Below are 72,089 nucleotides of genomic sequence, written 5' to 3'. Positions count from 1 at the left end.
CACGATACATCTTGTGATGCGAACGAGTTTGTCACCCGTGGCCTGAACTAATCCCTGTAGCTCTTTGGTGACGGTTTTTGGAAGTGGTTTACAATTGCTTTCTTCCTAGGGCCAAGAGAGAGTGACTGGCCCAAGGTCACCCAACTGGCTTTGTATCTGAGGCGGGACTAGTCTCCCAGTTTCTAGTCTAGTGCCTTCACCTCTACACCAAAGTGCCTCTTAATGATTGACAGCAATAATTGGTATTTACATCATACATGAAGGAGGAGGGGGAGGATGGAAGGGAATTACTCATAAAAACATAGCAGGAACATTGGTATCAAGGGAGAGCTTCTTGAAGGGTGTGTTCCTCCAGGATTGTATGATGACGAAATTAAATGGGCCAGACTTTTGTTTCATTGTAAAATTTGGAATGATTTTGCACTACAATTACATAAACAGGTATAATATTTGAAGTAACAGAACACCCTTGTTTCTTTGCATGTATATTTGTGCATGCACCCTCTTGGATGCATATGAGTGAGGACAGAAATACTGAATAACTCTGTTTCTTTTCAAACAAAGGGCGATCCATGACAACAGTAAGTATATCATTCATTCAGACCATTCTTTCACGTGCTTGAAATAGTTTCTTTGCTAAAGCCTTGTGAGAAAGAAAAATCATACAAAAATGTCCAATGCATAAATTAAAACAAATTGTACACAAAAGGCATACTCTATATCTATCTATTTATATCTCTATCTCTAGCTATCTATCTATGCGTATGCATGCGTGCGTGTATGTACATATACTTTTGGGTGGGCGAATGCAATGGAGTACACCTTCAAAAAGCAGCAAGAAGTAAATGCTTTTACAATCCTAGCATTCTCTGCATTTCTCAAAAGTTATTTAAAAGACTTAATTAAAGTTTATTTCAAAACTTGCAGAGGAGAAACCAAACAAAAATAAAAGGGAAGCCTTATTAGAAAAGTAGTTTTTAAGAGAGGAGACAATTTTTTAAAATTTTATTCTGAAACATAGTGTGCTTCCTTAGTGAAGTTAACACCATAATCGGATTTTTCCCATTTTTCAGATTCATGGCTTTATTGAGCAACATTTATCTATCACTTACAATTGTTTTTGCATAGAAAGAAGATATCCTCCCAGAAGTGCTTAAATTTCAGGTGTCAGATATTTCTTGATTCTCAAATTATGCATTATAGGAATAGAATATAAGTCCAGAACAGCCAATTTCATTAGTTCAGGACAGCTTCCTAAACTTTGATCACAGAGATAACACTGCAATTAAATGAGATTTGTGCATATAATCTAATCCTTTCAAATAAAATGTTAGAAGAACATTGTAAAATTAAGCAACTCATATTTATTAAACAAAAAGAGACTCATACACAAAACAGATACACAGTATGGATATAAAGGCACACCCCAGAACAAATGTCTTATGATTTTCTTTCAAGTTAAATGTGTTGTTCATTTGAAAGCACAATTTGGTTTCAATGGAAGACAAAACAGATATGAAAACATGTAATATGTCCTTCGGTGTACTGGTATCAAGCTAGGATAAGCACTTCCTCTATCCAACAACTGTTACCCTTTATATGATGTCATAGGTCTAACCCAGTAAAAAGAACAAAAAGATCATATCTTGAATTGTGTGTATTTTTTTTTAAGAAATTCAGGATTCCATCAGAAACCTAGGAATGATCCAAGTAATGTCGTAAGATACAATTTGTACCTAATGAAGAGTTTTTCTTCATAAACTTCAGTTGATATAGCCAAAATAATTAAATATTTGCAAACATTTGTTTAATCTGTTGCTATTTCACCTAATTTGCCAACAACTATGGGGGATATCTTTGCAAGATCTTTTCCATAGTGTACTATTTTTTACTTTAGCTGTACATTATATATATATATTTTCCTGAGGAAATACTTTTTCTTCATTTCTTCATTTCAGATATTGCCATACCTACAGGCATTACTTTTTTTTCTTTTCAATCTCTTTGTATTAAAAATCACATAAATGTTAATATCCTTATTTTCAATAACTTCCTCAATTTTGTGGGTCATACCACATTCGGGAAATTTGGAAATCACAGTTTATGCACAGAAATTTATTTTTAATAATTTCTCGATTAGATTTTAATATTCATACCTTCTGTTGTATATTTATATAGAAGTTAATATCGTCGAATTCCTGCCAAGTCCATCCAGCAGTGGCTCTTTGGCTTAAGTTCTATTTTAAAAAACCATTCTAGTTGTTCTGAGTCACAGATCAACTTGATTGTACATTTCCACTCCAAACCACCCCAACGAAGCCATTGAGGTGATGGTCCGGTGTCTTGAGGCCGCGCGGGTCTGGATGGGGAGGAACAGGCTCCAGCTCAACCCTTCCAAGACAGAGTGGCTGTGGGTTCCTGCGTCCCGGTACAGTCAGCTTACGCCTTTGCTGACTGTTGGGGGTGAAGTATTGGCCCCCAGGGGGAGGGTGCGCAACTTGGGCGTTCTCCTGGACGATCGGCTGTTTTTAGAAGACCATTTGATGGCCGTCGCCAGGGGAGCATTTCATCAGGTCCACCTGATTCGCCAGTTGCGCCCTTTCCTTGACTGGGACTCCTTATGCACGGTCACTCACACCCTCGTCACTTCCCGCCTGGACTATTGCAATGCTCTCTACATGGGGCTCCCTTTGAAGAGCACCAGGAGGCTCCAGCTAGTCCAGAATGTGGCTGCGCGGGTGATAGAGGGAGCACCGCGTTGCTCCCATATAACACCTATCCTGCGCGGCCTGCACTGGCTGCCGGTAGCCTTCCGGGTGCACTTCAAGGTGTTGGTGACCACCTTTAAAGCGCTCCATGGCTTAGGACCGGGATATTTACGATACCGCCTTCTGCCACCTATAGCCTCCCAATGACCTGTGCGCTCCCACAGAGTGGGTCTTCTCAGGGTGCCGTCGACCAAACAATGTCGGTTGGCGGCCCCCAGGGGGAGAGCCTTCTCTGTGGCAGCACCGGCCCTTTGGAATGAGTTGCCTCCGGGTTTACGCCAACTTCCCGACCTCCGGACCTTCAAGCGGGAATTGAAGACTTTATTATTTCATCGGGCGGGACTAGCCTAAGTATATTTTAAGTGTATTTTAATTGTATTTTAAGGGGTCTTAAGCCAGTCTTAGACCGTTTTAGTTGATGGCCTTGTTAAATATTTGTTTTTAAATTCTTTTTAAATTTGCTATTTATTCGTTGTATTTTAAGATGGCTGTACACCGCCCTGAGTCCTTCGGGAGAAGGGCGGTATAAAAATTTAATTATAAATAAAATAAATAAATAAATAAATAAATTTAACATTGAGACACCCTGGAGTAAGGTAGATCACTGAAAGTTTTCTGCAAGGATTGGCTATTTGGGGCTATAGCCACTTAGCAAATATCTTCCTACTTTGTCTCTCTTAGACATCTAAAATGCTTGTCAGCATGGTTTTACAAGTAGGACCTCATTCTTCGAATCTCACATAAAGTTCATACTCTTATCTATAGTTATGATCTAGCTCAGGGGTCTCCAACCTTGGAAACTTTAATACTTGTGGACTTCAACTCCCAGAATCCTCTGGGAGTTGAAGTCCACAAGTCTTACAGGGACCAAGGTTGGAGACCCCTGATCTAGCTGAGACATACTAGGTCAGCCTGGTCATGACCTTTCTGTATGGTTAGTATACACGCACATAACAATTTGTATATTCTCCTTCTACAATGTAGTGTGTCTGGGAAAATAGGATCCTTCTCATAAATAAATGAACCACAGCAATTTGAAGTGCTAGGAAAGCTGCAGTTTGCACACTTCCTTTATTAGCAGTATTTTAAACCTATACAGAGCATTCGTAGAGTTCATTTACAACCAGATGAGGCTAAGACAATGTTGGCAAATCCACTTGTCTCATCTAATTCTATGCAGGGAGGTAAGGAACAGGTTGTTGTTGTTTTTTGGTCCTTCCCATTTTAATCAATGGAAGGGGATTAACCGTTCATGACTTTGTCTTGGCATCTTAATATTCACTGGTGAGTCATCCAAATACATCCTTTCCCCGCTTTATTTCATGAATAAGATCCACAAAATATGCAGTATGTGCTAAGAGAGGAAGGGTGTTACCTGCTTTGGTCCATTTCGTTTGAACCTGTTGTTAAATCCATCGTCTTTCTCAGGAAGAGATAGGGGACCTCACGCTCAGGCTGAACAGAGAGACCATGATTTCCAGCAACAGGCATAAAGTGCTCACTAGTGAGAGAATATGAGAAGCAAGAAAATAAGTTCAGTGGGTGTGAGAAGAGACAGCGTAGCCCAGATGTGAGGCTATGGGAAGGAAGTGTTTCAAGACTTATAGCAAGCCTTATCTGGCTTGCTATAAATCCATCTGGGAAATTGCTTTTAGAATAGAATAGACTAGAATAGAATAGAATAGAATTTTTTATTGGCCAAGTGTGATTGGACACACAAGGAATTTGTCTTGGTGCATATGCTCTCAGTGTACATAAAAGAAAAGATACGTTCATCAAGGTACAACATTTACAACACAAATGATGGTCAATATATCAATATAAATCAAAAGGATTACCAGCAACAAAGTTACAGTTATACAGTCATAAGTGGAAAGAGATTGGTGATGGGAACGATGAGAAGATTAATAGTAGTGCAGATTTAGTAAATAGTTTGACAGTGTTGAGGGAATTATTTGTTTAGCAGAGTGATGGCATTCGGGAAAAAACTGTTCTTGTGTCTAGTTGTTCTGGTGTGCAATGCTCTATAGCGGTTGTTTTGAGGGTAGGAGTTGAAACAGTTTATGTCCAGGATGTGAGGGGTCTGTAAATATTTTCACGGCCCTCTTCTTGATTCGTGCAGTATACAGGTCCTCAATGGAAGGCAGGTTGGTAGCAATTGTTTTTTCTGCAGTTCTAATTATCCTCTGAAGTCTGTGTCTGTCTTGTTGGGTTGCAGAACCGAACCAGACAGTTATAGAGGTGCAAATGACAGACTCAATAATTCCTCTATAGAACTGAATCAGCAATTATGAATTACAATTTTCAAATTTAGATATACCTTTGTGAATTCCATATGGTTCTCTCATTCTTGTTGGGTTGGCAGCTACATGGGGCTTAACATCACCCTCACCACCTATGCCCCTGCTGGTCACTTCCCCTGAGAGAAACTGACTTACAGCTTTCATGCCTAAGGTGGGACTAGAACTCACCATCTCCTATTTTCTAGCCTGGTGCCTTAACCAGTAGACCAATTTGTTCCTAGGCTTTTTGGTTTTTAATCCTCTGTGCTATCAGGAATCACTCGCATGAGAAGAGTGGCTATATACATTGTATTAATCAATTCATATATCAACTGATCAAATTATCAATATAATTGATAATATAACAATAATACTCTTGATAGAGAATGAGTGCTCTACCAAATTGTATAATGAGAACTATATTGTTGCTTCTGCACATAAGAAAGTAGAAACCCCTCAAATGTCGCAGTTGCTTCCAGGATCTCTTGTACAACAGCATCTAAAAGCTCTGGGATCGATCAAACATTTCTCTAACTTGACTGGCCAGATGTTCTTGTTATTTTCAAATATGACGCTGAACGAGGACTAGGACAGGTAATGCGATGAGAATAATATGGGATGCTTCCAACACTGTGCTGTCTACCCTTACTGGTGATTCGAAAAACACAGTAAAAAAATCTGGAACTTTAGATGTGCAAACAAACTTCATTCCTGATAGGAGAGAGTTTCAAATAGCTCTCACATTTCTTTTATCAGATCATATAAACCAAAGAGGTTGTGTGCTCCTTATCCTGAAAGTAGTTTGGTTTTCTAACATACTTGTTGATTACTTGAAATGTTTTTCATTCCTTTCTTTTTCTCAGCCAGGTTGTCTGTCCTCACAATAAATTGAGATACCATGGATTTCTGCCCCCCTTTTCCTCCCCTTCTGTTTCTCCCTCTACAACTTTATTTCAGGTTTTGCAGTTGCTTTTATATAGAAACGTGGTGATGGGCAAAGCCAAAGTGAATATAGTTTACTTTCCTGGACTTCATGTGTTCAGTCCTAAACTACAACAACAAACATCTTCATCTACATAATTTGAATTCTGTGGTTCAAAGGAATCTGAATTTCTTCACTCATATGCATTATTGAGTTTAAGCAAATATGTATATTTCATTCATAATATATTCTGATTTTGCATAATCTAAGTTTTCTGGTCATATGAAAGAGGAAAGATAAAAATAGGACAATAAAGCTGTAGCTATTATTGGAAACTTAACTGGACCATTACCCTTTGTTCTGGCAATTTATCACACATATTGACCATCAATTGTGTTGTAAATGTTGTACCTTGATGAATGTATCTTTTCTTTTATGTACACTGAGAGCATATGCACCAAGACAAATTCCTTGTGTGTCCAATCACACTTGGCCAATAAAAAAAAATCTATTCTATTCTATTCTATTCTATTCTATTCTATTCTATTCTATTCTATTCTATTCTATTCTATTCTATATTTAAGGACATCTATATAGTTAGTAAGTTTTTGAGGCTGACTTGGGAACTGAATTCTCTGCCCAGTACCACACTAGATATATTTTTGTGCCTTGAAAAAAAACCACCATTACATGTACATAATGAAAATATAATAGGCTTCTGATTGCATTTTGTGCATTGTGCATGACGGGAAAAATGGATGAATGACAATATAGCAAGATCATAATGTGGAGATGGTTCTTCCCCCCCCCCCCCCCACGTGCATATTGTTTTTTTCCTGATTTCTTTCTGAAGCAAATAACTCTTTTAAAATAAAAACAAACAAAAAATACCATAGTCTTGCTTTCCTGAAATCTATTGAGGCACTTCCAGAAAACACCTGCTTGTCAGGTACAGATATAACAAATATTGCCAGTAACATTCCTTGTTATGTTCTTATTTTTGAAAATACTGTTCTGAGATCTTGTATCTGATTTATCCTTCTAAACTTGTATCTTCAAAAGCGGACAATTAAGAGCAAATCTAAACTGGTGTTTTTGTCTAGGAAATATTGAAGGTCGTGAATGAAGGCAAATATGTGTGTCCCAGGATAATGATGTGAGATCAAATTTGAGTCGGTTACTGGGACCAGAGATTTACTCTTCTGAGCTTTCAGGCTCATGCTGGAGCCTGTCTACTGGAATACATGCTTTGAGCTATTCTGTGAGTTGTGTTTATAGCCAGGGAAATGATTGAAACCTGGGAAATGGGCCCCTTGTCCCAGGAGTGCTGAATTGCCAGCAGCTTATCAAATACTTGGGAACCGAGGGCTTGATAGAACAAGGAAACAGCAGCCAATCACCAGCCATCAACACACTAATCAGCAATAAGAAGGCACTATATAAGCACAACTCCCAGAACAGCCCAAAGCAGGTATTTCAATAGAGATAAATTCCCTGAAGATGGGCTCCAGCATGAGTACGAAAGCTCGTAAGAGTAAATTTCTGATCACAGTGACCAACCCAAATTCGATTTCACAATATTGAAAGGGCTTCTCATATTCAGAGTTGTAAAGGGGACAAAACAACACATAATAAAGTTCAGAGTAACAGCTATCAGAAATAGTTGAAGGGTTAACTGAAGACTATGTTGCTCATACTTCTAAAACAATACTATTTTATTTATTTATTTATTTATTAAATTTTTATACCGCCCTTCTCCCGAAGGACTCAGGGCGGTGTACAGCCGGAGATAAAATACAAGATATGTACAATTAAAACAAATTAAAACATAGCAAAATTACAAAAACGGCTAATAATTAAAATTAAATTTAAAATATTTAAGAATATTAATAAAACCCCAATTTAAAATCAAACTATTATGCCAGTCCCGCTTGAGTAAATAAGTATGTTTTTAGCTCACGACGGAAGGTCCGAAGATCAGGCACTTGACGTAGGCCAGGGGGGAGTTCATTCCAGAGCGTCGATGCTCCCACAGAGAAGGCCTTACCCCTGGGGGCCACCAGCCGACACTGTTTGGCGGACGGCACCCTGAGGAGACCCTCTCTATGAGAGCGTACGGGTCGGTGGGAGGCATAGGGTAACAGCAGGCGGTCTCGTAAGTACCCGGGTCCTAAGCCATGGAGCGCTTTAAAGGTGGTAACCAAAATCTTGAAGCGCACCCGAAAGACCACAGGAAGCCAGTGCAGACTACAGAGCAGTGGTGTTACGTGGGAGCCACGAGCGGCTCCCATTACTACTCGCGCAGCCGCATTCTGGACTAACTGCAGCCTCCGGGTGCACCTCAAGGGCAGCCCCATGTAGAGAGCATTGCAGTAATCCAACCGAGACGTAACCAGAGCGTGAGTGACTGTGCATAAGGCATCCCGGTCAAGGAAGGGACGCAACTGGCGGACCAAGCGAACTTGGTAAAAGGCCCTCCTGGAGACGGCCACCAGATGTTCATCAAAGGACAGCAATCCATCCAGGAGGACGCCCAAGTTGCGAACCACCTCCTTTGGGGCCACTAACTCGCCCCCAACAGTCAGCTGCGGATGCAGCTGACTGTACCGGGGTGCTGGCATCCACAGCCACTCCGTCTTGGAGGGATTGAGCTTGAGTCTGTTTCTCCCCATCCAGACCCATACAGCTTCCAGGCACCGGGACAGCACTTCGACCGCTTCGTTGGGGTGGTCCGGGGTGGAAAAGTACAGCTGAGTATCATCAGCGTACAGATGATAACTCACCCCGAAACCACTGATGACCTCACCCAGCAGCTTCATATAGATGTTGAACAGGGTAGGCGAGAGAATCGACCCCTGAGGCACCCCACAAGTGAGGCGCCTCGCGGACGACCTAAAGATGCAAATCTATATTGAGACTGGGAACACTTGAGAACTTGACAAAATAACACAATAAAAATGTTGATGGACCAAAACTATCTAGTTCCATATCTTTTTCCAACAGTGGCTAATCAAGCTCCTTTGGAAAATCTGCAGATACAAGCATGGTATTACCATTCCATTTATGCTTCTTTACAATAATGAGAGGCAGTATGGTGATGAGAGGCAGATGACTCCTAATACCAGAGTCCTTACCATAAACAACCACTGATCTCTTTTTCCCCCTGCATTTCTCTTTTTCTTTTAAAGTGGACACTTTCACTTCCCCATCATTTTTGCCCTCCAAGCCATAGAATTGCCCTTGTACTACCGTACAAATATCCCCAGGACTCCTGGCCAACGGAGGAACACAAAAATCAATGCTTAAAACTTAAAAATGTGCTTTCTCACCTTTATCTCCAAGCTCTGGGACAAGAAAAGAAAAGCCAAAACTGACCCTAAGATCCAACCAAGAAGATGGAGGACTTAATAAAAGGGACCAGGGGAGAATCTAAATAGACAGACAGACAGACAGACAGACAGGGAGACAGGGAGACAGAGAAACAGATATAGATAGCAGTAGTTGGTTTCAATTTTGGCCACTACCCGTTTGCTCATGGCCACACACAATGCTTTTGCGCATGCGCAGAAGCTTCTGCGTATGCACAGAGACATCTGGGTGAGTGGGTGAAGCCTCCCGCTGCTGCTACCAGTTACCGGTAGTAACCCACCATAGATAGATAGATAGATAGATAGATAGATAGATAGATAGATAGATAGATAGATAGACAGACAGATAGATATAGATCAGAGTTTTCTCCACAGTAGATTTCCCCAAGCGCAATGGTGATATTGTGATAGAAGATCATGAGTGCAACTGTATATGTAATAGAGTCTATTTTATGATATAAGCCTTGCAATTTTATTAGATGCTATTGAATAAATATTTGTCCCAAATTTCCCACATTTGGTCTAGCAGATAGCTTGTTTTCTAGAGGGATATTTTTTCATCTCGTCATGCAACATTTTATACACTTTCATGAAATTTCCTTTTCCCCCCTCCGTATATATACGTAACGTAACATGTACAGGGGTGTTGTTACAGCTTTTGGAGTATATCCAGATGCTTTCTTAGTTTTTTTTAAAAAAAAGCCTGGAAAACAGAATCTGTTCACAGACGCCAGGATTATTTAACAGCTACAAAGGATCCTTTTTGCAGTGGAAAGTTAAGACCTGGCTCACAGTAGCACTAGCTGTGCAATGTATACAAAAGAAATCATTTTGATCAGTATACTAGCCTGTTGATTCTCATGAACTGATGCTGGAAATCCAGAGAAACTGAGTCGCTTCCTATTCCTTTCCTCAGTTATTCCTGGTTGAATAAATCTTTTGGACTTCCAAGTAGCCAACTCCTCCTATCTGATATCTAAATCCACTCTGAAAACCATGGGTCGGTGTCACATACATTTGGGAAAAACGTTAATTTCTTCTTCCTGCTGTTGGGTCTCTTGTGTGCCTGAACACATGGATTAGGAAAAAGCTCAGGATGAAGGAAATTTCAGCCTCATTAGAAACTTACCCTCAGTGAGAATTGTAAGTAAGAAATTCTGACATGAAGAAGGACATCCTATTCTGTCACGCTACATAAAACTACTACAAGATGTCTTCTGGAGACATGGGCAAGTGTCTTTATAGCTGTGTTGGGCAATGCCAAACACAGCCATAAAGACAATGAAGGTAGTAAGAACTGTGTCATTTGTAACAGAAATTTCAGACTTTGGGTGGCATCTGATATTTCACGAGATGAATGATTTCCCCGCATATTTATCTGGCTTGTATCAAGGGATTGCTTCTTTGTTTTCTGTTTTTCTTTCAAATAGTGTGGGTTTGATAGAAATGGTCTCACAAGATTTCCCTCTTCTAGATGATGCCAAACATTTTCTTTTAATTCACAACTTGCCGCAGCTATCTTCCTGGGAACAAAGGGTTGCTGAAGAGGCCAGGGCCAACCACTCTGAGGAGAAAATTATTAATGATCCTTATCTTCTGGAATTTGAGTAGATTTCACAGATTGGCTGTCCTGAGCAAGAGAATTTGCTTCTATCCTGCTGGTCTTAGTCTTCCATCTCATCTAGCATTCAGTGTGATATGCTTGAATCCTCTGGGGAATGAAAGCCTGAAGCACAGAGAAGGCAAACACAAGAGAATACAGTTACGCTCAGTGGCGTGTGAAGACTTTTTTTTTTTTTTGAAGTGCAGGGCAGTAATCAGATAAGATTAGTTTTTATAATGACTATTTACTTTCTTATTTCTTTTCTTTTTTACATGTCAGGGAAGACTGAAGAAACAGAGCTATAAAGAGGAGACCTAAGCTTTAAGGCTACTTTTGAGCCTATGAGCAATTGCTTGGAATAATTATATAAAAGTCCAGAAAAAGATGGGCTGGGGGCCAGAGGGATAGAACAGACAACCAGCAATTGTTCTTTATAAATGCAGTTTTTCTCTTCCAAGATACACATACCACATTATTTATATCAATGTGTGTTCAACAAGTGATGTCAAATACATTTAACATAGCTTCAACTTCATGTGACGCTAAGAGGTAGCATATAGGAAAGTTGCCATAAATTGAGAACTGGACAGGCTTTCTAAGAGCTGGGCTGTCTATATAATGTACTTGAATTTGCTGTTGTTTCTAATTCATTTGCCGCCAATCTCATTGGGCTAGCTTGGTCAAGAGGCTTAGGTGACTTCCTCACAGCAGCTAACCTTTCTTTTCAGAGTGTTCCTCAGCTGGTGATGGAGAAAGTCACCTTATTTGAACCACATGGATCACACTGGCTTCTCCACTTGCATGCTCTTCCTTGATCTCAGTAGAGGGACCTCATTATCATGCAGTTGGATCCTAATGCTGCCCAAAGACTACTCCCAGTGATCAGAGAGGGCCACAGACTGTATGTTGGCAGCACTAATGCCCAGTGGGTCTAATAGCTCTGGCTAAAGACGGCCAGCTGCTATAAGAAAGCCATGTGGAGGCTTGTAAATGGACGGATCAGCGGTGAAATCTAAATTTCCTACCAGTTCTGTTGGCATGGCTTGGTGGGTGTGGCTTGGTGGGGGTCATGTGACTGGGTGGATGTGGCTATGCAACCATTGACTGAGGAATCAAAAGACAGAAACTCAACAACAATGTCCTGCTGGAGCAGGGTTGGACTAGATGAACTCCAGGTCCCTTCCAGCTCTGGATTATCCTCTGAAGCTGCATCTAGTGCCAGGTTTGTAATCCTTCCTTCCTCTCCTTTTTCCTTACTTCCTTCCCTTGTTCCCTCCCTCCCTCCCTCTTTTTTTCTGTCAAAAATGGACCTCCCCACTCCCACATTTTTTGCCTACACCCCCCGTTTTTTGCCTACACCCCCCATTTTTTGCATACATCCCCCATTTTTGGCCTACAAGCTTCAGGGAAGCCTGCTGGGGAAAAAAACAGACCCTCCCACCCCGTAAAAAAAAGGCTCCAACAATCGCACTCCACAGCTGTGATCGTCGGAGTCTTTTAAAAACTTTTTTAAAGCATTTTTTTACTACTGGCTCGCGAGAATAAATAGTAAAAAATGCTTTAAAAAAAGTAAAAAAAAAGGCTCCGATGATTGCGTAGCACAGCTGTGATCGTCGGAGCCTTTTTTTTTTATTTTTTAAAAGCATTTTTTTACTACCAATTCGCTTGAGTCAGTAGTAAAAAAAAGCCTAAAAATTAAAAAAAAAGTTCTGACGATCAGCTGAGTGATGCACCATTGTGGGAACTTTAAAAAAAAAACTTTTTAAAGCATTTTAAACTACCGGTTCCGGAGAACCGGTAGTAAAAAAAAAAATGCTAAAAAGTAAAAAAAAAAAGTTCTGATGATCGCGGGTCGCTCACCTGATCGTTGAAACTTTTTAAAAACATTTTTTAATACTGGTTCGGTGAACGAGTAGCTTTTTTTACTACCAGTTCGCGTGAATCGGACCGAACCGGTAGCATTTCACCCCTGGGACTGATCTAAAGAAATTCATGGTAAGCGAGTAAGGAAAATGAGCAGCAAGTACAGATACATTGTGCAGATAACCTTTAACGAGAAGGAAAAAATAGATGTGATAATGACAGGCTCTAGATCTAAACTCCCCATACACATAGACTCAGGTTTTCATTATTTATGGTTTTGTAAATTGACAGCTTTATCCTGGAACAGAGCTCCTATGAATTACAGATATATACAAACAATATTCAATATCTGAAACCTAAATAGGATTCTCCAAAGATTCAATTGTTGGTGTCCTAGCCAGTATTTTATTCTGACTGGTGTTGAGTTGGATTCTTCTTAATTAGCAAACGTTATAGTTGACTCTAACCTCACACTGCTGCTCATCTCTAGCAGTAGACCAGCCAACTAAAAGAAAATAGCATCAAGCTAAGAAACAATTCAGCATGAAGTGTCCCCTTCATCTGCACCACACTAAGATTAAATCTCAAAGGCTCATTCACTTGTCAGTAGTGAAGTTTCTAACCACAACCAATGAATATGTGGTTATTTTATAGTAAAACTATCTACTATTGACCTCACTCCATTCCTAAGAGGACTGTAAGGGGTATGCATAAGAGCACAAGTGTGCCTACCATTCCTGTCCTATTGTTTCCCTCCATTATATCCAATTAATATAGTTATTACATACTTATGCTTATATATATGCTTATATATTGTATAGTTATTTCATGCTTATGCTTATATATACTGTTGTGACAAAATAAATAAATAAAATAAAAAATCTTCTAGAGTATCTCAAGAAATAGATTCATTAACATTAAACAGTCTGAAAGCAGAGTTCTGAGATACAAATTTAATGTACTTAAAACAAATCTTGTTCTTTGTGATTGTATTAAATATTACTAAATAATATTATTAAGTATTATGGATTTAAATGTTATGATTTTACTGAACACAAACCATGGTTTGTAAACCACAGTGGAAAGGTTTACACAACATGTCAAATGAGATCTATCCAGATCTTGCCTCCAAGACTTCAAAAGACCACTAAATGGCAGAAGCAAGACCTGAACAGTATTTACCTTCTGGATTAATTACATTTTAGAGTCTTCCACAGTCCAGCAGTCCAGATCCAAATATTGTGTTCTTGCCATGATTTTAAAGCATAATAATGAGGTTCAAGCATTGTAAGTTAAAAACCAGGGCTGAGCGACTTAGCACTTCCATGAAAGACTTTTTTTTTATGTAGATGTCCAACAAATCAGAAAAAAAGATGTGAAATTTATGTACCTGTCTTCTCCATTGTTTATTACCATGTTTCACACACTCTGGATGATGAAAAGGTTAATTTGTAAAAGGCACAGCCTGCCTCCTCACAAATAGATTGCTTGTCTTTGTTATAAACTATAGTCAACAACCACAATATTCAAATTCACATGATGACATTGGCAATAGCCCAAACCAAACAGTCTTATGAAATCGGCTACAAAGATTTCTTTCCATGCTACCATTCAGGTAGGGTTATGGTAGGGTTGTGTGTGTATGTGCTGAAATAAAATAAAACCCCAATTTTCTGTTTGCTTCACTTCTGATTCCTTGGAATGGTGGAACGTTGTTTGCTCCAACTGCGAGCAGTTATTGCTATTTAAGAAGCCTAAAGAATGTTCAAGTGGGGGTTTTGTAACTTCCTGCCAAGATTACATTTAATGTGGGATACTGTAATTATTTCTGCATTATTTCAATACCTATTTAGGCATTATGTAGATTATTTAATTACAGGAAATATGTATTAATATGGAATACTTTGGTTGAGCTATTAATATTTCTGTGCCTATTTAAATGTTGTAGACATGTCTAGCTATTATGAACACACTATTTTGAAATATTGCTATATTTTGTCATTTCTAGAATAAAAATATAATATGAATTTTTTTCTGAGCTTATCATTAAATAGAACATAAATAATCCTAAACTTTTTCAAGGAGTGGTCCCTGAAGAAATAGACAGCTCATACTCCACAGCCATTCTAAAAGTCAGTCAAAATTGGCTTATTCCAGTGATCCTTAATTAAATTCAGTAGTGCCTGCAATGCATTAGATTTCTATTGTTTATATTTACTATTTATATATACTTTTTAGCGTGCTGTTCTTGATTTGTGATTGGGAATATTTAAAAAATATAAAAATAGCTGATGGTAAAGCTGTCTGAGTGACTTTGGGCCAGTCATTCTCTCTCAGCCCAACCCACTTCACTGGGTTCTTGTGAAGGAAAGAGGAAAAGGAAGAATTTGAATCTTTTCCACCTTGGATTTTAGATTAAAAAAAAGGTAGGATAATAATATAGTAGTAATAATTATTATTAGTAATAACTATGGATGGCTGCTAAACAAGGCAGTACTAAAGGAAAATACCTGAACATATAGCAGATATGAGCCAAAGAAATTACGTCTGCCATACATTGGAGTCTCTTTGTATCCACAGTAGCTTTTGCAAGCATTAGCTTCATTTAGGTATTTACAAATTATTTATCACAACAAATGAGAGAGCAGAATTATTAGAGAAGTATTATTCCCTCCCCTTTCCAACATCAGGAAGATGGCACTGTGTGGTATAAAAAAGCAGGAGCAATCTCCCATTGACAACTTCCACAGTAGGATTTCTATCTGAATCTGTTTGTACCTGAGTACAAAGGATGAAAAGGGAGAAAATTTGAAGGAATCTAGTATATTTATTTTCATCTTTCATCCTGTATGTAATTTGTAAAATTTCTAAAGACAACTTGGCTTTCCCTTACATGCTGTTTAAAGCCGTGACTTAATTTGTATATTCATTTAAATGATTTTGGCTTGTTTGTTTCTTCCCTCTGATTTCTTTTAAATCTACCTTCTTCTGTGAGGTGATCAATGATCTTTCCCCTAGCCACCATTCAGAAAGCTTTAATGATCTGGAAGCACTTTAAAGTGGATGGGTGCTAGAAATCAACAGGCCCATATTGGGGAGGGGGGCAATTAGACCATATAAATTCAGTCATGTGACCAGCTAGAGTAACCTGACTACATGACTCACATGGTATGACCATGGGAGGTGACCAACTGACCACTTAAGACCTATAAAAGCAGGAGAGAACTGAAACAGGGCATTTCAATGGAAATTCCATTGATTAGTTTACCTAGCCTGGTGAGGAAGCATTCAGAAATTAAACAACAAGCTTGGAGAGCAAACCACCACCAACTTATAAATTCTCACCACAATAAGGAGTAGAAGGTTGGGGTCATTGCTGGACAAGAATGTTAATGATGAAAACAAAAAGAATTCTTTGAGGAAAAGAGAAACATGATAATTACTACATTTGAGTAGGGTGATTGTAAAAAATGGAAGAGAAAAAAACTTAGTGGAGTAATTGTGGTAGCACGACAAAATTAGCTATAAATTTAAGAGTTACAGCTTCTCCTGGAGGGACAGAATCCCCCATGCCCCCCATGACCATAGAATCTAATTTAATCTGTTCAAAAAACTTAAATGAGTTACTGCTCCACTAAATGTATTTATAAATTAAGATCTGAAGGAAGAAAATATGCTCCCATTTTGAAGTTCTGTTTATCAGACACATAGAATTATCTATTCCAAACAATCCCTATAAAATTGGATAAGAAGTTTTTCACAGATCTAAACAAAATAATTATAAAATTTGTGTGGTCAGGTAGGAAGGCACAGATAAATTTAAAAACAGAAGAATTTTAACATTGGAAGGGCATGACTTACAAAAAGGGTGGCACGCCTTTCTGTGGGACAGAGGAAATAAGGCACATTCATATTTTTACAGACATAAAATAAGGGATGCACTCTTACAAATGTGGGAAGACATAAAGAAAAAACATTATATGAAGATCCCCGGGTGGCTATCCATCTGGAGGCAATGATCCACCCCACTAGATGTAGGCAAAATGCTCAGATATGACAAAATTTTAGATAATCAAGAGAAACTCAAAAACAATCAGTGGTTAAAGGAACAGGGAATATTTATCGATTGGTGGCCATACCTACAGTTACAATCTAGATATAAAAAAGACAAAGAAGAATACGGATTCGATATTGAACCACAACAATTAGATAAACTGTTGGTAGGTCCAGAAGGAAAACTAATAAACAAAATATATAATTATTTACTAAAATTTGATAGGGCCGAGAAGGTGGTGAAAGAACTCATGATTGCCTGGGCCAAAAATGTAGGACACAATATAGAATTAGAAGACTGGGAAAAAATTTGGAATAAAAATTATACAATTCCGTGGCCTATAAGGAAAACCAATATAAGATATTTTATTGTTGGCATTTAGTGCCAGTGAGGCTGGCCAAGATGTATCCAAATTTAAACCCAAAATGTTGGAAATGCAAAAAGGGACAAGGTACCTTCTTTCACTCATGGTGGTCATGCCCCGAAGCGAAAAGATATTGGACGAAGATACAGGAATGGTTGCAGGATTTAACTAAGTGTCAAATAGAACTTAAACCGGAATTGTTTCTCCTGGGGATATTTAGGGCAAAATATAATAGAAAGATAAAATATTTGATGTTACATATATTAACAGTGGCAAGGATTGCATTTGCGCAGTATTGGAAGAAAGATATTATGCCGCCAGTTACCGATTAGTAATTCAGAAAATATTTGATTGTGCGGAAATGGATAAATTCACATTAGAGTTAAAGGGAAAGGATGACTCAGAATATTATGTGGTATGGGAGAAATGGTATGAATGGATAGATAATAGAAATAAGAAATGGAAATGTACATAAAGGAATAGAATGTTTAGAAATAGAATGTATACAATGTAATGAATATTGATTCTAGTAGTATGAATAATGTCACAGATCTGTTAAATATGTAACAGGGATATGTAAAGAGAAAAAGTGAAATAAATAAATAATTGATTGGTTAATTCCTGTCAAAACCAATGGATCAACACCTGGTTGATTTTAAAAAGGAGTGGATCCTCCACATGCAAAAAAACCCAGACCAAAACAAAAAAAAACCTAGGAAGGAGACCTCCTTCTGCTTCATTCACAAGCTATAAAATTCTTTTAAAAGTTACATTTAACCCTTACTCACTCCACCTTTATGGGGCCCAGGCCTTCATCTTCAGAGAATCTTTTCCTTTGCTTTATAGACTTGTAAAGTAAAAGTCGTAAAAGTGAGGATTAGTTGCAAAATTACTTTTTCAGCACTGTTGAAAGTGAAAGAGGCTTTGTTGGAAAGTCAGTTGTATATTACTTGTCAAAAACTGTTCAAGACTCCAGTTGATCTCCCATGCAATTTGACATCTCTTGGGAGAGTCAACTAGAAATTTGGAAGGAAGTGTCTTTATTTTTTCTTTTCACTGTTCTAGAGATGCTAAGAAAATGCTAAATTACTGTCTAGAATAGTTAATCAGCTGGATATAGACTAATAAAATAAATTACAGGGAATTATACTTCAGAGGTTCACAATTGATGGTAAACAAATTCTAATCTTGCTACTAATTTATCAGTGCTATGAGTTTTCCCATTCCTTCTAATCTGAAAATCTATGTTATTAATCTCAGATACTCTAGAACCTGTTACAACTATGACTTTTCAGTGACTATTCCAGAACCATTCAAACTGAGGTTTCTTCTTTCTCCCTGATCTGCTACATCAGTAAAACCTTCTCTGGGATTTTACTAATGATAAGTATCATATTTTTAAGAGAATAGCAATAAACACTACCCAAAATAAGATAAGAGAAACAATTGTGTTAAGCTCTGGACACAAATTGACTATCTCTATAAAATTCCCTTTTGCTTTAAATTTATTCCTGTCTTAATTCCCATGCACATAATTTGGGAAAAAAATAGAGTCCATACTAGTTGTTTTAAGCAACAACCCTTTACATAGGTCTCCAATTCCTTTCCTCCCTTTTCATTATGTTGTTATAAATCTTTGCGCCTTGTATTTATATTAACTGAAGATTATTGATATTCAGATAACTTAGGGTGTTAAAAAAGAAAAAAGTATTCTATTAATATTAATTATAATATAATGTCTATATTACAAGCATCAAATTATTTGACTTTTTTATCCAAAGCTGACTGTATACGCCAGTTCATTAATATAATATGGTGGAAGCATTATATAATTAAGTAGTGTGGCAAAGCTGTTGAAGAGAAAGAAAAATTATGGTCTGTGAAGGATGTGCATTTCTGAAAGACAACAAATGTTGGTCAACCAAGACCGAATATTAGAAAGATTGGGCTGGCAGTGTATTAATAAATGAACTGTTTAAAGGCCAAATAAGTAGTCAGGTGCTGTAGGATGTAAGATGTCAACTCCACACAAAAGCTAAAATAATTTGAAAGCTGCTTTCAAAAACAATGGTAAATCTGAAACTTTTGCTGCACTGCTATACTAGCTGTACTTAACAAATTTTATTTATTTATTTATTTATTTTATTAGATTTTTATACCGCCCTTCTCCCGAAGGACTCAGGGCGGTGTACAGCCAAAAATTAAAAAACCCACAATATTCACATTTAAAACAGAAACTTAAAACCGAGCATATTACAAAATGGCTGAAATTTAAAAATTTAAAATCCTAAAGTAATAACCCCAATTAAAATTTAATAAAACCTTTAAGCCAGTCCCGCTTGAATAAATAGGTGCGTTTTCAGCTCACAGCGAAAAGTCCGAAGATCAACAAAACCTCATTTTCAAAATGATGATCATATATATATATATATATATATATGTTTTCTGAGGTTTTCACGGGTGTTTGTATATAGGTCTTTGGTTGTTCGGGTTTTCTCCTGTGTAAAATTGGAAGTGTCTTGGCGACGTTTCGACGAAGTCTCATTCGTCATCTTCAGGCTTCAGCTTCGTGCTTCTGGGAGCAATGTGTGATCGCAGCTGTTTCTTCCTTTGGAAGAATATATATAGAGAAAATATATATATATATATTTTCTATATATATATATATATATATATATATATATATATATATTTTTATATATATTTATATATTTTTATATATATATATATATATAGACCAAAGACAGGAGGAGGGAGGAGTGACCATTTATGGAGTAAGTCTAGATGTATATTAGCTGTCCTCAAGGGAAATTGCAGAGAGCAGGATCAAATTGCTAGAATTTAGCAATTTCTGTACCTCAAGTGGCAAAACAAGTGAATTTATCAATATAATTCATGATGAGGTTGTTAATTAAATTGTTTTGTGGTTGTTAGACTCATACAATGTAATCTTAAAACATTTATTTTATTTTATTTATTTTATTAAATTTTTATACCGCCCTTCTCCCGAAGGACTCAGGGCGGTGTACAGCCAGAAATAAATTAAAAGAAATTAAAAGAAATTAAAAGAAATTAAAATATAGCAATTACTAAACGGCTGATAGTTAAAAATGAATTTAAAATTTAAAATATTAATAAAACCCCAATGGCCTGTAGCAGCACCGCTCCGAGGGCGACGTTGGAGGCGTCCGTCTCCACCACGAAATGCCGGTGCGGGTCGGGATGTCGCAGGATGGGCTCCGTGACGAAAGCCTTCCTGAGAGCCGTGAAGGCTTCCTCCTGCGGGGGACCCCACCGGAATGGGACCTTCTTCTGAAGGAGCTGGGTGGCGGGCCGTCAGCGTGGCGAAGCCGGGATGAAGGTCCGATAGTAATTGGCGAAGCCCAGCAGCCGCTGGACATCCTTCACCCGGCGGGCTTCCCAGCTGCTCAGGGCCTCCACCTTGCGCGGGTCCATGGCGATCCCCTCGGGTGAGATGATGTGCCCGAGGAACTCGATGGACGTCCGGAGGAAAAAGCACTTCTCCAGCTTGGCGTAGAGCTGGTGCTCCCACAGGCGCTGCAGGACCAGGCAGAGGTGCTGGAGGTACTTTCCCTGGACGGGAGTAGACCAGGATGTCGTTCAGGTAGATCACCACGAACCAATCCAACATGTCCTGGAACACATCGTTCATAAAATGTTGGAAGACGGCAGGGGCGTTGGTCAGCCCGAACAGCATGACCGTGTACTCGTAGTATCCGTACCGGGTGCCGAACGCCGTCTTCCACTCGTCCCTTCACGCATCCGCACCAGGTTGTAGGCCCCGGAGGTCGAGCTTGGTAAAGATGGAGGCCTCCGCAGCCGGTCCATCAGCTCCGGGATGGCGGCAGGGGTAGCGATTCCGCACCGTGATGGCGTTCAGCCGGCGGTAGTCGCAACACAGGCGCAAATCCCGTCTTCTTTTTACGAAGAGGACCGGGGCCGACAGAGGGACTTGGAAGGCGGATGAACCCTCGGGCCAGATTTTTGTCCAGAAAGTCCCTGAGGCGGCCAACTCGGGCTCGGACATGGAATACAGGCGCCCGTGGGCAGCGGGCGCCGGGTTGCAGGTCCACGGGCAGTCGTGGGGCGGTGCGGGGTAAGCGGTCCGCCTCCTTTCGCTGAAGACGCCAGCGAAGTCCTGCAGCTCGGGGCACGGCGGCGGCCGGGTGAAGACGTCCTGGCCGGGCGCAGGTGTGGCGGATGTGGTCGACACACTGCAGGCTGGGAAGCGAGATGGCGTTCGCGACCAGGCCACCTGAGGGTCGTGCGTCCGCAGCCAGGCCAGTCCGAGGATCACTGGGAAGTGGAGGTCCGCTGTCACGTGAAGCGAATCGCCTCCTCGTGGTCCCCGATGGCGGCGCAAGGGCTGCGTGGCGGTTAATGGGTCCGCCACCAGCTCCCTCCCGTCGATGGTCTCGACGCCATCGGAGGGTCTACGGAACCAAGGGACACCAAAATGGTCCACGAAGGCCCGGTCCATAAAGTTCGTGGTGGCCCCTGAATCCACCAGCGCGTGTGCCGGGATCCCTTCCGGCCGGTCACCCACCCACACCCGGGTGTCCAAAATCAGGTGCCGAGGGGGCCCAGGGTCCACGTCGGCCATGTCTGGCGGGGGCTTGGTCCGTGCCCGGCCTAGGGTTTCCCCTGGGCCGGGCCTGCCCCGTTTCCCGACTGGCCAGGCCGGGATTCGGGGACGGGCGTACGTGCTCCGCCGCGCTTCCTGGGGCATGTGGCGGCGAAATGGCCGGGCTCCCCACAGTACAAGCACAGCCCCCCTTGGCGCCTCCGGCTCCGCTCCTGGGCCGTCAGGCGAGGCCTGGCCGCTCCTAACTCCATGGGCTCCTCGGCGGCGGCCACGAAGCGCGGGGTGGCCCGGGACGGGGTCGGCACGGGTCGAGGGAGGGCGACGGTCTTTGACGGTTGCGGGCGGCGACAGGACGGGCGTTGCTGGAGACGGGTGTCGAGGCGCAGGCAGAGGGGCACCAGGTCAACGAGGGTCCGCGGCGCCCCCACCCGAGCCAGCTCGTCCTGGAGCTCTTCCGAAAGGCCCCTCTTGAACGCGTCCGCTAGTGCCGTGTCGTTCCAGTCCGAATCATGGCACAGCAACCGGAATTCCGCGATGTACTCCCGGAGGGGGCGGGGCCCTTGTTGGATCTCTCCGAGGCGCCAGGCAGCCGTCTGGGCCCGCACAGGGTCTTCATACATCAGGCGTAGTTGCCCCCAGAACCCCTGGTAGTCCGCCAGCAAGGGGCTGTCCCTGAGCACCAAGGGCGTGGCCCACTGCGCAGCCTGGCCAGACAACAGGTACAACACGAAGGCCACCCTGGCCCGGTCACCTGGAAAGTCCCCCGGCCGCATTGCCATGTAGGTCTGGCACTGGGCCATGAAGGCCGGGAACATCTCCATCCGTCCTGAGAACTTCTCCGGCACGGTGCGGGCTGTGGCGCTGAGGAGGAGGAGGAGGAGGTTGGACTGCTGGGGCATTCCCAGCAGCCAGTTGAGCAGTCAGCTGGGCGACTTGCTGTTGCAGTTGCTGGTTGTCTGTTTGTAGCTGCTGCACAATCAGCGCCAGCTGTTGCTGATCCATCTTGTAGATGTGTGAGGAGTCAGGCAAGATGTCGTGTCCCACTCCTCCGCTGACGGCTGGGTCCGGGAAATCCGAATCAGGCGTGCCTCTGCAGCTCTGCCCAAAGTCCTAGCAAAGTCCTCAGAGCAGGCAGGAGACCAGTAAGTGACTTCAGCAAGATAAGTTTGACTTTTGCCTGACTCAGAGACTGCCAGAAAGTAGATCCTTTATATAGGCCATGGGGTGTGGCTCCATGACTCAGCACTCATTAAGGCCTGCCCCTCCTTCCTCTGCAGCCTCCGCCTCCAATCTTCTGATGCGAGGTCCCACCAATCAGCTGTTGGTAATAAACCCTCCTCAGGCTCACCTGCTGTGGAGGAGGGGGAGGGGTCTAGCTGCTCCGTTTGCCTGGGCATGGAGTCAGGGCTGGGGCAGGGAGATTCTCCTTCTGCAGTTTGTGTGGGCATGGAGCCAGGACTGGGACCGGGAGGCATACATTCCTCAGTGTGCGGGAGCAGGTAAGAAGGCCCCGGCTGCTCTGAGGGCGGGCAAGACACAACAGCTACTGAAAGAAACAAACTGCAGATTCTGATAATTTTGCTTCTACCTGCTCAATCAATATGAAATATCTGGCTGGCCAATTCATGCTATAGGTTGAAAGCGGTTCCAGGAGAAGAACTGAAAAAATGGTATTAGGAGAAGCTAGGAGATGAACAGGCTAAAAACCATCTCTGTTCAGAAGCTGCCTTTTCAAAGAAAACAACTGACGTTACAATTGTGTCTTGTAATCTGAAGAACAGATTGTTTTGATTATTGTAGCAACACAGCAGCAATTCTAGTATTTTTATTAAATTATTTTATTAAATATGTGAGGTCACCCAATTCTATAGCAATTCTGAGCAGCACAAAATAAAACCAAGAATAAAATACTAAGAAAACTTAGAAAACTAAGAAAATAACCAGAAGAAGAACCAAGAAACAAAACCATTGTAAATAGCAATATCCCTAGCACCTAGCCTTTCCTCTAACCCAAACTTGGGGGCAGAGCCAGATTTTCAAGGTACCTTTAAACACAATCAGGACGGGGGCCAGATGAATCTCATAGAAAATGGTGCTCTAGAGGAAAGGTGTGTAGTGGTCAATGCACCCTTCCCAGCTTCCATAAGATGGCATTGCTTCATGGAGGTGGTTTTTAGCATTCCTACTCTGCCTGATCATAGTAGCAGGGCAGTATTGATATCATAAAGGGGAAACAAGGACCAGCACTATTGTCATAGGAACCACATGGTGGCACAGTGGTTAGAATGCAGTACTGCAGGCTACTTGTGTTGCTGGCAGTTCGTGTCTCACTGGCTCAAGGTTGACTCAGTCTTCCATCCTTCCGAGGTTGGTAAAATGAGGACCCAGATAGTTGGGGGACAATATGCTGACTCTGTAAACCACTTAGAGAGGGCGGTAAAGCACTGTGAAGTGGTATATTTCTTTGTTTATTGTATTTTAAATTTTTTCCGATATTTATGTTTTATTTTTGCTGTACACCGCCCTGAGTCTTCGGAGAAGGGCGGTATAAAAATATGAATAATAAATAAATAAATAAATAAAATAAAATAAATATAAGTCTAAATTCTATTGCAATTGCTACTGTGGGTAGTCATCCATGAATGTAAACATCTGGGACAACAAAGAAAATACCCAAGGACTAGTGAAGAGGGAACAATCCCTAAAAGAAAAAAAAGCAGGTACTGGTAGTTCAGTCCACATGGGAGCCAGCCAGCCTTGATTTCCCAATGTAGACAGGAACTGCAAAAAACAGACAATTGATCAACCTGATCTAGCCATGGCCCTAGTTCAGATTGTACACCAACCCAGCCCTATTGCCAACACTCTGAAGTCTGGATGGAATTTCTGGACTTGATTTAAGGAACAGTCAAGGAGCAGCATGGGAGACAAACACCTGGCAGTATGGCCACAGTATAGAAATCTAGTTTATTTTTTCAAGTGGACTGAATCAGACTGTTGCCCTGAGAAAAATGCAGTAGCCTGGCATCTTGCCACTAACTGGTCTCATAAATTTAATTCTAAATGTAAATTGATTTATGGGCCATCCCCCATCTCCCTCTCTCCAAATGTCCATTCAAAATGATTAGCACATATGGTCTAAATATATTATACAGCAATAAAGCAGCTATGAATTGGTGTTGCTGACATTTCCTCCAATTAAACTCTAAGCAGTAGCTAATTGAAAAAGTGGTTTTAATGCCATTGTCTGCTCTACCACATAGCTCCCAAGCTGCCAATCAACTGTTTGAGATGCAAAACAAGTTCACCCAACAGCTGATCGGTAGCGAGTAGAGACTCACAGTAAAGGAGGCTCCCCCACATTATGGTACAACCCCCCTCCCCTCCCACTGCAGATTGGCTGCTCAGTGAACTTGTTTTGATAGTGTTTTTACCATTTTAAAATCTGCTAAAGCTACAGTCAAAACAATGGCTGGAGGATCTGCACAGTAAAACGTGGAGTGCTGATTCTCTCAAAATCTGAATTTTGACAGAGATGATTCTACTGCTTGACCATGAAATTCCATGGAAATTCCACAAATCTGCTGCCTGGCAAGCTCCAGACGGGGAAAATATGATGGTAGACAACAGTGCTAAGAATCCAAGGGTCGGCAGTGGGTCTACAACAGTCTATAGGTGTCAGCTGTCCCCAGATCTATGGATGGCACTGCCAATAGAAGAGCTGACAAAAGTGCATCAGATTTTTAAAAAAATGTTGCTGAAGGGGGAAGACCACTGTTTTAAGTTTGGAACAACTAAGAATCGCTTAAGCCTTTCTCACATACAGGTTGAGAATGAGATGAAAGAAGCATCATGGAAACACGGCAGAAGAGTTGCCAGGGCATGTTGGTAGCCTGAATAGATGGCAAGTGAGGAAGCTGACTAATATTCTTTGTTTGTCCAGTGCTCTCCTCTCCTCCCTCCCACCCTCGCATATCCAAGTGATGATAATATACTAGTTGTGGAGAACAAATAGAAACAGTGAAAATATGGTCTTCGAAGGGTAAGAAACTGATACTGAAATCAGGATGGCTGATCTTGTTTCTGAAGAGCTATCTATAAATACAAAACGCATTCAATTTTTTTTGGCCTACTTTTAACAAGTATGCACCTCTTTCTCCTAACTGGTTCAATTTTTGGTTGGATCTGGAAGCTTATGTGTGTGTATTCCATAGAACTTGTGAACATTGTCTAGTGGTAGCACATTTATTCATCCTGCTTCTATAAGTTAAGTGCATTGCAAATGTGGAATAAAATCACTACTGTTCAGTGGGCTGCACAGGCTCCCAGTAAGTTTCTGGGTGCAATTCAAGGTGCTGATACTCACCTGTAAAAACCCACATGGCCCAGGACCAGGGTTTTTAAGGAACTGCCTAACTTTGATTGTGTCTGCTCATCCCATGTTTTTAATGAGCTCAAAGCTCCTTTTCCAATTTTGTTGTTGGGTTTTCTATGTTGGCTTTTGTATTCTTAGCCAACCAGAGTTATGGCAATGAGATGGGTGACCATATAACAACTATTATAACACAATCAGTTATAAAATCACAGTACAAAATACAGAGCTTATAGATTCAAGGTCAACACCTATGCATTAATATAGTAAATAGGTTTTAAAAAAATAAAAGTTGAAGGCTTCACAAGGCAGGGTGGTGGTAGTTTCAAAGAAAAATAAGATTTTTTAAATGCTTATTTAAACTTTTGAGGAACTGGATTCAAGTGTAATTTGGGAATTCAGAGGATCAGAGCCAAGTGGGAAAAGTTTCTCAGCCACAATGTGATCCTTCTTGTATGGGGGAGGACCAGCTCATCCTGATCTAGTAGCTAGAATCAGAGGTGGGTTTCAGCAGGTTCTGACCAGTTCTAGAGAAGCGAAAGTGGAAATTTTGAATAGTTCGGAGAACCGCTAGTAAAAATTCTGACTGGCTTCGCCCCCATCTATTCTCTACTTCCCAAGTCCCAGCTGATTGGGATGAAATGGGGATTTTGCAGAAATCTTCCCCTGGATTGAGGAGGGAATGCAGATTTTACAGTATCCTTCCCCTGCCATGGCCACTAAGTCACGCCCACCAAGCCACACCCACAGAACCGGTAGTAAAAAAATTTGAAACCCACCACTGAGCTAGATCAAATGTACAGGCTCATGAGCCATCATTGGGAACCCAAATAATTAGGTTTGCCCATATGCAGGGCAAGGTGGATCAGCACCACTGGTATTTTGCATGAATACTAGGTAGGAGCCAAATAAAGAAGGCCCAGAACATGAGAGACAGCAGCATTCTGGCCCCACATAAGAGGGCAGAATGAGATCTCAGGTAACCTGACTATTGGTTGCTACATTAGTTCAAGTAGAAACCCATCAGGTATGAAATAATTGCTTAGTTGTTTTAACAATACAGAACCAAAAGATTGCAGTAACATTCATTCAATAGAAAGTACAGTTTTGGCTTTTAATGAAACGCTTTAAGCACAGGTGTCAAACTCCTGGCATCATGTTGCCATCACGTGACGTTTCATGACATTTCCCCCCTTTGCGGAGATGGAGTGGGCGTGGCCTGTGCGTGATGCATCTGGCCCATGGGCCGCTACTTTGACATCCCTGGTAAGACATGCTTGTGTTGATTTGCATTCCCAGGTTCTATTTATTTATTTATTTATTTATTTGTCATAACAATATATACAAGCGTTACATAAAAGGTTATAAATATATGAACGTATATATGAGGAGAAATGAGGTACTAAAAACGTGTATATACATAGGGAAAGAAACAGTAGGACAGGAACGGTAGGCACGTTTGTGCTCTTATGCACGCCCCTTTAGAGTCCTCTTAGGAAAGTGGTGAGGTCAACCGTGGACAGTTTTTGAGTGAAACCTTTGGGGTTATGAGAAGAAACCACAGAGTCAGGTAATGCATTCCAAGTATATACAATTCTGTTACAGAAATCGTGTTTTCTGCAATCTAAACTGGAGCAGTTGACATTGAGTTTTGAATCTGTTTGTAGCTCTTGTGATATTGTTATTGAAACTAAAAAGTCATTGACAGGAAGGACATTACAACGGATGATTTTATATGCTAAACCCAGATCCAGTCAAGGCGACGAAGTTCCAAGTTTTCTAGACCCAAGATATCAAGTCTGGTGGAATAAGGTATTTTATTAGTTTCAGAGGAATGGAGAATTCTTCTCGTAAAATACCTTTGGACACGCTCAACTGTGTTGATGTCAGATATATGGTAAGGGTTCCAGACAGGAGAGCAGTAATCAAGAATTGGCCTAACAAATGTTTTATATGCTCTGGTCAGTAGCGTGGTGTTTTTTGAAAAGAAGCTACGTAAAATTAAGTTGACAACTCTTAGAGCCTTCTTAGCTATGTAGTTGCAGTGGGCTTTGGAACTTAAATCGTTAGATGTAAAAACTCCAAGGTCTTTGACAGGGTGGGGTCATCTGCGAGGCAATGTCCATCAAGCATGTACTTTGTGATTGGGTTCTTTCTTCCAATGTGCAAGACTGAGCATTTACTGGTTGAAATTTGTAGTTGCCAAATTTTAGACCAGGCAGATAGATGATCAAGGTCCTTTTGAATTGTGGATGCATTGTCAGTGGTGTTGAAAAGTTTGACATCATCAGCAAAGAGAACACAGTTACTTGAAATATCAATACAAAGATCATTTATGTATATTATAAAGAGAGTAGGTCCAAGAACGCTGCCTTGAGGAACACCACTCTTGACAGGAACAGGATTTGAAAGAGCATTACCAATTTTAACTATTTGTTGTCTGTTTGACAAAAAAGCAGATATCCAGTGGTGTAAGGGTCCTGAAATGCCATAGGATTTTAATTTTCCATAGGATTACATCTAAAGCCTCTCACTGATGCAGCCTGTAAAGGCAGCAGTTGCTGAGTGTATTTTCTAAAACTAGCTAATAACATCACTTTTTTTTTGTAGTAGTGCCATAAAATTATATATCAATGGAAAGATAATTTGATCAAGAATGTAATGCAATAATGTTTGTGATAGATTTTTCTATTAGAATAGCAGTTACAGTATAAAGAAGAAAAGTGGAACACGTAGAAAAAATGAGATATACAAAAATTATCATGTCAGTTAATACTTAGTTGGGTAACCTTTAGCATGAATTGCAGCCTTACAACATCTTCCCATGGAGTGAACCAAGTCTTTTAGTATTGCAGCTATTATAATGTGAAACCAAGATTGAATGATTGCTTCTATTAACTGGGTTTTATTGCTGGGTTACTTCTGACTAACAAGTTTCTTTAGTCGGCTACATAGTTTTTCAATTGTGTTAAGGTCTGGGCTATTCCCAGGCCATTCTAGCAGTGGAATATGATTATCATGAAACTCCAAAAAAAAAAAAAGATGGTGTTATTAGCCATCAAATCTCAAAAATACACTTTCCCCAAAAGGTTTCCACAATTTTGGCCACTACTGTAGATGCAAGGAAAGATGCAAGCTTTCCAATTGGCATCTGACCAGTGTGGGTTTGCAGCTATTATAATGTGAAACCAAGATTGAATGATTGCTTCTATTAACTGGGTTTTATTGCTGGGTTACTTCTGACTAACAAGTTTCTTTAGTCGGCTACATAGTTTTTCAATTCTGTTAAGGTCTGGGCTATTCCCAGGCCATTCTAGCAGTGGAATATGATTATCATGAAACTCCAAAAAAAAAAAAAGATGGTGTTATTAGCCATCAAATCTCAAAAATACACTTTCCCCAAAAGGTTTCCACAATTTTGGCCACTACTGTAGATGCAAGGAAAGATGCAAGCTTTCCAATTGGCATCTGACCAGTGTGGGTTTGCAGCTATTATAATGTGAAACCAAGATTGAATGATTGCTTCTATTAACTGGGTTTTATTGCTGGGTTACTTCTGACTAACAAGTTTCTTTAGTCGGCTACATAGTTTTTCAATTGTGTTAAGGTCTGGGCTATTCCCAGGCCATTCTAGCAGTGGAATATGATTATCATGAAACTCCAAAAAAAAAAAAAAAAAAGATGGTGTTATTAGCCATCAAATCTCAAAAATACACTTTCCCCAAAAGGTTTCCACAATTTTGGCCACTACTGTAGATGCAAGGAAAGATGCAAGCTTTCCAATTGGCATCTGACCAGTGTGGGTTTGCAGCTGTTATACTTGGCCTGGTAGAGTTGTGGTGGTGAAGAGCCTCCCTTTCTTCATGCATCACTTAACACTACCAGAGTAGTGAGCCAGGAGATAACCAAGTAAATCCACAGGTGGGCAAATAAGGCTATAAAATATCTAGCTAAGATGCTCAACTGGAAGCCACATGTAGCTCCCAAAGACCTTGGAAGGGATGCAGATGCTTGACCTCCTTCCAGACTGCCAGCAACTTATACATTCTTAATGTCATGGAAGGGGGGGGGGAATGACATACATGAAGCATTATAGTAACTGTTAAGTCATCAATTAATCGGTTATTTTCCAAACCTAATATAGATCAGGAGTGTTCCCAGTAACTTTGTAGCATCATTCACTACAAGCAGCTAGCAATATAACCGTGATCCTAGTCTTGTTATAGGTCTGCAGGAGAATGTTTGGGTGACTCTACACAGGGGTGTCAAACTGGTGGTCTGCGGCCTGGATGGGTCACATACAGGCCATGCCCACCGCAGCTCTGTGAAGGGAAAAAATGTCACGGTACATCCTGTGATGACAATGTGACACACCGCAAGCTTGACACCCATGGTATATAGGATGCTGGGGCTTGTGAGATGGCATTTTAGTACAGTGACATAAGTAGACGTTTGTATTGGCAACTGCATGTGAATTTCACTTTTTTCCTACATGGAAATTCTTCTTGACTGGGAGCAGTGGGAAAAAAAAAAGTTGGTGTTATTAGCCATCAAATCTCAAAAATACACTCTCCCCAAAAGGTTTCCACAATTTTGGCCACTACTGTAGATGCAAGGAAAGATGCAAGCTTTCCAATTGGCATCTGACCAGTGTGGGTTTGCAGCTGTTATACTTGGCCTGGTAGAGTTGTGGTGGTGAAGAGCCTCCCTTTCTTCATGCATCACTTAACACTACCAGAGTAGTGAGCCAGGAGATAACCAAGTAAATCCACAGGTGGGCAAATAAGGCTATAAAATATCTAGCTAAGATGCTCAACTGGAAGCCACATGTAGCTCCCAAAGACCTTGGAAGGGATGCAGATGCTTGACCTCCTTCCAGACTGCCAGCAACTTATACATTCTTAATGTCATGGAAGGGGGGGGGGAATGACATACATGAAGCATTATAGTAACTGTTAAGTCATCAATTAATCGGTTATTTTCCAAACCTAATATAGATCAGGAGTGTTCCCAGTAACTTTGTAGCATCATTCACTACAAGCAGCTAGCAATATAACCGTGATCCTAGTCTTGTTATAGGTCTGCAGGAGAATGTTTGGGTGACTCTACACAGGGGTGTCAAACTGGTGGTCTGCGGCCTGGATGGGTCACATGCAGGCCACGCCCACCGCAGCTCTGTGAAGGGAAAAAATGTCACGGTACATCATGTGATGACAATGTGACACACGGCAAGCTTGACACCCATGGTATATAGGATGCTGGGGCTTGTGAGATGGCATTTTAGTACAGTGACATAAGTAGACGTTTGTATTGGCAACTGCATGTGAATTTCACTTTTTTCCTACATGGAAATTCTTCTTGACTGGGAGCAGTGGGAAAAAAAAAAATTAGAGGAGTTTCCTTCCCTCCACTTTCTCCTACCTGCTCAGAAAAAACAGGATATTTTCTCAAATTTCAAATTGCTACCACCAGGTTGTGCTACAACCATAGTGAGAGATCTGTCCTTTTTCCTTCCACGGTCAAATGCCTATTGAAGACTGCTTTCCTCACATACACCAGCAATCTTGCCCCCCCTTCCCCGTTTTCCTCAAGTACTAATTTTCTTCGGATGAAGCTGGAACATGTGAAAGTTATTTATTTCCAGGATTTTTATTTTAAAATAACATTTTTGGCAAATAGAATAAAATTATTTCCCCAGGAGTGAAAAATTGCTTATGGCTTTGCAAAACCAAAGGTGGCTTGGAGAATCTAGTAAAGGAGGGGGGGGAGAAAGGGAATGGTGATTGTCGTATTTGGCCAAAATATAAAAGGAGATTTATTTGTATCCACCAAGTAGAATAAGAGTTTTATTTGTGTCATTCTCAGAATAAAGCTGTTCCTTGTGAAGGGTGCAACAACATAGTCCCACCCAGCTCCCTTGAGCCTTTTATGTCTTTTCTGAAGCCAAAAGTTAGGGAGGGGGCTCGACAGAGTGACTTTCTCCCCATGCAGTTGTAAAATCAGGGGGGAAAAAAGAAATACGAAGGAGGCCCATCAGAATTCAGACGGCGTGGTCTAAGTTGTCAAAATGCTAGACTTCGACTGGGATAACCAAGTTCAAGTTTGCATTTGACCTCAGGATAAGTTTGGGCTAGCCACTCTCAATCGACCCATTTCAGGGGTCTAAGGATAGGGGATATTTTATAGGGAATAAAATTAGGGGAGGGGCAGCCATTCATGCCACTTGGGAGTTTTCAGAAAAGAAAAACAGGTATCTAAAAGTAATTAACTTCCAATCCCTTTCCTTTCCATTACTTGTTTTTCTAGAGCAAGTAATCATTAAGGGGGGGGGGAGAGAGAGAGTGCGCGACTCTTAGTCGTGTGATGGATCCGATTAATTTTTACAGATTGCTGCACTGAAATTATGGACCAGCCTAAAGACTGTTCAAATGGAATATACGACCCAAAAGATCCTCGGTTTTTTCTCTCTCCATTTGCTGCCCATTCGTTCTCCAGAGAAAGAGAGCATATAGACAAGAAAATACGTCCCTGTCTTATTTTCATCATTATAAACCTAGGAAATCTTTTGTGTGTGGCGGGGGTGGGGTGCGGGGGGGACGACGACGACGACGACGACAAGAGATGTTTTAATTGAGAGGTACTGAGGTAGGAGGAGTGACGAGAGGGAGGGAGGAGGCGGAGGAGGGACTACGAACCCTGAAAAGCTGTGAGTGCCATAGCTTAGAGAACGAGAGACAGCGCTACCCGGAGCAGGCTGGACTTCTACTACTCCGCCTAACATTCGGGAGAGACAGAGAGCGAGCGAGACCGGAGACGTTCATTGACATAAAAGTGAAGACGCTCTCTCGGTTTAAATAATAATAATAATAATAAGCGAGATCGGGCAGGGAAGCGAGATCCAGAGTTTTTCCTTCTCTCCCTTCCGTCTTTCTTGCGTTCTAAGGATCTGCGATTCATTCTTCTAATTCGCCCTTTATTTATTCCCCTTCCCTTGATCTGCCGAGAAATTTCTTCGCTTAAAGAACTTGGATTTTGCCCTCTTTGGTGGAGGGAAAAAAAGAATTTCCCCAGGTTTTTTTTTTTAAAGCCAAGAAGAAGGAACCCGAATCGAACAGGGCTGAATGAAGAGTTCTTCCTAAAAAAAAAAAAAGCTTGCTGTTCAAACAAACCCAAACCATCCAACTTCAGCTGGGAAGCAGCGAGTCATAGCAGCTGTAAGATCCGAGACCTTGGAAAAGGGAGAAAAAAATGCACTGAAAGTTTTGGCAAACTTTTCTTCTTCGTCTCGGTTTCTTCTTTTTTTTCTCTCCTTTTTTTCCCTTTTCTCTCCCACCCCCCGGTGCTTGTGTTGGTGGAGAGAGCGAGCGCGCTCGCGTGTGGGTGCCTTGCCACCGAGGGCTAGAGTGTGCGTGGAAGACAGAGGAAGAGGAAAATCGGTTACTATTCGCCGTGCTGCCCGGGAGGGAATTGTTCTGGAGAGAAGCGGAACCGGCGGAACGGAACCGAGCTGAACCGAAGAACCTTGAGCGAGCGAGCGAGCGAGCGCGCGGCAAACCGAGGGCAAAACTGCGTCTCTGGGGCCTCGGGAGAGCCGAGCTTATGGACGGGTGAAACCAGAGTCTAAATTCTCCCCCCTCCCCCCACTTCAACCCCTCAGCTTGATCAGAGCGACCGCCCGAGCAAAGAAGAAGGGCTTAGACAACCAGACCGAGCCGATCCACCCCTCGCTCCTGGAATCATGAACTTTCTGCTCACTTGGATCCATTGGGGGTTGGCGGCGCTGCTCTATTTCCACAACGCCAAGGTAAAAAAAAAAAAAAAAGGAAAAAAAAGGAAGGGGGCGGGCGGGAGGATCTGGGGCAGCGGGGAAGCCTTCCTCCTCCTCCTCCTCCTCTTCCTCCGCATGGCCTGTTCGCCGCATGTTACGCTTGAAAACGTGCGTGAGGAGCGCGAGGGGATCGCGGGGCCCAAAGGGGAGCCCACACACGCGTCGGAGGAGAGCGGGTCCGCAAAGGCGCCAGGCAAGACCCGCGGCCGGGTTTGCCCCGCGCTCACAGCCCGCGTGTGCTTGGTTGACCTTGTGAGGGGCCAACGCGGCTATCTCGGCTCGGCGCTCTTCGGGGGCTGCCGACAAAAGACCGGCCACCGACCCCCCCCCCCGCCGCTTTTTCTTTTTTCTTTTTGAGCCGAGCGAGCAAAGCCGTAAACCTTGTGGCGTTTTAAAAAGGCTGTGACCGCACCACCCGCATGGGGCCTGCGTGTGCGATCGCAGGGCTGGGGGGGGGGGGAAGAGAGAAGTAGATCAGAAGCGGTTTGCCCACCCCGGCAGGTCTGGCTTCCTTCTTGCACGTTGCCTTAGCTTAGTTTAGCTTAGACCGTTCCGTGTAGGTTTCCTTTCTCTTCCTGTCTGGAGAGCTGGGTAGTTTTAGAAACCTGGTTTTTTTTTTTTTTTGAAGGACGCCCTACGGAGGAGGCACGTCTCTGCATCGTCATTGATCGGAGCATATAGGCTGACTTCTTGTAGCAGCAGCAAGCAGTGCGCACGCTGCTCGCTCGCTCTCTCTCTCTCTCTCTCTCTCTCTCTCTCTCTCTCTCTCCCCCTCCCCCGCTCCTCCTGACATTGCAAAAGCGGTGTTTTTGGCTTGTTTGCTTTAGTTAGTTAGGCAGGTTTACTGACCGGAGTTCAAAATTCCTGCCTTGCAAAAGCAAACAGAGATCAAAGACCGCCAAATGAATTCTGTGGCTCGTCCAGATTGATTTTCAGACGGAACGACCCTGCTGAGTTTCCATAAATAAGAGTTCCTTCTCTATACCGTTTCCTCTCCCCCCCCCTATTCTAAACTCCTCTCATCTTTATTCGTTTCCTTATTATAAAAGTACGGTAAAGGCCATTACCCGAAGACCCCGCTAGCAGGAGCTTTTGACTTGCTCCTTAAAGGAATTAAATAAGCTGGATGGTTGTAGCGTTTCCTTGGGTTGAGCTCCTGTTGGCTGTTAGGTAGTTGTTTCACAAGAAAGAAAGAAATGAAAAAAAGAAAGAAAGAGAAGGGGATGTGGATTAATTTTCCATGGTGGTTTTTAGGGGAGAGAAGTGAAATCTTAAAACTCTCATTTCAAATGCAGGCATGCTGCCCTTTGCCACTTTTCAGAAATCTTGGACCAAAAGTCTTCTCATCTCCAGCCAATAAGTCACTTGGTGGCGTCATGTTAAACAAGAGTGTAGAAATAGTTCTAACTTCCCCCCCCCCCACAAGCCACAGATGTCAGATACCTGCCATTTCAGATCAGTCTGGTTAGATGTCACAAGCATTCCAAGCTGCTCAAGTCCAGATTCATGCAAGTGACAGCCCAGCAGCGCATTCATCTGTTCAGGACAGGAGATGTTCTTTGTGAAAAACTTGTAAATGGGTTAATTTGAAATGGCCATCCTTGCTTTTTAAAATGGTCCTCAAGTTATACGGTTTTATCTGCCCAGTGATGGGAGATTTCATCCAGCATGTCTGGATGCCACAAGATTAAGAAAACTGATTTATGCATGAACTTCTGTGAAGACAAGTAAAAATAGAATATTAAAAAAGTACACAGAGGGAGAACAATGGAATGATCAGAAATATATATGACCCCCTCAATTAAGTAAAGAGATGATCTTCAACTCTTAGCACCTGACAATCACTTAGGTAAATTACTAGGTGCCATAGTCTTATATATTACCAACCCAAAGCAGATATAGTATATGAAGTATGAATCTCTGGGGAGCAGACAATAAATGCATTTGCACTTTTTGACCCCAGTAGGTTTGAAACAGCTTAACCTATATTGGAAACATGGAAGGAAAAAACTTGGTGAGAAGAGAATTACGTTCTAAGCAGTATGGCATCTTAAGAGAGTGGAAGTCAAGTGTAATCTTTTGCTGAAAGTGAGATAGCATTTATATTATAAGTTATTAGGGACTATTAATTTTTATTAATAATATAAACTGATTTCATAGCTTTAATGCTTTTATTAATTATTACATAATACTATTAGGAACTAATTGTTTTATTTATTGGATTGCTGTTCACTACCCAGACTTGTTTCTGGTGAAATGGGCAGCTATATAAATTTGATAAATAAAATATCCAGTCTTGACTTGTTGAATAAAGCCACAGTTAACTTTTTTGATATATTATGTGAAGTTTTAACCCATGGTTGACACACCATAATGGCTGGATTCAAAAAAGCAATCAGTCAAAGCCAAACAAACCACAGTGTAGCTTAATGTAAGTTGTGAGCTCATAAGTCAGGTGAAAGAAATGCAGGGCATTGGTTTCCTCTTACAGTTCATCTGTTGGCTGTAATAATGGTGCACCCCCCCCATTCCCCCAAGCGATTAATCACTTTTGAAAGTGTTACTCTTGGAGTGAAGCATGTGTTAATGGTGAGAAGGCCCATGGATGAAAAGACTGAAGATCCAGACCAAAATCTGCCTGCCTTTCGTTTTGCTACATTGGCAATACTTAGCCCCCTTTTATTATTACCTGATGTAATCGGTGGTGATACTAAGTTTGTTGCAGTGAGCAAGTCCTGGGGCTCTCTCTCAAGACATCTTTCTGGTTGGACTGAGCAAAGATCAAACAGTAAGGGTGGAAAGAAGAGCGTGTGACCAGACTGCTAATGATCTCACAGCCATCAGCCTTTTGCTCAGGCCACATTGGGGCTCCTGCTTACCACCCAGCTGCTGTTTCTGAGGGAAGGCAGTGGGTCACCTTCCTCCTGCAGCCAAAGGTGGAAAACTCCCTGTAATATCTCTTCCCAATACAAAGTGGGTGTCGCAGCCCTCTTCGGTGTATCCTACTCGTTTTCCCTCTTCTTTGTGCCATGTCAGAAATCCCTTCCTTATTGGGCCATTGCACTTTCTTTCTCCTTTGAGTGCATAGCAGGGGGAGGGAGGGGAAACTGCAGCATTTTAGGCAAAAAAAGGGAGCCTCCCCCCCCACCCCGCACCCCCAGCACCTAAGATGGCATGGGTTTTTAACTCTAGTCCCAGGGGCCCTCCCAAAGTGGCTGGATTGTTTGCTCCAGTCCAAAACAGTTACAAAGCTCTTTTAATGAGGCTGCTGAGATTAGGGGGAGGGGGAGGAGAAAGCTAGAGAAAGAATGGTTTTGATGTGAAAGAATAGGAAGTGTGTGCGTATGTGTGTGTAGAAGCAATTTATTGAGTTAACCTTTTCCTTGCTTCATATAGGGATGAGTAGGATATAAGAATAGAAGCTCCCTGCCAACTTGCTGTTGCTCAAGCCTTAAAGGAGATATTTCTCCTATTGTCTGTGCTGCTGAAAAATCTAACAGCAAGACAATTAAGTGTCTTAACAGGGAAACAATGAGTAAAACTTCAGGCCAGGGGAAAGAGATGGGTACAAGCAATGTGACCTTCAAAAGGGCAACTGTCCCTTGAGAAAAAAAGTTTGTTTTGTCCTTCCTTTGATGGGAACCGGAGAAGATTTAGACCCTTCATTTAATGCCCTGATACTTGGGTTAACAGCCTGTCAGCATTGACCAGAGGAAATGTAATTCATCAGCATAGGAGCAGAGAAGAACCTTCAGATTTCTCAAATGGATTCAAGGTGACTCTGCTGTATAAATAGCTCCTAGATTCAAAGGCAAATGGCACGAGCAATGGTGTGAATAGATTGTACGGGTGTGATGGCTAATGGGGTTCCTTTTCCTTGTCTGATTGGTGAATATGCTGCTTCCAGTTTCTGCTAATCAGGAAATAGTAATCTTGCCTTGATAGGTAGTTTGAAAGAGAAAAAAAAAAAAGCCGGGAGGAGGAAGATGGACACAGACCATACCAAGTCCCTATTTGCAATCTGGAATCTCTTCTAGTGATTTTTCAGGTCTCTTTCCTAAATGATCTTCACAACCCCCACCCTCACCCCGCTTTGAAAGAGAGAAGGAGAAAGCTGTTTTGGAGAAGGTGAAGCAGCATTGGGAAGCTTTAGGTCAGACGTATGGAATAAGTTTCTAGCTGATGCTGCAGGACCCAAGCAGAGCTTTGAAGATTTAAAGCCGGAGGTGTCTCCTTCCCCAGAGCTCTGACCAAGTTATGGCAGGGCTGCATGCTTGGCTGCTCAGTCAGGGCACTTGCGGGCAGCGTGTTTGCCACAGTCCCATCCTGCAGATGGAGGAATCCCAGGACAGCCTGCCACGGCCTGCTGGCTCATAAAGACTACGTGCTCTACGCGATGCTAGAGAAATGGGCGGACACCTGCCTTGACAAGGAGCTGTGGCAACTTGCCACCTCACCAGAGAGCTGCCTGTCTGAAGCGTCTTCAGACGCAAGGGAGGTTGTGCTCAGAGCTGATTGTAGCAGCTTGCTGGCCCATGAAGGCCTTGGTGATTAAGCTTCGACTTCCCCCACCTTGTTTGTAAAGTTGCTGTGACCTTCACCCAGAGATAGAAAAATCTTGGTCAGTTTAAAAAAGGAACATTGTCACCCGTGTGCTGCCAGGCACCTTTCTTTGCAGATCCAAGGGATTCTATCTGTTGGGCCATCCCCGCAGATCAATCCTCCCCAATTTCAGGAGTTCCTAGTCATTGGCCACGTAGGCTGGAAGTTCTTGGAATTGTAGTCCCAAATCAGGTAGGGGGTATCAGTTTAGAAGGGACCCATGTAGACAGTGCAACAATTAGACATGCAGCATTGCACTCTTAGCCTCTGTTACCTTTTGCTGACAGCCTAGTGAACCAGCTGGATTGCTCTTGAAATCCACTGGCTGATCCCGACTCCATAATTTGCAAATCAGTAGGGCCTGCTGGTTCTTCCTCTCTGCTGTAACTGGGCTAATGACCTTGGTTAAGTACCCCAGAGATCTGAAACGTTGACATTCAGATTTCTTGTCGTGTCATTTTTAGAAGGTCACCAACATTGTTTTCTCTTTTGCCAGTCATCTCCCCTGTTCAGGTTTATGTTGTAGATTTTGATCTTAATAATAGTAAATGCCTTAAAGCAGATCGTTCTGCTGCCTAGAAAAGCGAGAGTGCTGTCTGAGACAACTTTTTGAGTTCTTCTTTTTGTCTCAAGTACAGAGAGCAGATATATAGCTGCATTGGTTCTTACTGAATAGAGATCTTGGTTTCTCACGTTTGTACCCCAGGGGATCTTCCTTGTCTAGAGTATGATAATAGCTTAAATCTACTTTTCTTGCATACTTAGAAAATGACAACTCAGTGTTTTGCTAGGGTAAAACCTGTATTTCCCTAATATCTCTGTATATTTTAGCTCCCTTTTAGGCCCTGAAAGGGCTGTGATATCTTTCTGTAGCATTTCCCCCCAGAAAATAGTTCCATTAGCACTGAATCATAAAAGCAACTTAAATGTAGTAAGCCAGCTGAAATGCAATTTCAAAAGTCAATGATTATTTAACCTTTTAGGCAACAGGTAAGCCATGGTTTGCCAACTTGGCACTTTCCAGGTGTAGAGAATCGAAGTGGGAATGCTGGCATGGTATGCAACACTTTTAAAAGCAGATGGACATGGAATCTGGCCATGTACAGTTTATTTCGTAGACCACCACTACAGAAACAGAAGCAAAAAGTCTCCATTAAGTTCCATTTTTCCAACAAATGTTTTTGGTTCAGAATTCAGGTGCATTTTCTTTCTGGATTTTCTGCAGATAAATGGGTGTTAGAATATAATTGGCATGTGCCATTTTTGGTTTGCTTTTGTATTCTGCAAAATGCAACAGATTCGGATCTCTATTACTGAAACCTGCAAAGTGATTAAGATTGAAAAAGAGCTTCAGGGTTTGTAGGGTGAGGGCACCGGATTTGTGTTCTGATTAGTTCTCTGTTGGTTTTGCAGGTGTTGCAGGCTGCTCCTGCCCAGGGGGATGGAGAGAGGCAACAAGGTGAAGGTAAGTGTGCTATCTCTCCCTCTCTCTCTCTCTTCTTTGATGAGTATATAATAAGGGTCCCTTCAAGAAGCTGAATGTGTTGATGGTTTGAGAAGGAAGAGATGAACTGGCATCAGTCCGTTAGTTGGACTGCTGGGAAGGGAATCCTCGCTTACGTTGCTAACATTTGGAAAATGAATATATGTGAGGGTGTGGTATGAAGGTAGTGTTGGACTGCAATTCTGTGGACAGAAACAATGGAAGTGACATCACTAACTGGAGTGAAGTAGACTAAAGATTTCCAGCATGACTACACTGAAAATGTTTAAATGAAGACAATGGGGGATTTTTAGTTGCCAGGTTTGACATCTTTGGTTTCAAGATTTCCCAGGATTTTTTTTTATCAAGCAGCTGTAGTTATGCACAACAGTATTTTGCTTTAAAGGAGAAATGCGATAACACCATGTTTTTATTAAACTTCAAAGAACAACCTTATCAACCCAGATGTATTGGAGTACAGCTGCAGATCACACAGGCTGTGAATGGCAGGAGTTCAACCTCTACATGGAGAATATCCAGCTGAAGAAGGTTGTCAGGGAGAATATATTGGACTGGAATGTTGGCATTTTAGTCTTTTTTTAAACTTTACTTAAAACTTCAGGCATCTCAGCAACTCTGGGAATAATAGTTGGAAGAATTCACCATGATATACAAAGTGAAGTCACTTTGAAAGTTTCTTGCCTCTCATCTTTTTGCTGGCAGACCTTTGACCCATGCTGTTTTGCTCAGACACACAAAAAAGTTATCAAACTATCAGTGATTAAGTTTGCAAGGAACATGGCATTGGCTAACTGAACGGATAATTTTCCAGAAACAATTATGAGAAGGTTGATCCGTCTTTTTAAAAACCACAGTGCTACATGCCTACATGGGGATATGCCCAACTGTAAGGAATGGTGATTTCTTCTGCATTTGCTGTTGGTGCGTTTAGAAGAATCACCTGCACCTTAAGGTTGAGTCTAGGAGCATTTTTGCAAATAGGCCATTACAACCAACTGCACTTGCTGTATTGTTGGATATTGTATTTGAATATGTCAAAAATGGAATAGAATGAAAACTCCATTGTGCTTCTAAAAATTTAGACCAGCCATCTCCAGCCCGGCTCCTGTGGGATCTGCATCTGTGGAAATGTTTGCTCACACTGGATGAGGATTATGGAAGCTGCAGTCGGGAAGCTATCAGGTTGCTACAAAAAGTTCTGTTATATGTGGAGCCATGATACTCTGATATTTGGCAGTGTGGGTCTAAATGCAATTTGTCTTTTAGCCAAATTCTTATTAGACTTGGGTCTTGCAAGTGATTTCTCACAAAGAAATGCCTCAGCAAAGACAATTTGTGAAGATATTCAATAACCGTCAAATCTTACACAGTACTTTGCAAAATATGTGGCAGGAAGGAAGGAAGGAAAGAAAGGAGGAGATGTAGAAATCAGATATACTACAAGTAAAGAAATTGAGAGGGATTCAGGGAATAATGGCAGCTTCTAAACTACTGATAAGAGGTTCACAGTGCAGGGAGCACTGTTTAAACTTAGTATCAATCCTCCCAGCCTTTGAAGCTTTCGGCAGTAGATGGTCACCTAACTCGAAGATTCATAGCAATCAACTTGCTTTCCACAGTGTGAAATTCTGCTGTGGAATCCCTTTAGTTTGGGGCATTCAGGGAGTGGCACTTGCTGCTGTTCTTAGAGTTAAACAGCAGCAGGGGGCAGCCTTTTCTCTTACCAAGGTTAGTTTCAATTGCAATCAAGTTTTTGGCCTGGTGAACTTGGAGAGGAGTGTTGTCAGAGTCTTAGGGGGGCATAACTTTGTAAGAGCACACCCTTATATTGTAATCTGATGGCTGTTCTGGTTTTAACTTTTTTTTTTTGCCCTGAAAATGAATACACGGTTGTTCCTTTTTCTGCATATGTGAGAAAACCACTGCTTGGGCTTGTATTTTGTGGGGCTACTCTGTCACAAGGGAGTTGTTTGGGTTTCTTTGAGCTCAGAGACTGATACGAACTCTGAGGAATGCTGCATTTCAGAAAAGGCCAGCAAGGGTTTTGCAGGTTATCATAATTACATTTTTCCTTCTGCTTAAAGGTTAGGCGTTATGTCACCTAGTCAATTGGTAGCCAGATAAAACCAGGCTTTCTTACTGAGTCCTGATCCAATTGACATAATTGAATATCAAGGGATGTGATTAGCAAGCAACTGCAAAACAGTTGCTGCAGTAATTTTGCACTACGAGATAATAAATATCTTGGGTTTCTGTAGAACCGTAGAGTAGGTTATTGGTGGGGGGACTCACAGTGAAGCTTTAAAGATGCAGATGATTGAGTTTGACTATTTAAGACTGCACATAATTACAGGTTAAACTGCAAATGAGAAGGCCAGCAACCAAGTAATTGCCTCTTTCTGCTTGTGTATCAGTGACCAGTCTCTCTTAAAATCTTACATCTCTCTTCATTATTTTGTACCATTTTTCTTGTTTGAATATCATTCACATGAAAGGATGGGAAGCGACAAAGCAATTTCTTAACTTTCCCCCCCCCTGTTGATGTGTCTGCATTGAATCTGCTTTTGTAGGGTTCTTTTGCTACTATATTGGCAAGTTAATTTAGGGATGTTACTTCCAAATGAAATTGAAGAATAATGCTTTTTGATAGAATTGATATCTTAATGGAGTGTGCCAGCTATGGAGTTTACTATTTCAGGGGGCATTCTAGGTTTGATATCACTGAGATACTGAACTAAATTTCATGTAATTCATAATTACATAGGAAATAAGCAAATAATTCAGAAATAAGAAGGTGCCTTTATTCACTTTTCATATTGTTATGATGATAATCAGTTTTTAGAAGTTGATAATTCCCCCACTGTCCTTCTCCTTTTCCCATATTTATACTTTGAAAGTGATGAAGCAAGAAAAAAAAACCTCTGTAGAAGGTGCTAAATGTCTATCAACTATATGTGGACATAAGATGCATTTTTTTGGATGATCCACAGGTTATATACTACTTTGCATTTCTTTTTTTAAAAAATTCTAAATAATTTAGGACAGCCATTTAGTTATCGTTAGAGAGATTTTAGAGTCACCTGATGGTGAGATGGGCTGCATATAAATTTAATAAATAAAGACTTGTGATGAAGTTAAAGGGTGAATTAGTTGCTCAGGCAAAGACAGTAGGTACTTTCATACTGAGCCCTATTTGGGATACATCCCCTGCAGTAAGTATCTGGGGCGTAAGATTTCGTTACAGGAAGCCTTTTGACTTACAACAGTTCAGTTAGTGACCGTTCAAAGTTACAGCAGCACTGAGAAAGGTGACGTATGACCGTTTTTCACACTTGTGACCTTTGCACCATCCCCATGATCATGTGATCAAAATTCAGATACTTAGCAGCTGGTTCATATTTATGACTTGCTGTGTCCCAAGGTCACCTGTTGTGACCTGATAAGCAAAGTCAATGGGGAATTCACTTAATAACCGGGTTACTAACTGATCAGCCGCAGTGCTTCATTTAACAACTGAGGCAAGAAAGGTTGTAAAACAGGGAAAAATTTACTTAACAAATGTCTCACTTAACAACAGAAATGTTGGGCTCCATTGTGGTTGTAAGTCGAGGACTACCTGCACGTGGAAAAACTTGTTGAATTTGTTTCACGGCACGAGAGGCAAGTTGTTTGAGATGCTCCGTCTTTGTCTCTGTCTATTAGCTTTCTTCCGAATGCAGATGCACGATGTTTTCAACTCAGTGTTATTATGACAAAGTTTCTTGCGCTCCTGATGCTCAGAAAGAAGTGAATAATCAGCAAGGCGTTACATGTCTGGCTATGTGCCGACAAGTTTTCCAGACACTAAATTGTTTAATTCTCCAGTTTATAGATAGCTGCATTTTAAGATTAAGGTCAACCTGAAGGGGAACAAGGAGGAGTTGGCCCAGACTAATCCCAGAAGGCCTGAGAGGCTGATACTAGAGTTCAGGCTTGGACATAAGGTTGCTGTGGATGGAAGTACTCCTTCTGAGCTGGAGACTGCCCGTCACTACACATTTTCTCTCTCTGAGCAACTGTCTCTTTAAATAGGCACTTAGGCTGGGCAGCCAGTAGAAATCCCAGGCAGGCTCCTCCTCAGATGGTGGCCCTCTCAGCCCCACATGACCAAGAATTAACTTTCCGCAATTACCAAGAGCCCTGAGCTCACCAGGCAGCGCTCTTGTCTCTTCTCTTCCCTCTCCCCACCCCCAGCACGTGCCTGCGCTTCAGTGGAGCAACCTTTATGCTGGTTTGTCACAGGTTCAGGACTGTTCAAAACGCTTACTGGTTTCTGTTTTTTCCATGATGCAAGCAATTTGTGCTTGTTATCACACTGGGTTATCAACGCAGACACTGCAGGCCTTGGAAGGAAGGCAAAAAAAAAAAAAAGGCACTTAGGTCAAACAGTATCTCCTGCTTCTGTAAGAACTCCCTTAGCTGCTTCTAATGTGCCTGTTGGAGGAACAGGCAGAAGCCCATGTTTTGCTTAAAAAATCTCATATTCGGTTTGGAAGATAGATTTTGTATTGCATTGAGCCATGCATCTTGCATTGAGCCATGTGTCTCTTTATCTCCTGTCCTCTGTTTCGCAATGAACCGTTAGCGTTAGCCTGGTCATGGTAGAATTATGTGTTCGTGTGTATGTATAAATTTGTTAGGGCTGGGGACCTTGCATTCTTTTTTTCTCCCTGTGTTGCATAAAAAAAATGGGCCTGGTGTGAATTCCAATTTCATGTTCCTTTTCCTGTATATTTGGACCAGACTTTCTCAACCCTAACTGTAGGCTGTCCAGATGCTTTGGATATGACTGCGAGAATTTCCAGCCATTAGCCATGCTGGTTGGTAATTGATGAAGGCTGAGCTCAGTGTTGATGACTGGGCTGGAATAAAATACATAATTTCCCAGGTAGAACCTCTCTTGTTTCATTGAAGAAGGCAATCCTAAACATCTTTCTAACATTAAAACTTAATAGTAAATATCATAACGAGGTATATCTGGACTAAATAAGGGGCACTAAAGTTCTTTGGAGCTTTAGTTTCAATTAGATTGTAGCCTCAATCCAGTCCAGAATTACTGCACATCAAATTCTACAGTAATTGAAGCAAATGATGAGACCCTTTGGGTAATATAAAATTATGAAAATGTTTTGCCAGCCAACCAGAGTGCACAGAATGGTGGCAGCCCTTTTGAGGGGGGAATGAGGTGATTGTTTGTTCTTTGTAGTTTGGAAACATAAATGAGGGGCATTTCTGTGCTGGAGTAAAACTAACATTTTGGAGGGGGTCAGGAAATGTTACGGCGTGGGTTTATGGAAGGGAAGGGGACCTTCCCTCCCATCAAGTTCCTTGATTTTTGTGCTGAAAACTACATGAGTGGTGTGCAGTACAGTCAAGAATGAGTTTCTACTTCTTCTCCAGCTACTTTCCATATAGTCTTGGGAGCAGTATAGGACCAGAAGTTAAAGGGAGAAGTATATTTTCCAGCTGCATGGCACTGTGTGATGAGCCCTGGAAAATGTGATATTCCCACTGCAGAAAATTTTCTGAGGAAATTGTATTTGGTCCTGCTGTGCCTTTGAGAGAATCTGTTAGGCTAACATCAACTAGGAGCTACGTTATTTTACATGTGAGGGGACACTGTTGGAGGCTCTGGGTTTCTGAAATGACCAGGTTCCCTTTCCATTCACTTCAAGGTAAAGCTTCTCTAACAAGCTGCCACCATGCCCTGAGACTTGTGGCCTTATGAATCACTTTTATTTTCATCTTGCAAATGCATTCAGTGTCTAGCTGGTTAAAATTCAGACGAGACAGATGCTAAACTTGTCAGTGATTCGTCATATCTTGCTCATCCACAATCCCTATAGTCTGCCTTCTTAGGCCTTAAGTACATTTTAAGTAGGCTAATGCATTTACTGAGAGCCTGTATTTTGGTGAGCCTGTTAGATAAGAATCCAGGGGCAGAGTCAGTGGTCCTTGCGCCTTAAGTCTCTGGCTATACTACATTGTAATGTTAATGTTAGACTTCATAGAATAAGTTTAACTAATCCCTCCTTTTCCTTTCTGCCTCCCTTTTGTTTTCTAGTTATCTCATTTATGAAGGTCTTTGAGCGCAGTGCCTGCAGGTCAATTGAGACCATGGTAGATATTTTCCAGGAGTATCCTGATGAGGTGGAATACATCTTCAAACCATCCTGTGTGCCCCTGATGAGATGTGCAGGATGCTGTAATGATGAAGCGCTAGAATGTGTGCCTACAGAGGTGTACAATGTCACCATGGAGGTGAGACTATGGTTTAACAGTCAAGGCAACTTAGCAATGAGGAAGAGTCTTTTGGCCTGCAGTTTTGCCTTGTTTTCTTTAATAAATTCCACTATGAATGGTTTCTATAATTTTGGGAAGGATCAACTGGTGGTCTGGGACCACACCCAGCTCCTAATATACTGGTAACCATTTGGATGTGGAAAGAATAGAGAAATATGAATCATAGAATTATAGGACTGTAAGGGACATCAGAGGTTTCTAGTCTTAACTCCCAGCTCAAGGTAGGAGCCTTATACCATCTCAATCAGTCTAGTTTTGAAAACTTCCAGTGAGAGACACCCACAACACTAGGAGGCAAGGTATTCCACTGATTAGTTGTTCTCACTGTTGGGAAATTTCTCCTTACTTCTAGGTTGCATCTTTTACACCCATTACTTCCTGCCCTTAGAGAATAAATCAACACCCTCTTGTTTGTGACAGCCCCACAAATACTAAAGAAAGTTATCATGTCCTTCCCCCATCCTTCTTTTTGATAGGCTAGACGGTACCTAGCTTTTACCTATTTTTAATGTGACCAGAGCAACGTGACTAGGTCACGTTGTCCCTTGGCAATATGAGCAGGTCAGAAGTGCTTCTGAGATTACAAAAAGTGCAGCCAAACATTAAAAACAAAAACAGCCCCCCACCCCAAATAGAACAGAAAAGAAATTGCCCTGGTGGCCTTTGTTATTTCAAGAATTATAAACACGGCTGTGGCTACCATGATGCTCCAAAGGGAAGGCTAGTAAACTGAGGGGATGTGCTTTGTACACATTCATTTGAACCTGAATGTAAGTCCCCCTGAAAATTCAGAGATGGCTTTTTGACTATATTACTAAATACACATGTATGCACAGAGAGATATAGAGATCGCATACCCATGTAATAACAACTACATTTCAGGCTTCAGGCTTCAGGTTGCTGTATTTGCTACACTTTCCAAACACTTTAAAAAAAACTTTGGTAGTTAGCCTGATAAACCAAATAGCCATGTTACTTGCCCCAGATCTGTTATTCTATATATGCCTTGTTTTGTTGTCTTTAAATAAATCCAGATTTTAGAATTGGAGAGCAGAGAAAAAAACCCCCACATTTTAACTTTTAAACTTCTGGCCATGAGGCCCATTTACAAACTAGTTCTTGTTTAGTGACTACCTCGTTTAGTGATTGTTTGTAGGTATTATAGGGATGAAAAAGTGACTTTATAACCAATCCAGTTTGCAGGTTTACAAAGGAAAACTGAAGATCATAAACAGTCATGGTTTCACCTTAATGACTGATTTGATTAATAAGCCTATTTGCTAAACCCAATTGTGATTGCTAAACAGAGACTAAATTGTCCTTTTTTGGCATGGTCATTCATATCAGAATTTGGCATTTCTTATTGCTTTTGAGCATTTTCCTATACTTTCCTGCTCAGGAGTTTAGAGCAGTGTTTCTTACACTTCTAAGATGTACGGATTTTGACTCCCAGCAATGGCTGGCTGGGGAATTTTGGTAGTTGAAGTCCACATATCCTAAAGTTGCTGAGTTTTAAGAAATATTGGCTTAGAGGGTAACATGGGGATAGGATGGCAGCTTAAGGATGCTAACTCATGTAGCCTTGATTTTGCCCCCTGTTTTAGCATTATTTTGCTTATTTGTTTTGTGAGATGGCTGTTGAACATTATCCGTTTGTAAACGTGACTCACTGTTCCTCTTTTTTCTTTCTCCCTTCTGCCTCCTTTTTTTCCTTCTAGATCATGAAACTCAAACACTTTCAGAGCCAGCATATACATCCAATGAGCTTCCAGCAGCACAGTAAATGTGAATGCAGGTGAGGACGGAGAGCTTTTCTGATTGAATTTGGAGAAGAATTATGCCATTGTACCAATTGTATCCAGCTGCCCACCTGTATCCACCTATCCACCCAAAGTCTTGTGTTCTGCTTTGTACTAGCAAGGAAGGGTTTTTCCTTGCTAGCCATTGGCTTGGTGATTTCATTTATCTTGATTGGCAGATGATGTAAGTCCACTGCCCAATAACAGGAAGGCTTTAACTTTTCATCTTAAGAAACCTCAGTGGCATCAACATTGCTTCAGCAGGAGAAGCATTCCTTATGGGTCTGCATCTAGGTCACAAAATAAATCTGTGTGCTTACATGCTCTCAGTCGCTGTCATGGAAATTTCACTGGCTGCTTGGTACATTCTTTGGGTAGGTGCAATTGAGAACCAGCAGCTGGTTGAGAAACATTGTATTGCTGTTCTGCTCCAACTGAGTAAACAGCTGATTGGGTTGTGCCTAATGTCCCTATGTGCTCTGAACCCTTAACCCCCAACCTTTGATGTATATAAGTTTACACGATCATGAGAACATGATTACAATCAAGAGAGCTACTTTGGTGTAGTGGCTAAAGTGGCTGGACCAGAATCCCAGAGATTGCAAGTTCTTATCCTCCTCAGGCATGAAAGTGAGTTCAGTGACTTTGGGCCAGTCACCTCTGAAGCCCAACTCACCGTACAGGTTTATTGTAGGAAAAATAGAAGACAGAAATATTGTATATTTTGCCTTGAGTTTTGCAAAAGAACAGTGGGATATAAATCTAATAATAAATAGATCCGTATAAGGCAGAGCTCTGACGTCAATGCAAATTATATTCATTTTCATGTCAACGTGTACAAAATTTCCCTTCAGATTTTGTTATTTAGTTAATGTTGGGCAAAGGGAAATAGAGTTGGGGATATTGGGGGCGAGGACAAAAGGTATGACTTTTTAATGCATATATTTGGGGATAACATCTGAACAGTGTTTTAATTTGGTCAGAAAGAAATGTGTTTCTTTTTCTGCCCTTGGCTGTCATAATTAAGGCCAACCTTCACCAGCCTGGCGTTTTAAGCTTGTGCTGCCATTATCCCCAGATAACATTGCCAGTTGACAAGGATAATGGAATTGGTAGTCTGGAACATTTGGAAGGCTGAGACAGGCAGTGCTGGAAGGCAGAAAGATCATCCTTTGTTATGTTTGCTGCTGAATATGGGGTGGTAAAAGCGTGGATGGTATCTTTGTATTTATTGCTAGTTCCCTTCTAATCCTGCTCGTCCTTTCTTCCATTATAGACAAAAGAAAGAAGTCAGAATTAGACAAGAAAAGTAAGTGACCTAGATTATATCCCTCCCCTAAATTGGTGTTGGTGATCTCTCTCCTTTCTTTCCCAGATCACTACAAATAAGAACTGGTTGTTGCTGTTTTTTGTTTTTTTTAAAAAAGAAATAATCTAAAAAATTATACCTTGAATCCGTTCCTCTTAGCTACAGTCACACATGTAGCTTTGACAGCTGTGGTTCCCTTATGCCTTGAGGCCATTTTGAAACTGTTTACGTATAAAAAAAATGTCAGGAACAGCATGGAATTAACCGAAAGCTTTTATCCCTTTTCAAATGGATTCTAGCTGAAACTTTCCTTCCACATGCATTTGGTCACCATTGCCCTCCCCTCTCTTTGCTGCTTTGATGAAAACTTGCTGATGTTCACAGCAACTTTCATAGATGCCTAACATTAAGGCTGTGCATGTGGGCTCTGCTATCTCACTTAGAACAAGGGAGTTTGCCCTTTCATGAACCAAAAGCCACACATGCCCAATCAAAGGGTGGGTAGTGTTCTGATGTGAATTAACTTTGCATATCAATCATGAAAAATGGAATAGAGAGAGTTATATTCATTTTATTGCCAGCACTCCCCAGCATGGTGCCTCTATAGTGCTTTTAGAATATCTATCCCGGGTTATTGGTATTGCAGCCTGGGGCCAACGAGATAGTAGTTCAAAGCATCTGGAAATACTGCATTGTGGTGACTGTAGATGAGTTATGTTGTGGAAATGGAGGTAGCTGATCTTGTAATGTAAAACTGACATCTACCTTGAGATTTGTGTAGTGTTATTGAATGATAAAATAGTTTTCTTCTCTATACATTAGCCAGCCTAATCAAATATGGATATACTTTTTCAAGCTCTAGCTTAGAAATAAATGCATGCACGCATGCACTGTGAAGAGTATATTAAGATGGTTCATGGTCTGGAATTTGGCTTGGAAGCTGGGGGAGAAAGAGAGAGAATGGGGTTTGGGGAGGATATTTTTAGTTGTGCTGTTCTCATACATGTCCTAACTTAATTGAATTCTCATGAATTCACATTGTGGAGCCATCAGTGGATTGCCCAGGGAAATACTGCTAGCTTGGCTTACTCTTCTGGTGCACATGTTATTCAGCTGAATGGCAGAGTGACTCAGAGATGTAAAAGTGTTGTGATTGAGTGAGCACCGTGGCCACAGTCTTCCCTCTGGGACTATAGCTTTCCACTCCTTCAGGTGGCTTACTTTGCTTTGCAAATCTCTATATCGGTATCGGGTTCCCTCTGGTTTGGGTTAAGCTAAAATTCCTCTTATGCTTGATGCCTTTTTCATGGTGTGCCTCTGGATGAATGTGGCATAAATGAATGTAAAACTTTGTGAAAGTTTCCTGAAGTAAACATGCTTCCTCTGCCCTGCTAGTAGTTCTGTGTTCTTGTGATGCTTACTTTGCTTGTGGTTAGGAGAGAATAACTGATGCCAACCAAGAGGCTTGAACAAGATCCAGGGCACATCCTGTCCATTAACCTCAGGGACTTCCTCCTTTATTACAGCATCTCTTTCTTCCAAAGTTTAAATAAACTGTTTCTTGGAAGAAAGGAGTACTTTTTTGTATTAGGTATTGTCCTGAGAATATTGCATTTTTTCGTGTGCATTTTTCCCAGAGTTTACTACTGGAGCAGTAGGTACTAACTTTCACCTGATTTTCTCCTTGGCTGGGATTGCTGCTCTAGACCTGTATACATGCTCAAAAGTACACAGGAAGACTTTAACATGTGTGGGTAGAAATTTGCTTTGCAGAAGGTCCCAAGGTTTTTCCAGGCAGACCTGAGAAGATCACTTGCCTGAAAACCTACCAGAGACTCTGGCGTATAGTGTAGACAATATTAAATCAGATGAACTGGTAAACTGTGCGGTAGAGTTGGTTTCTTAGGATCACCATTTTTAATGAAAGGGTGGACAACCAAACCTATACATTCCTTTCTCTAGCATTTGCAGCAGGGCTCAGTTTCTCTGTTAAAAAATACATTGTGTCATCTTCCAAGGAATGATAGTTAGGTTAGCCTTGTTGCCTTACCTAACAACCTTATCTCATTGCCTTACCTTAGTTGGCTCTATTTTAAACCTCTAGTACCAGCAAGGGCTTCAGAAGCAGGGGGATCAGAGTTCATCTGCCCGTATGTAGTAGCTCATAGATATTTTGCTTATTAGTGATAACCCCTATAGTAATGGGTTCAGACAGGCCATACTTATCTTATGTTGTAAGTAAGACCAGAGCAATTGATGTTGAACTGCATATTAATAGTTTACGTCCTTTTTCATAGAATGCAGAATTACCTCCCCATCTTTCACTGTTACCTGCCTGTAGGTGAACAGCCTAGTGAGGCTTTCTGATGGTTCCAGTGGGAATTCTCAGAAATAATTTGCTGAGGGTAAAGCTTGTGCATGTCAAAATGAAAGCCATAAAACAAGCTAATGCAAACAGAGCCACATTCGCACATTGTTAAGTGCTGCTCGCTTTTTTTCTTCCTCACTGAGGATGGTGACCCCATTCTGTCTGGGGACCACCAAAGTGACTTTTTGGGCCCGTACTGGAGCCAAAATAAGGCATTTCAATTTCTTGGAGAAGGAGCGGAGTTGTAGGAGTTGTAGGTTGGGTCATATTTGAAGTGAGACATGCCGATCTGTAATTGGAAAGGAAGTTGAGAGGCTTGTCAGGTTTCAACTTTTGAGTTGTGTGAAGTGTAGAAACAAATTTATTTAAAAGATTTATATGGCCACCCATCTTAAAAAAACAACCACTCGCAGCAAGAAAGCAGAAATGCCTCAGCTCCAAGGACTTCCACAGTTGCTTATACTTTAGCTAAGTGCATATGGTAGCTTCTCCCTCTTTTTCCTCTCCTTTCCTCCCCCTGTGCACTTTCTCTCTCTCTCTCTCTCTCTCTCTCTCTTGCTTGTTTTGTTTTTCTTCCAGAAAATCAAAGCGAGGAAAGGGGAAGGGTCAAAAAAGAAAGCGCAAGAGAGGCCGGTATAAACCACAGAATTTGTACGTTTTTTGCATCATGTGCTTCTAGATTCTGTCCTTTACCCATTTCTTTCTATTCACCCCTCAAATCAAAACTCCTGCTTGCATTACATCTAATTAAACAATCAAAGGAGCAAACAATTTTCACTCGCATCTCCAAATCACTTGTTCTTGTGGTGGCACTATAAGTTTGGGGACATTGGGGAGTATATAAAAGCTGTGATCCTTTTGTTTTTTCTTGCTTGGGATTTTTCTGGTCTTTGAAAGACACAGTGACCTAAAAGGATAGGCAAATTTCTCTTATTTTCTCTCTTGCTTTCCCTCTAAAATGCTCTTACATGATTTCCCCCAACCCACTTCCTTAATTTCCTCTTGGCTGTCACTTACAATCCTGTTGGTGTGGCAGCAAGAGCTTCATACTTGTCTTTCATGCATGTTTGCCTGTGTGTGTATGTGTGGAGACTGATGGCAACTACTAACCATTACCAGAGGGGAGCTAGAGGATTCTGGGAAAATTTGGGGAGTGCTCTCTCTTTCTCTCTCTGCCAGAATTGGGTGCCTTTTCTCTTTCTCTGCCTTTTCTACATCTCAAATTCACCAAATCCTGCATTTCCAGTCATTCTTAGGTGACGGGGTGATGCGGGTGAGGGAGTTCAAGAGCTGCTGTTTTGATTCAATCCGTATGGAAAACGACACAACTTGAATAGGAGCAGCTGGGTTCTGAAGCCTGTTTCTCTCTCTCTCTCTCTCTCTCTCTTTTAAGACACAGGCTTCTCTGTAGAAAGAGTTGCCCTCAAGTATTATTATTTTGCTATTGGCTCAGAGACCCTCAGTTAACAATAAGGGGGCTCTCCTTTCCACCGCAAATTGGACTAATGCAGGATTTGTGGATTAGGCCATTGCAGAGAGCCCATTTCTGCCTTTTTAAAAAAGCTATTGCAAGTAAGTGTTGGAATGCCTTTGGGAGTGTCCCGCCCCCCACCACCCAGCAGTGCTCCAGCCGAGCAGTGTTGGGAGTGGGGGGAGGGGCAAGGGGTGGGGGTAAGGGTTGCTTCAATGTGTAGGGTGTTGCATGTGTACATTTCTTCCCGCTAAAGCGCTGTAGCTTAGACCTCTTTCCTTTTGCCTTTTTGCAGTCACTGTGAACCTTGCTCAGAAAGGAGAAAGCACTTGTACAAACAGGATCCCTTGACCTGTAAATGTTCCTGCAAATTCACAGACTCACGTTGCAAGTCGAAGCAGCTTGAGTTAAACGAGCGCACTTGCAGGTTTGTGTCCTGAAGAATGAAAAAAAAAAAAAACAACAACCCAGAAACAAACAGAAAACAAAACCCCACATACTACTCTCTCAGACACATTCATTCAACACACATCTAGAGAGAGATAGAGAAAGGAATGAGCTTCTTCTGGCTTCTGGTGCCAGGATTCTAGTATCCTTCTTTTCTTCCGCTTGGCCAGTTGGGCAAGAGGGAAAGAAAGAGATGGTGTAATCTGCCTAAAGTTTAAAACTTCCCTTGTTCTGGCAGAGTTGTACCGTACTGTCAGTCAGTAGGGTGATGATAGATAATCTAGAATACATCTCTTAAGGAACAAGGTGGCTCCTCCCATATTGCTAGCACTCAGGAGAAGTCCTCCATGGCCTTTGGGCAAGTCCTTGTTTAATGCAAGTGGCTGTTTAATGAGATTGCCAGTCTTATTTTTTTTTTTTTGCCTCAAAGCAAATATCTTGTCCCAATCCATCTTTTTAAGCTCTGTAGCAGACCTGATTAAATCTACCTGGGACTGAGTCATAAATCCAGACACGCATTCTTTCCTGCACTTCTCTTTGACTCTAGAACGTGTGTTTTTTTTAAAAAAAAAGAAGAGTGTGTGATTAGCCCCTTCTCTATATTCTTTCTGTGTATTCAGAAGAGTGAAGAGCCTGGCTAGAGCTCAAGTGGTCCAAGTAAAAACCAGGATATCTATCCCAGATGGATACCCTACCTGGTGTCATGCAGGTGGCATACTGTCACCTGTGTTACCTGCTTTGTGGCTGCAAAGGTCAGCCTACCATCCCTAAGTATGGTTCTGAAAAGGCAGAACACATTTGCTGCGACTCTTGAGAATAGTGCATGAGGTTCTACCTTTCCTAGTACATCAGAAACGCTCACCTAGAGCCAGGCTGATGGCGTTGGGCTTTATACGTATATACCACGTAGCTCAGTTCTCTGCCTGGGCAAGGACTTGAGACATGGCTGCGTGTGTAGAGGAAAGATGCGAGGTCTGTAATCTGAGTGTGGATGCCTAGTGCCGCAGCAAGAAGAGAGCCAGCTCTTCTTGAGTTACAGTTCACCGTGCAGAAGTAGCCCCTGGAGAGAAACCAGACAGTTGTCTGACCTTGACCTTTATAGTTCCCCCTCAAATTAACCAATGAGAAGTTTGAAATAATCCTTGAAGTAAATGCCAGGCTATTCCCAGGGGAAGAAGTGGGGGTGGGAAATGGCTAATTAAGAAATTGCCCCAGCGTTAGAACCAAGGCCAGCATACAGGTTGCCCTCGAGTAGTGCCAGAGGATAGGTTGGATTGTTTTGGCTTTGGCAGCTGCTCGGCTGCTTCAAATGAACTCTTCACTGCAGGGAGGAAATCTGGACCTCAAAGGGCACAGCTGATTCTTCGTTTCCTGGCTTCTACACAGCTGCTATGGTTGCTGCTGTGTTTAGGCACTAATCTCCGCCTCTGCAAGCAGCGGGATTAAGCTCTTTGTTTTCTCCCCCTTTTGCTGGCACAGGGCACCCCGGCTTGCTTTGGCTGCACCTCTTTTAAAAACACAGCAGAAGAGGTTAATGTGGCGAAACAGGGTAGATTGTTTCTGTACAGGTACGAGTGAAAGACATGCCAGGATGTAAAAATCAACTTTGGAGATGAAGTTCTATTCTTAATAGTATTCTTATCTGCGGGGAGAAAACTGGAGGAAATGCCGTGGCTTTTTCTTTTTCTTTGCTGTTGGTCCCTGTTACAGGATTTTGATTTATTCTGTGGCAAAACACTTTCGCTGATCTTTTAATGCAAGAGGCTCCTTCTCACCTGTTAATGCCATGTTAATGTTTTTGAGAATCCCTCACACAGTGACGTAACCTCTCCTTCCTTCTCTCCTCTCCTTCACAGATGTGAAAAACCAAGGCGGTGAGCAGCAGAGAAGAAAGGGAGTGCAGGCACAGCCTCGGTTCTGGAGCCTGACATCTCACCTGGTCAGAAACAGAAAACAAACACTAATCCAAATGAACACTAAAAATGAAGGATCAGCAGCGCACAGCACTTTTGAGTATGGACGATGGACTCTGGAAGGAACATTCCCTGAGGACCCGTGCAGGATTCACCTTTTGGTTTTGAACTGGTTTTACAGAAAAAAACTTTCCTTCTCATGCTGCTAAGATATAGAGCCAGGGAGAGTGGAGTGATATATGCTTGGGACTCCCAATACACATGAAGTATATGTATATGTATATGAATATGTATGTGCATATGTATATATACTGAATTTCTAAAACATTGCTAACATTATTGGTGTCTTCACTGGATATACTCAACTGCTGTGGACACAAGTGGGCTATTTGGGACATACGAAAGAAACTACGACTGGACTCCAGTCAATACTGCTCAATATATTCTTCATACTCTTCCTGACCCTCTAAAGCCTGCTGGTCTCACTTCCTCTCCCCACTCTCCTGCCCCACTCACGTGTGGTGAAACATTTGTACGAGAAGAGATGGCCGGGGATTCCCAAAATGGCACCTTGGAATACTGTGGGTCAAAAGGTCAACGAAATAACTCTTAAATGCTGGAACTGATGATTCAATCAAATTCTCTTTCCCTTCCTTCTCGAAAATCTCTTCTGAGTCTGGCTCACAATCTGCTGGCTTCACTGGGTCATTGGTGTATATTTTTGTATTGACTTGCTGCAGGAACATTTTGCCACAGATAACGTGTTTTGGCCTTAATGATGGGAAATGGCTGACATTTGGACTTGTCAGCTCAAGGAGGCGTCCCTGGAATCCTGCCATTCCTGTTGGTTGGCTACTTAAATAATGGATGTCATATTGGCAGAAGGAGACGGAGGAAAGAAGGGGGACTAACAGAGAGCCGGGCAGTTGAACCAGCACTGTCAACCATCATGCACAGAGCTGCCACTGAAGATACTTCTGGAACTTCTCTGGAAAGGGATATTAATTTAAGTATATATGCGCAATAGGCAGGATGCGTGAGTGTGTGTGAGTGAGGGGGTACATACTGGTACATGCAACTATATAGGGGTGGGGTTGTTTTTTTTTGTGCCTAATAAGTTTAAAATTGGCTTGTTACATTTTGGGCCTTCGAGGGAAAAGTTGGTGAAAGCTTACTCTTTAGCATTGTAAATTTGTTATTCTCAGTCTTGTACCATGAATATATTAAGACATAGTGTTCTTTGCTGGACTTGTGACGTAAGACTTATTACCACCACAAAAATTAGCATAGAGTTTCCCCATTATCAATAATATCTGGATAATTTGGCCCAGCCATCCAGATATGACTTGCATGAAAGGTCAGTGGGACTATACATTGAATTCCAGAGTTATTCTGCTCTCAGTGTTGGCAGAAGAACTTCTGAATTAAAGAGGGACCTTGTGTGACATTCTAAAACAACCTTCATGACTTCCCTACTTAAGAAGATTATACAGGGGGTGAAAGGAGCAGTGTGATTTTGGGGTAGTTCTAAACATGTCCAGTTTATTCACTGCACGAGCTGAAATAATTAACACTGCTATGAAGCAGATTTAAGAAGGAAGACAAAACCACCATGCTTCCCTCTGTCCCTAAAGCTATACCTATTCCCAAATTAGATAATTCACCTTGACTTTGACCTTTACTTTTGGAGTGCCCACTGTAGACCTTACAAAGTGTGATTGTTTTACCCAGTTTCCCCATTGACCTATACAGACCAGCCATGTAAGCTTTTAGTTTGCCTCCCCAATCCAAGCTCTTCCATAGCTGTTAGACTTCAGAGCCAATATTCTAAATCCGCAAGGCAAATAGGCTGAGGAAAGTCAGAATTGCCATTGGATAGTTCTGGAAGGTGGCAGATTGGAGAAGGCTATCAAGCTTTTTCTGTTAGTTTTTTGAATGGTTGATTGCTGGGTTATTCCCGTAACAGTTTTGGAACCTAATTGAATAGCCTTAAGTGCTTCTATGCAAAAAGATTTAAGTTCGGGTGCACACAGAGTCTGATCTAAGTCCCAAAGTTAATAGCATTTTAACATGCTTGGATTTTGATTCGTCACCAAAATCTAAACCAGTGTAAATTTGATGAAAGAGGGAGGAGTGATGGTTTTCTTTTTTGCATATAGGTCCAAAGCAAGTTTTTTAAAAAAGTAACTGTAACCAAGCCAGTATATATGTAACCCTCAGAGACAGTAGACAAAGCTCTGATATCAGGCAATTGGCAAGATTCCATTTAACTCTGGTTTAAAGACGTCCTTTGAACAATGTTTCTCAAATTGTCAACTTCAAAATATGTGGACTTTTAACTCCCAGAATTCCTCAGCCACGGGGGATTCTGGCAGTTGAAGTCACACCTCTTAAAGTTGTCAGGATTGAGAAACACTGCCTTAGAATATGGGACTTGGACCAGCCAGTCTGATTCATTGAGATTCAGTTTTAGCAATCAGTAATTGTTCTTGGGGAATCAAATTACAATTTTCAGTGCCTTGCATATAAACACTTGAAACACCAAAGCATCTAAGTCACCAGGCATTTAATAGGTATTTGGACAGAAGGCGATAAGGCAGATTTTTAAAGGCAGCAATACAGCCTTATGAATGTCTGAAGCAATTTGACTTGTCCAAAGATGACTTGGCTTCAGCTTGCTTTGCTGGGAAATGCAAAATGATACTGGCTGACGGCCACTGGGTACTGTTCTCTGTTAAACATTCTGCAGTCCCAGATCAAATACGTTAGGAGAATTGAGGCTGCTGGACATCACTGAAGCTGCAAGACAGAATTCCCGTTTTTCTTACTGCATGGAACTTCGTTGGGCTATCACCAGGCAGCATGCCATCCAGCTATTTTAAGTCCAGCTCAGCATTGCTGCCATGGGAAGGCTATTGCTGTATGGTGTGTATGTGTGTGTGTGTGTATGTGTGTGTGTGTGATGCTTCCATAGGTTTCTGGTTGCTATGAAGTTAGTGAATCAACTCTGAAGAGGACTATCTCTCTATGTCTGAGGGGGACAGAATCCAAGCAATTCTTTTCCCTACCACGAAGTAGTGCGAAGTAGTCCTCCTTGCCCTTCTCCTTCCCTGTCTTCCCCTTCCAGTCCCTCTCTTTCCCTAAGACATGTAATGTTGTTTGGATCTGGCCATCTGTTTGGCATTGTCAGAACATTTATCAATCCATTGTTGGAGATTGCATAGCTGAGTCTGCAAATGTAGAGCACTGTTCTATGTATCTGGAAAGTTGTGTCTCGTTGCCTTCATTGGGCTGGTGTGTGTGCCTGTTTCTCAGTCTCTGGTTGTTGTTTTCTTTTTTGTGCTATACTTGGTCCATGTCAGAATCCTGCCAAATGCTTGTCTGTTTACAGAAAAGCAAGAAAAACTGGCCTTAAATCAGCCTTTGACGAGTGTTTATTAACCACTATAAAATCCCCCTCTAGTTGATAGAAATATGGTATGCATTCAGTTTGTATGCGTGTGTGTCTGTGTGGGGACGTGTGCACGTGTGCACACACGGATAACTGAAATGTATATATTCATGCTGTGTGAGGTGACGTTCTATATACTTGTTTAATATCCCTTTAAAATTAGAAATTAAAAAGTAATAATAATTTAAACTAGGTATTTTTCAGTATTCTTCGTTTAATATTTAATTTTACTATTTATAAGTTGTACCTCTTTTTTTTTTGTACTGTTATGTATAAATTTTTAACTCTTCTGTTTCAACCAATCTTCCCCAATTGTTGAGAAAGTGAATAGCATGATCAGTTATTTAATTAATACTTAACACTCATCCCTACACATTCCTTTTAAGCAAAGTTTATACATCTACATATATATATATATATTTGGCTATACATGTGTGTGTGTGTATATATATATATATATGTTTATGTATATGTGTGATTAATTAGACACTACATTTTTTATATATGTAAACTTTTCTTCTGCCCCAGATTATAGAAAAATTTACTATCATTTTATTTATTGGTGCTACTGTTTTTCTGTATTGTGGCTAAAAAAAATCACTAGCCACACTGGCTAATCTCAAGATTCCATAAGAAATATTTATTTTTGACAAAAATATCTTTAAAAAAAAACGCCATCTATGTTTTTTTCCTTTTTTGTAATAAAGAATTTAATTCACACTTGTTTTCTTTTTTTTCCCTCCTCCCCTCTCTGCTTTGTTATTTTTTTGTTTAATGTTTTGGTTTTGCTGATTGGCTGTAGGGTGGGAAAAAACCCAAACATGCTCAGGAACCATCCGAATATATTACCAGAAAGGAGGATATTCTTAATGCAAAATGAAAACAGGTTGTTCTCTGCAACCCCTTTCAAAAAAAAGCAAAAAAAAGCACCAACTTCTCTATCATATCATAGAGAATGCACTGTATAGATGTAACTTGCTATAACGTCATATATGCAGACTCTACATTGATTTGTGTGAGTAGTATCAATGAGGGCTTCTCATTGGGCACTCAAAAGAGCCCTACATCTAAATTAACGGATGACTTTCATGAAACTGTCTTTGGTTTAACTGTGTGGAAATGCATCTCCCTGTACCATACCTGTATTTGTGCTTCTATTCTGCACTTGAGGTTTGCGGTGCCTGTAGAACAGAGTTGGCTGGGGGCTGCTGGAATGTCAAGGGAACCAAAAGTTTTCTCTCGGGGCAGGAATAGATTTATTGGTACAGTGTTGGACTTTCCATAAGATACACACCAAAGCCACAGATGGAAAATATTTTTCACAAAAAGAGTAGAATTCTTTCCAGACAGGAATAAAGCTGAGTCATAGAGGAAAACAGACATCAGTGTACAATAAAAGTGCATGTCCTTTCATAAGACAATTGCTTTATGTCATAGACAAAATAATTCTGCTAGATAGGATTTCTTTAGCGGGATGATGGCTGGGAACCTTTTTCTAAGGCTTTGGAAGAAGATGAAAACGTATGTTGTGCCCCTCACTTCCCTGTCGGTATTAGTCTAAGGGTTGAATGTTGAGCTACCCAGCATCACTTTGGATAGCAAGATGGGTGGCATATAAAATTAGATAGATGATAGATAGATACATACATACATACATACATACATACATACATACATACATACATACATACATACATACCCTGTTTTCCCACAAATAAGACATCCCCTGATAATAAGCCCAATCGGGCTTTTGAGCGCATGGCAATAAGGCCGAGCTTTTATTTAAGAGTTCAAAAAAATATAAGACAGGGTCTTATTTTCAGGGAAACACAATAGATAGATGTCTTCTGGGAAGTGATGCACATGTTTATTACAATCTGATCCAAGGTGTCATCTTGATCATGTGGGGACAAATACCAGTTTTTCCAGGAGTAACTTATCAAGTCACATGTCATAATTCTCCCATTCAGCTGTTTTGCCTTAACAAATTTTTAATGCATCCAGTAAAAAACTGATAAATCGGGGGTGGAAAATGGCCATCCCGAATTACAGAATTATGGTTCTTGATATTTCACTATCAATCAGACTGACCAAGAGTATTGGAAATATCACTCCTGCAATGACTAAAGTGAACACTGACACAAATGACACAGGTAAACTGTTGTGCATGTTGAATTGTCATGTTATTCTGAAACTAATTTAACGACCAGAATTTGAAATAGCTTTTTCTGGCAGAAACAGAAATGATTAGAGCTGCTAGGGTTTTCCCTGTGATGCTTTATGGAAGTGAAAGTTGGACTTTGAAGAAGCAGAATAGAAACAATATTGATACTTTGAAATTGAAATAGACTCCTGAAAATACTGTGGATTGTCAAGAAAAAGAACAATCGAAGTATCAAACAAATTAAGCCAGAGTTATTACTTGAAGCACAATCAAATTCATATTGTAATTTGGATGTTATTTGAAGACTATTGTTGGGAAACATGGCAAGAAAGAGGTCAACAGAAGGTGGGTGGACTCAGTTACAAGGACAATAGGTGGAACCTATTGGAAGACTTGAAGGATGAGGCTGAGGACAAATCCATTGGGAGAAAATCTTTGTGATTGCTAAGAGTTGACATCAACTTGACCATACAATTAACCAATCAAAGCTTTCTTGTGATACAAGTAGTTGATGAAAGTGAGCATCACAGTTGCAATCAGACTTCTTCCAGTAATGTTGATGGAAGAAGAGTAACATTACAAACTTTAAAAGATGGAAGATGAAAAGGCAGTCATCACGCTATTGATTTGTGTTCAGAATGAGCTACTAAAACATCTAGATTTCTTATATATATAAAAAATTGCTAAACCAGGGTTTTCTCACATTGTATGCGTGCTATTCATTTTTTCTTCTCTTGCAGGATTTTACATTTGTTGTTAAATGACAAATGTTAAATGACAAATGATAAATGAAGTTTAATATAGTTTGTTTTAGCTCAGTATTCAAACATGTCTAGTTGATTTTGCTGCTTCTCTTTCTATTCTACCATGTTAGTCTCTTCTTTCCATTCTCTGTCATCTGAGAATTTGGTAATTATCCCTTCAACTCTTTCATCCAGGTCTTGCAAACATGCTGTTAATAATCTGCCTGAAATTGTAGCCTAAACATCAGTTTGAGGTGTCTACAAATTTTGGTTCTTTCTTTTTCTTTCCCTTTTTTGAAGACAGGGATAGTTTTTTCTGTCCATTCATTTAAATATTATCTATTTAAAAAATCGGTATGATTTCCTCTCTTTAAGAACACCACTGGGCAGCTTGCAACAACAGTTCTGTGTATACCATTCTAGCATTAGTAGTTTTAACCATTCAGTCGTGTACGATTCTTGGTTACTTTATAGGCAAGTGCTCTCCATACTACCCTGTTAAGCAGTTTCTTTCAGTTGTTGGATGTTCATCTATATCAGCTTTGATAATATCAAGCCAGTTGAGTTCTTTGCTTGTCCTTTATTCTTGATCTATTAACCATTCCTAGCATTACTGACTTCTCCAATGAATTTGCATGCATGACACGGCCAAAGTAAATCATATGTAGTCTTGTGATTCTGAGTACTAATGATGTTTCTGGTTTTATACGATTCTCTGTTGGTTGCTCTAGCTGTCCATGGTATACCCAATAATTTACACCAGCCCATAGTTCAAAGGCACCAGTTCTTCTCAGTCCTTCTTATTGCCTAACTCTCACTCCCGTACATTGTTATAGGGAAGAGTATTGCTCTAATTAGCCTGCTTTTTGTACATATATCAATATCTCTGTTTTTAGAATAAAATAGAAATAGAAATAAGAAGAGAAGAGAAGAGAGCTGGAAAAGACCTTGAAGGACTTCTAGTCCAGCCCTGCTCAAGCAGGAGAACCTATACTATTTCAGACAAGTGACTGTTTAGTACAGGGGTGTCCAAACTTGGTCCCTTTAAGACTTTTGGACTTCAACTCCCAGAGTTCCTCAGCCAGCTTTGCTGGCTGAGGGACTCTGGGAGTTGAAGTCCAAAAGTCTTAAAGGGACCAAGTTTGGACACCCCTGGTTTAGTATCTTCTTAAAAACCTCCAGTGATGGAGCACGCACGATTTCTGAAGGCAAGCTGTTCCACTGGTTAATTGTCCTCACCGTTAGGAAGTTTCTCCTTAATTCCTGATTGCTTCTCTCTTTGATTAGTTTCCAACCATTGTTTCTTGTCCTGGTGCTTTGGAGAATAAGTTGACCCCCTCTTCTTTGTGGCAGCTCCTCAAATACTGGAATACTGCTGTCATGTCACCCCTAATTCTTCTTTTCTTTAGACTGGCCAAACCCAAAACCTGCAGCCATTCTTCATAGGGTTTAGTCTCCAGGCCTTTGATCATCTTAGTTGCTTTTCTTTGAACTTTTTTCAAAGTCTCAACAGTAGTAGTAGTAGTAGTAGTAGTAGTAGTAGTAGTAGTGCTGCAGGAGGTGTCCATCCTGTCTCCCCCCCCTCCACACCCCTGGCCAGCCCACAGAGGAGAACTACAATGCTGATCCGGCCCTCAAAGAAATCCACTTTGACACTCCTGCCCTAGATTATTCTGCATTTGATTTCAGGTGTAGAACTACCACCATGAACAATTTTTGATCCAAGGAAGATAATAACTAATTCAATTTCCTCCTTGTTGATTGTCCTTCTGCAGCTATTGTCATTATCTTTGTTTTCCTGAAATTTAGCCTCAATCCTACTTTTTCACTTTATTCTATTCTCTTTATATCATTCTAAATATGACTTCAAGCCATTGGATCTGGTGACCTCCCATCCAATTTAATCCAAACCCAATCTTTCAAATTCAAAAACACAAGTCTGACTCTTCTCTGTTCCTCTTCGTCTTAATATTATGAACTCTTCGTCTTAATATTATGAACTAACATGGTAACTTTTTCCCAAGGCTTACTTCTTCAACACATTCTTCCTTACCGGTAAGAATTAAATACAAGATAGCAGATGCCATTGTTATTTCTTTTACCTTCTGACAAATGAAGTTGTCAGAAACTTAGGACAGGAATTTGTTAGACCTCTGACTGCAGTTAGATTTCCAGATAGTGTTAGAACAGTTGAAATCTGTCATTGTCATTATTTGCATATACCCTTAAAAGCTTGGTAATCTGATGTAGAAGTATTTGTTCTGTCTATATTTTCTACTTTTCCAGACAGCCTACTATAACCTTTACAGTGATGTCACTTATTACTTTTGTTCTTATATTTCAGCAGAATTCCCATATTCAATTCATGAATTTCTGTCTAAACTTCCCTTATGTTATAACTCCTATTAAATAAGTTATTAGACTATATAACTTTATAGTTATAGTGATGTCTAACCTTTTCCGGACTGAGTGCCCAAAGCATGTGCGCACATGCACAAATGTGCATTCGCATGCCCGAACCCACAAAACGCAATGCACGCATGGGCCCCATACATGCCCCCTGCCCCCTTCGCATGCACGTGTGGGCCCCCCCATGCGCCCCGCCCTCCTGCACATGCTTGCACACCCCACGCATGCGCCCCCCACACATACATGGTAGAAACTCGAAGACCAGCTGGCTGTCATGAGGCATGTGCACATGTGCAGCAGAGCTGAACTGGGGCGACAGGTCGCGTGCCATCACAGAGGGCACTGCCTGCCACCTCTGGCACGTGTGCCAAAGGTTCACCATCACGGCTATAGACTCTAGGATTGTATTCTAATCATGTGTAATAAACTTTCATTTATGCCTGTAACATTATATTTGCCTTCCACTGTTAAGATTTCAAATTGTCCCTGCTTGTTTCTGCTATTGTACTTTTTTGCAGTTCTTTAAGCTACTTTCCATTCTCATGCTTTTCTCTTTCTCTGCTGCATTGTCAGCTTCAGTCCTTGATGGTGTACTTAATCCTTGGCTTTTCCTGCCCTTCCCCTTTGGTTCAAGTTTAACAAAGTTGATAAGATTGGGGAAGTTCCTGTCAAACAGTCTGCATGTGAGGTAACCTATCTTTTGTCAGGAGTCCTTTATGCAGTACATGGTAGAGAAACTCCAAACTCTCTTTGTGCTACCATAAACACTCAGTTCTTCATTTCCAGGATTTTGGGTTCTCTTCTTATACCAGCTGATTAAAACAATTTGCACTCTCAGTTTCTATATTTTTCTATCCATGGCCTCATAATCAAACAACTTGTTTAAAATCTTTTCCAGCAGTGTCAGCCATTTCCATATGAATCAATAGGAAGGCACAATAACTGGTGAGCTTGAAGAGGTAGTATGTCATAACATCTTATATAGGTACTAAGAGGAAACAAATCTCCCACTGTATATATTGGGTCTGAAAATGGTGGCCTCAGTTCCTCTCATGAGGGAAATGTCACAACATTCCTCTCATGAGGGAAATGTCTTTTCCTTCTCAGAATGACTTTTCAGTTTCTTTGACTCAAGGGGATCTGAGTATCTTCTCTCTCGTTCCATGAAGCCTGATATCAGTTGCTGAGCTGCACTAACACTACCTCTTGATCCTTTTGCTTCTCTGGATTACATGCTTTCACGTGTCTTTTTCCCACTTTTCTTTGTAATTTTTGGGATTCATTTTCTTTCTCTGCACCTTCCTGAGAAGCTTCACCTCTCCTATTCCGAAATTTGTGACCTTCCTTGGTGTGTTGCCATGTAAAAATTCTTTCCTTGACCCTTTTTATTTTTTTCTCCAGTAAGCATATTTTCTTCTTCTTCTATTCAATCATATCCAGTTCTTAAAAATTACCTGGACAAATCCCTGAAGTTTTCTTGACAAGGTTTCGTGGAAGTGGTTTGCCATTTATTTTTATTCATTAATTACATTTTTAATACTGCCCATCTCCCCAATAAGATGAGTCTGAGTGGCTTACAAATTATGACACCTTCCTAGGGCTTAGAGAAGATGATTGGCCCAAGGTCCTCCAGCTGGCTTTGGGCCTAAGGCAGGGTTCAGCAACCCATGGCTCTGGAGCTGCATATGGCTCCTTCACCCCTCTGCTATGGCTCTCTGTCACCAGTCAGCTCCACAATTAATAGAGCTTTCGGTTAGGACAAGTAGAGGAAAAAGGACGCCGTGCTAGGAGGAAACTCTATGGTGGGGGAACCGGACTTCTGGTCAGCTCCAGAATTGAATACAGGGCTTCCGATTAGGACCTTTGTGGCTCTTTAGTGTTTAAGATTGCCGACCCCTGGCCTAAGGCAAGACCTGATGCTTTAACCACTATACCAAACCTGGCTGTGCAGGAAGGATACAAGCTTGCAGTTCTAATAAGTTTGCTTTGGGTTGTCTTCAAACAGGAGGACTAACATTGCACTAGTTCGTACTGCAAGCAGTGCAAATCTTTCTTCATTGTCTTTGGAACAGTTCTAGTGTGGGTGAAGCTTCTTCACCCAGTTTAGGCAACTGCCGCAGTCTTGTATCCTCTTTTCTATTTCCTGTACACATCCCATTTTCTTCCCAACATTATTTTCCAGCATCGGTGACAATGGAGTCGAAGCATCTTCAACTTGATCTAGCAGGTGATGTACAGAAAGGCCCAATATACATCTGGTAGATGTCAGTCATTGAGCATTTTACTAATGAAAACATTCATATTCGCTGTGTTCAGTGCTTTAATCTATGGATATACTCAGTGATTCATATGCATAAATATCTCAAACAAGGTAGCCTACCAAACAAAAAAGAGGCAAGGATGGGATAACTAGGTTCAGAAGGTGACAAATAGCCTCTTTACAATAATTAAGAGAGAGGGGAGGTGTTCCCTAGACATCTTGAAGGAGGTGTTTGTAAGACTTACTCCTGTAAAACTCTTCCCTAGACTCAGGAAATTGCAACAACTATGGCTGGTTGATAATATTATTTTCTTGGGCAAAGTGCTTGAATGGGTGATAGTTGTGTAGTATCTCTTGGATGAGATCGTTTCCAATTGTATTTTTTAAGCCATTCATACCTTAGATCCGTTGGCCATCCTGATAGATGACCTATAGTAGAACAGGAACTGAGCAATCCCCCTTGACTGCTCTTGTCTTTCTCTGTTTTGCACTCAAATCCAAAACATCTCGGCCTGCTTGTTTAAGAATGTGGACTTCAATTCCCTGAATGCTGGCTGGGAAATCCTGGAACTTAATGTCGGCACATCTTAAAATTGCCAAGTTCAAAAAACACTAGTCTAGATGGTAGTGCAGGAGAGACACTGGGATATTATCAGTTATAACGTGGAAGAATGAGGAAACTTTCAAGTTCTACAGTCCTTTGGCTGCAAGGGCTCAAGCCACTGATGCAACTTTCCTAATAATTATTTGTTGTGCAATTTAACAGAGACACCTCTGGTCATCCTATAGTTACTGTAAGTAAAATAACTTTCGCACATGATGTACATGCCTACAAGTGGCACTAAAATGGGAGAAGAAAGGGGAACTGCATATAATGACTACCCGCAGGATAAAAGGATAGATGGAAGGGAAAAAAATTAAGCACAGAGACTCCATTTTAAATTTCTTCTGTATTTAGAGTTAGGGATACCGATATTTTCTTTTCTTTTCTTTTTGCAATTGCTTGTGAACATGTATAATTTGGGATTTAGCACTTTAGAATAGAATTTGTTATAAAATAGAATAGAATTTTATTGGCCAAGTGTGATTGGACACACAAGGAATTTGTTTTGGTGCATATGCTCACAGTGTACATAAAAGGAAAAAAAAAAGGTACAACATTTACAACACAAATGATGGTCATAGGTTGAAATTTAACCCTTAATGATAGCAACAAAAATTACAGTCATACAGTCATAAATGGAAAGAGATTGGTGATGGAAACGATGAGAAGATTAATAGTAGTGCAGATTTAGTAAATAGTTTGACAGTGTTGAGGGAATTATTTGTTTAGCAGAGTGATGGCCTTCGGGAAAAAACTGTTCTTGTGTCTAGTTGTTCTGGTGTGCAGTGCTCTATAGCGTCGTTTTGATGGTAGGAGTTGAAACAGTTTATGTCCAGGATGTGAGGGATCTGTAAATATTTTCACGGCCCTCTTCTTGATTTGTGTAGTATACAGGACTTCAATGGAAGGCAGGTTGGTAGCAATTGTTTTTTTCTGCAGTTCTAATTATCCTCTGAAGTCTGTGTCTTTCTTGTTGGGTTGCAGAACCGAACCAGACAGTTATAGAGGTGCAAATGACAGACTCAATAATTCCTCTGTAGAACTGGATCAGCAGCTCCTTGGGCAGTTTGAGATTACTGAGTTGGCGCAGAAAGAACATTCTTTGTTGTCCTTTTTTGATGATGTTTTTGGTGTTAACTGTCCATTTTAGAATTTTAAAATTTGCATTTTAGCAAATTGCATTGTGAGAACAGGATAGATGCAAGATATTTCAAGGCCAAAGAACAGATTGCAGAGCAAGATATACACCTGGCACTGTGGAGCAAGCAGGACTTCCTCTGAAGCAAGAGCAGAAAACGTGATGAAAGGCTATCACTTCCAGAAAGGGAAATTTATTTACTGATTGTGGTGTAACTGAAACGAATTCCCCACCCTTTTGGTAAATATGGTTCCAGAAAAGATGACTAAGATGCACTTACAATTCCATCGAGCTCTGACCACAATCATTGCTGGATGGATAAAGCAATTTTTCCATCTCACTATAAATTATGTATGCCACCCAGAGTCATTTTCATGCGAAATGGGCGGCTTTACAAATGTGATAAATAAATAGAAATAAATTCTTGCCCTATAAAGAATATAGTTTTGAATGCCAGTAGAGAAAGAAGGTAACTGAGATTCCTTTGGAGGGTGTGTGGATATTTGGGCTACACATTTACAATAGAGGCCGATTTAATCACTATTGGATTTTATTTTTAAAAAATATATATTTTTTTGGAAACAGGCAAATCTTTGCCTGTTTCAGTTAAGGAGATAAGAGAAGAATGTATAAGCAGCCTTCTAGTAAATTGTTCAGCAAGAAATAAATATGCTCCAGGTTGCCAATATTTTTAGTGAATACAAATACTGTATATTGTAATCATTGACTGACTTTTGACTAAATTTTGGTTAAAATTTAATAATGGGTACAAAGAAATTAATAGTAACATACTTCTGATACTTAGATTTTTTACTACTTCGGCTTGAATTCACAATTGCATACAGGTAGTCCTCAATTCATGACCATAATTCAGCCCAAAATTTCTGTTGCTAAGTGAGACGTTTGTTAAGTAAGTTTTGCCCCATTTTATGACCTTTCTTGCTACGTTTGTTAAGCGAATCACTGCAGTTGTTAGGTTAGTAGCATGGTTGTTAAGTGAATCTTGCTTCCTCACTGACTTTGCTTGTCAGAAGGTCGCAAAAAGGGATCACATGACCCCGGGACACTGCAACAGTCATAAATATGAGTCAATTGCCAAGCATTTGAATTTTGATCATGTGACCATGGTCGAGGTCCACCCATATTCTTCCTAGCTTCCATGAAAGTCAGATTTCTGGGTAAGCTGCCAAAAGAGAAAGATTAGGAAATTACCATGTAGAAATCACCTAACTGCCATTTTTGGTGGAGAGGAACACTGTCAGTTTGTGTGCATCTTCCCTCTGTGTGCACATGTGCTTCAGTAAGATAACTAATAAGACATGGCTGGTAATAGCTACTCATTGGCCCAAAACATAGCAGTCCAAAAGGAAAGGCAAGTTACAGCCTATAGGATTTTGCTTTGTTGCTTCGCTGGCTTTGCTGGCTGAGGAATTTTGGGAGTTGAAGTCCACAAGTCTTAAAATTGCCAAGGTTGGAGACCCCTGCTATAGAACACCACTTAGGAGCAGTGCCCCACTTAAGGCACAGTGGCTGTCTTGAATGGGAGGTTGAAGACCGTTGAAGACCGTTGAAAAGGCCTGTGCAATGAATGCTAGTGTACTTAATGAAGAAACTACAATTCCAGGTCTGCTGAACTTCAAACTCTTCTGGCAAAGGATTTGGGAAGGTGGTCCTTTGTCACTCAGTAGAGACTTGTTCAAATTTTTCATAAGAGCCTGGAGAAACAGTGGCTTAAGTAAAGGAGGCATAAAGAAAGCAAAGGTAAAGTAGGGGAGAGAAATGAAGAAATGAGGGAATGGATGGAATGGGTTGGGTAAGGATATATGTGAAAGAGTATGAGGTGACTCTTAATATTGACTCCACCCAATTTTGCTTCCTGTTTCCTGCCCACTGCAGGAGATAATATGGTTCACACTTTGTATCCTTTATGGACTAGCAACTATTGGCACGTACCTATAAGAGGATAGGCCAAATGCTATCCCCCCGTCACTTCTGATCCTGCTCTATACTGTAAATTATGTCTCATGATTTATTCAATTAATCTAATTTTATGAATTTACATCAAGCAGCTGTAAACTACCTAGGTACCCTGGCTGAATTTGTACAACCCAATTAAAACATGGTTGGCTAATATATGGTTCGGTGTGGTTATACTGTGCAGCCCATATACAGTTAGTTGCAACCATCCTAACACCTTTGTTATTGTTTTTTAAAGAAAGCATTCCAAAATTCACCACGAAGAGAGTCACCTTGTTTACGAACCCACCTGGTGATCTTTCTTGTATAGATTTGCAACAGCGACTGGCACCTGTCTTCACACTTTAGTCCAAAGAAAAGAAAAAGCTGACTCCCCTTCACAAATTCACAAAGTAATAAAATGAGTGAACTGACTCCATAACAACAAAGTCTTCAGACCTTGGCATGTAATATCAATAACCTCTGAGCTACTAACTGTTGCTGAGCAATAAACACCTCTCACACTATTAATAAAGCCCTGTCAGCCTTGGTATTTATAATATTAGGACACAGCGCTCTAGTGCGCAGAACGAAGGCTAAATTCAGGGGCACATTTTGCAGCTGGTTTGATACACACCTTGCTTTGTTGTTTCTTCTGTGAATATGCAATCGTGTTTTTCTCACTCAATGAGATGGGGAGAGAGATAGTTGTACACATTGGGTATTATGCATCCAATTTATCCACTTGTCTCTTTGTAAGTTATAAAGCAAGTCTTGTAGCAATAGCAGTAGCACTTAGACTTATATACCACTTCATAGTACTTTACAGCCTCCTCTAAGCGGTTTACAGAGTCAGCATATTGCCCCCAACAAATCTGGGTACTCATTTTACCCACCTCGGAAGGATGGAAGGCTGAGTCAAACTTGAGTCAGTCAAATTCAGATTTCTGGCAGTGAACAGTGAGTTAGCCTGCAATACTGCATTCTAGCCACTGTGCCACCACAGCTCATGGCAAAGTTACATGACTATTACACACTTTTTAAGTATCCTTCATCTTGAAGGAAATGGGGTATCTAAGTTCTATCAGACTGATGTTGATCAGAGCCATGGAAAATATCTTTACATCTCTGTAAGACTTTCTGCCTCCAAAGATGTCATAGCTTCTTCAGGTAAGTCTTACATCAGTGCTCATCAAAGAAAGAAGGTGAAATTAATGGCTACTTCAACCCAAACTGTTCAACATCAGCATGGGTTTCAGTCCACTCCCACAGCCACGGAACCTGCTCTCTAGACTGCGATTTTAAAACAACTGAATAGCTTCCAAGCCCAGAGGAGCGTTACTATTAGATTGAAAATGAGATTGTCCAGAGATATAGAAACTCTATTGGAAAGGACACCTTGGTGTACTCTTCTCAGCTTAGTCAGGAGTAAATGATTTCTCTGAATTAGACTTTTGCCATAATTAGTGTTATCCACTCTCAGGTGAATGCTTGGAACTTCCTGTATAGAAACGTCAGTCTGAGGACAGTAATGGCAGTTATTGATCTTTGTTTTCAGTTCCACTGCTGCTCAGATCTA

The 72,089-nt window shown here is 41.2% G+C and overlaps 1 protein-coding gene across 9 annotated transcripts; it reads left to right on the top strand.

Annotated features, from left to right (window-relative positions):
* The first annotated feature begins 32,930 nt into the window (after positions 1-32,930).
* Positions 32,931-56,112, top strand: VEGFA (vascular endothelial growth factor A). 9 transcript variants are annotated; one of them, XM_058162262.1, is made up of 8 exons: positions 32,931-34,006; positions 40,046-40,097; positions 46,240-46,436; positions 48,197-48,273; positions 49,554-49,586; positions 52,534-52,605; positions 53,721-53,852; positions 55,729-56,112. In XM_058162262.1, exons 1-8 carry the CDS (start codon positions 33,941-33,943, stop codon positions 55,748-55,750), a joined length of 651 nt encoding a protein of 216 aa, XP_058018245.1. In that variant the 5' UTR covers positions 32,931-33,940; the 3' UTR covers positions 55,751-56,112. The 9 variants fall into 9 exon arrangements, 8 of the variants coding, with proteins under 8 accessions (XP_058018245.1, XP_058018264.1, XP_058018296.1 ...); XR_009152610.1 differs by lacking the exon at positions 32,931-34,006 and adding an exon at positions 34,092-34,223 and having other exon boundaries at positions 52,534-52,583; XM_058162253.1 differs by lacking the exon at positions 32,931-34,006 and adding an exon at positions 34,092-34,223 and having other exon boundaries at positions 52,534-52,587.
* Positions 56,113-72,089: the final 15,977 nt, after the last annotated feature.

This window comes from Ahaetulla prasina, chromosome 1 (genome assembly GCF_028640845.1).
Source record: "Ahaetulla prasina isolate Xishuangbanna chromosome 1, ASM2864084v1, whole genome shotgun sequence".
Classification (NCBI taxonomy): Eukaryota; Metazoa; Chordata; class Lepidosauria; order Squamata; family Colubridae; genus Ahaetulla; species Ahaetulla prasina.
Note: the sequence above shows the minus strand (reverse complement) of the source record. Positions and strands in the feature narration are given on the sequence as shown.

What these genes read in the sequence shown, in the direction of transcription:
- VEGFA (XM_058162245.1), top strand. Translation starts at nt 34,122, where the DNA reads ATGTTACGCTTGAAAACGTGCGTGAGGAGCGCGAGGGGATCGCGGGGC. An exon ending in AGAGAGGCAACAAGGTGAAG is followed by an intron (nt 40,098 to 46,239) that starts GTAAGTGTGCTA and finishes TTTGTTTTCTAG; the next exon opens with TTATCTCATTTATGAAGGTC. An exon ending in GTCAGAATTAGACAAGAAAA is followed by an intron (nt 49,587 to 52,533) that starts GTAAGTGACCTA and finishes TTTTTCTTCCAG; the next exon opens with AAAATCAAAGCGAGGAAAGG.